At 43.7% G+C, this 72,089-nt stretch overlaps 1 protein-coding gene and 1 long non-coding RNA gene across 2 annotated transcripts; both read left to right on the forward strand.

The window, feature by feature from the left end:
• Positions 1 to 7,853: 7,853 nt before the first annotated feature.
• On the forward strand, positions 7,854 to 33,183 carry LOC144142211 (uncharacterized). Its single transcript, XR_013316896.1, has 5 exons — positions 7,854 to 8,057; positions 19,608 to 19,747; positions 19,835 to 19,914; positions 23,931 to 24,038; positions 32,956 to 33,183. It is a non-coding gene; the product is annotated as an uncharacterized LOC144142211 (long non-coding RNA).
• A 17,145-nt stretch (positions 33,184 to 50,328) lies between these two features.
• Positions 50,329 to 65,767, forward strand: LOC144142212 (uncharacterized). Its single transcript, XM_077673570.1, has 5 exons — positions 50,329 to 50,578; positions 60,508 to 60,647; positions 60,723 to 60,802; positions 63,688 to 63,795; positions 65,567 to 65,767. The coding sequence occupies exons 1-5, from the start codon at positions 50,468 to 50,470 to the stop codon at positions 65,695 to 65,697; spliced, it is 570 nt and encodes a 189-aa protein (XP_077529696.1). The 5' UTR covers positions 50,329 to 50,467; the 3' UTR covers positions 65,698 to 65,767.
• The last annotated feature ends 6,322 nt before the right edge of the window (positions 65,768 to 72,089 follow it).

Raw genomic sequence — 72,089 nt, forward strand, 5'->3', positions numbered from 1 at the left:
CGGCCCTTTTTTGTGGCAAGACCCTCTATTCTTGCTGTGTAACTTCCTGTCGATCGCTGAACAAAAACTTTCTAACTTATTTTTTGCTGAAAACACCACATCCACGTGCAACCTGCCAGTTACCTTTTTACCCTGAGCGAAATTGCGTCATATACAGGATAACAGCAAAACGCTGAAGTTTCTCATTTGCTTGCCTTGACCTTTCGGAGTTTTTTTTTATTTTGAGAAAACTGTGTTAGCCGCAGAAACAAGCACTTGCTCCGTGAATGCTGCGTGTTTTGATCTGGTAGCTTGGCAGGCGAGACTGGTACCCTTGCTGTGAACACCCGACTTCGTTAACGACAAATCCAGGCTGTTAACGACTATACGCAGCATGAGCACCTTCGAGTGGCAAGAAGAAAAACTTAACAAAGGCTTCCCTGACATTGGCGAGTAGGTCTAGCACACGTGCTCACCCTGGAAACTGAGTGACAAATCCAAAAACTGAATACCACCTTGCTTAAGAATTTCGGTGGTAAAAACCAGACCGTTTGCATTTTTCTCAAATGCATGACGTACGTCAGACACTTTTCGCCTAAAGTTACTGTGACGAACATCCAGCAGGTAATCATCCACATACCTAAAAACATTCACAATCAAGGTTTCAAGCATTTTCTTATGAAAGATGTTCATGGCACTCAGAAAAATATTACTCAAAATGTGAGCCACACGAAACCCAATACAAATGCCTGATTTTTCAATTTAAACACTTTCACCAAAGGCTACGAGGGTAGACTTTAAATAAAAGCTCAGAAGTTCCATGAAACTTGACAGGGAAATGCCACACCTGTTAACAAACTGCAGCTCGTCGTTTTGTTCTGTAATACACTGCTTCACACAGGACATGATCTTGTCATGAGGGATAGAGTACAACAAATCAGTAACGTCAATACTAAAAGCAAAAAATTGGCTTGGTTTTTGTGTAGAGAGATACCCTGCTACCCAATCAGAACATGTGACAAGAAACGAGTCTGCCATAACTAACATGCACAACTGGTTTTGGAGGTATGTAGAGATGTTGCCTTGCCACGGATCCCTTTCCGTTATAATAACCTTAAACGGGATGCCCGGTTTGTGTGTCTGTGCAGAGAAGAACGATTCCAACGTCTCTTTTTTCGACTTGATCACAAGAGTCGCTACGCGATCTAACTTCATATCGTTAGGCAACGCTACAGCTTGCTGTTTTAGCTCACTGGGTTTTAGCCGGGACTCTTTGAAGTTTTAATCAATGGCGGCGAGCACCTTTTCACTAAACTCGTTAACGGGGAGGACCACAAAACCCTTCCTTATCTTCCGTCATTCACCTAAGGTCATTGAACACAATGTGGGTAACGAACGAGTTGACAGAGCGGCCATTTACAGGTTTTGTGTTCTCTCTCAAGATCGCCGCCACGCACTCTTTCAAAAAAACCGTGCTCTCATCTTGGAAACCGTTTTTTCTACAGACTGTGGCATGGCGAGCTTCTCAACAGGCCTGAGGGCGGGTACCAAACACTACTTCAGGCCCAGTCGTAGTAGGTGTATATTCCACTCTGAAACTACCCAATTGCGCATCAGCAACACTTCCCGAACCAGGTAGCTGTGCTTCGTTCTTTTAGGTAAGGTTGGTCTCAAACAGTTCCACAGCCACTCCGTTGTCGTGTCAGCCGTTCTGTTCCAGAACGTGAAGTTCTCGCCGGGGTCCCCTCTTAAACCACATTGCACAACCAGGTAGAACTTACACATTTGCTTGATGGTACCACTCAGAACGAAGGAGGCGACACAATCGTCGCGAGCGGCTGGAAGAGGGTTGAAGCCATTCACACAGAACCGGAAGGTCTTTGGGGCAAAACGACTGGTTAGCATGCGACGACGCTGACCACGCGCGGCAGATGCACAAAGCGATGAGGGACGTCAAGACGGCGGGGTTACTGAGGTGGAACGTTTAAGACAAAAAAGCGCTATGAATAAGTAATAAAGTGCAACAAGGTGAAGAACTGGGCTAGTTGGTATACATTCATGTTTTAGCTGCGCAAATTAAACGGGACGAGAGAGGAGTACACAACACGAGCGCCACTTACAACTGAAATTTAATTGAAAAGAAAGAAAACATATAGAGTTGAGCCTGCGCACTAACCAGAGCCGTGACGTAAACCAAGCGGGATACACACTCTCGACAGCACAAGTAGCTGAAGCTCAAGTACTGTTCAGAAATCCAGCAGTGACGCCGAGGGCGAGCTAATGCACGTGTCAGAATTCTTTTTTATAAAGAAGGCGTCCCAAATTTCCCTTGTGCGAGTGTCACTGTGTTCAAACAAAACACTTGTGAGGTTATAATTCGCGTCACAACCATGCTTAGATCAACGCGACGAAAGGTAGGACGTGGGTGTGCCCTTCATCGTATTGAGATCTTCCCGCAAGCGCTCATTCTTGCACCGACCCGTCTGTCTAGTATATATCTTATCACACGACAGAGAAATGCAGTACACAACTTTGGTTTTGCATTCAAGAAACTGTGACTGGTGTTTCACACCACAGCCCTTTTTGTGGGAAGACCCCCTATTCTGTCTGGCTAACTTCCTGTGGATCGCGGGACAAAGGCTTTCCAAAATGTTTTTTTTCTAAAAAAAGCACGTCCACGTTGAACCTGCCAGCTATCTTTTTCACCCTATGCGAAATTGCGTGCATATACGTGATAACAGCCAAACGATGAAGTTTTTCCTTTGGGCGCATTGACCTTCCGGAGTTTTAATATTAAGAAAACTTTTTAACCCGCAGAAACAAGCACGTGCTCCGGGAATGCTGCCTGTTTTGGTCTTGTAACTTGGCAGGCGAATCTGGCACCCTTGCTGTGAACACACCACTTCATTACCGACGGATGCAGGCTGTCAACGGCTATACCCAGCATAACGACCTTCCAGTGGCATGAGGAAAAACTTAACAAAGGCCTCCTTGACCTTGGCCAGTAGGTCCAGCACACGAGCTCACACTGGAAACTGGGTGACAAATCAAAAACTGAATAACACCTTGTTTGGGAACTTCGGTGGTGAAAACTAGACCTGTTGTATTTTCCTCAAATGCATGAAGGACGTCAGACACTTTTCGATTGACGTTACTGTGACGAACAACCAGCAGGTAATCATGCACATACCTAAAAACCTTCACAGTCAAGTTTTCAAGCCTTTTCTCATGAACGATGTTCATGACACTCAGAAAAATATTACTCAAAACGGGAGCCTCACGAGACCCAATAGAAATGCCCGATTTTTTAATGTAAGCGCTGTCACCATAGGCTGTGAGGGTAGAATTTAAATAGAAGCTGAGAAGCTCCAAGAAACTTGACAAGGAAATCCCGCACCTGTTACAAACTGCATCTCGTCATTTTGTTATGTAATACACTATTTCACACCGGACATAAGTTTATCATGAGGGATAGAGTAGAATCAATTGGTAACACTAATACTAAAAGCAAAACATTGGCTTGGTTTTTGTGTAGACAGATACTCTACTGCCTGTTCAGAAACTCTGACAAGATACAGGTCTGCCATAACCAACATACACAACTGGTTTCGGAGGTTTGTATAGATGTTGCCTTGCAAAGGATCCCTTTCCGTTATAACCCTAAACGGGATGCCCGGTTTGTGTGTCTTTGCAGAGAAGAACGGTTCCAACGTTTTTTTTTTCGACTTAATCACAAGAGTCGCTAGACGGTCTAACTTCATATCGTTAGGCAAGGCTACAGCTTGCTGTTTAAGCTCACTAGGTATTAGCCGGGACGCTTTGAAGTTTTAATCAGTGGCGGCGAGCGCCTTTTCACTCAACTGGTCACCGGGGAGGACCACAAAAAACCCTTTCTTATCTTCCGTCATTCACCTAAGGTCATTGGACACAATGTGGGTAACCAACGAGTTGACAGAGCGGTCATTTACGGGTTTTGCGTTCTCTCTCGAGATCGGCCCCACGCACTCTTTAAAAAAAACCGTGCTCTCTCCTTGGGAAACCCTTTGTGCTAGAGACCGTGACATGGCGAGCTTCTCAACAGGCCTGAGAACGGGTTCTAAACAGTACTTCGGGCCCAGTTGTAGAAGGTGTAGATTCGAGTCGGGAACCACACAATTACCGAGCACCAACACTTCCCGGTCCTTGTAGCTGTGCTTCGTTCTTTTAGGTAAGGTTGGTCTCAAACAGTTCCACAGCCACTCCGTTGTCGTGTCAGCCGTTCTGCTCCAGAACGTGAAGTTCTCGCCGGGGTCCCCTCTTAAACCACATTGCACCTTCAGGTAGAACCTGAACACATTTGCTTGATGGTACCACTCAGAACGAAGGAGGCGACACAATCGTCGCGAGCGGCTGGAATAAGATTGAAGCCACCCGCACAGCACCTAAAGGTCTTTGGGGCAAAACGACTGCTTAGCATGCCACGACCCTGATCGTGCGCGGCAGAAGCACAAAGCGATGAGGGACGTCAAGACGGCAGAGTTGGTGAGGTCGAAGGTATAACCAATCATAATGGCGACGCTAAGCACAATTCATATATCCAATATAGATGATCTAAGATTCTGAGACCGCAACGAAGTGAGAAAGAAAGGAAGCCATCTCTACCATGTTAATGATGATGAGAGGGGCGAAGCTAAAATGCTTATTGGTAAAACGGTGAAACATTCACCCACACATCATATAAATGCTCGACACGTCAAGATTTCCACCGCTCCATTGACAAGCCCGTCGATGACGTTGATATTTGTGGGGATTATGTAGGGCTTGTTTGGGACAATGAGAACCTCCATGGGTAAGTTGGCAAAATCGGTGTGAACATTTTAGCCACCTTGGCAGTCGCCTTCTGCAGAGCGTCATGTGTCGCGTACCCCTGGTACATGTCTTGCACTCGCAGGCGACGAACTGCAACCTCTTCGTCTTCCTGTCCTCCTGGTTGGGTAGCAACGAACGCGTTTAACATTTTGACCGCTTCGGCCAATCTTTGGTTGGCCATTCTCTACGGCGATCCTGGCACACTCATCATTATTCCGCCGTGTATGCAGCAACGGGGGACGGGACAGGGCCCGAGCAAGTCTTGAGCTCGCACGTGACGAACGACAACCTCTTCTTCCTCTTCTCCTTTTTCGGTAGCACCGAACGCGTTGAAGGTTTTGACCTCTTCGGCCCATATTTGGTTATCCAATCCCTAGGGGGATCGTGCCTCAGTCATCATCTAACTGCCGTGTACAGCCGGGATAAGGCCCGAGCAAGAGGAGCTTCGCCCCTAAAATAAACATGTCCTGCAAATACTGGTGCTACTGCTACGCGTATCACAGCGCCCGAGTGCTGTTTGCGATAAATCTGTGGCTTCGCGGATATCATGTGTCTTCTCATGTGCCGTGGTTTAAAATGAACCAGTCATAAAATATACGCACCAAATATTGGCCATTTAAAATTTTATGTTATTTTTGAAAAACATGTCTTGTGTACTTTGTCTTCTCAAACGATCGCACAAAGCAACCTCAACATCCCGTCGAACATATTTACGTTCATTAGTTTTTACAGTAATCGCAAAGCTTTTACTAAGGTTCAAACATTTTCAGGACTTCAGATTGCTTTGGAAATGACAGAAAACACGTCCTTCTCGCGGTTTCCCAGCTTCGCTAGTTACAAGAGTTAAGAAAGCTAGCCTCACAATAGTTGAACATAAACGCGACTACAGAGCACAATATACCATTGACCTAAAAATGGGAAGCCTATGTCAAAACATCAAACAATTTTTTACGCGTTCTACAGAGATTGTTTCAGGTGATAAGCACGAAAATATTTTAACGATATTTCATTGAGGACACGAGTAGAAACTTTGCGCAGCATGAAGGGGCTAATTAGTTCCCTTTTTGTATTGGGATAAGATAAATAGGATTGCAGGCTCCGAAATTTCTGTTTGTAAAGCAGGTAGAGACGGACTGTTGGCTTTCGAACTTTGTGAGCGCCAAAAAATTAAAAATGACGCAGCAATTTAGGGGCACAATGCACCAATCGTTTTGCGAAATTACCATTCACCCTTGCCTAATTTGCTAAATAAGAGCTCCGCACCGGCGTGTGCTGCAAAGTGGTGCCCTAACAGCTTGGTGGAGCTGAATGCGCGTATACAAGATTCCGCTTACGAAAATATAATTTCTGTAAGCGGTTTTTCTTTGTACTTGCGCTAACAGTAATCGAATGGAAAATTTGATGATTAGTAGGAACATGCTCCAGCAATATAAGTATCTACGCGCACTTCACTAATACGAATTACACTTTTAAATTTGCAGTGGAGCCCCACCACACGTGTGTGCAAAGGGGTGGATTATGTACAGCTTGCTATAACAAGATCACAAGCTTGGCCGGCTGTTTCGTAGCACCTCAGCTGATACTCTTAAGCGCTTCCCTTTATATATCGCGGCATCCGTTGGTACCCTCATCTTGAAGATGGTACTACATATTAATGTCAAAGCAGTAGGAGCCACCCTTTGCGGACAAATTGTCGTCATTGTTGTCCGGCCAAGAAAATTGCAGTCGCAGTAAATTGTGTTTAATGAAAAGTTTGCTTGACAGGAGTTTAATTCAGGTATTTACACTATTACCCCAATACATTGTCACTTTTCACCGCATGCCTCCAATTGGCAGAGGTAATACAAAACCTGTGTCATTGTTGCGGCTATCTTTGTGAAATTGAGAAAATATGTAGAGCATTGCTACCTCAAAGTGCAGGCTACACCAAACGTACAAAAGTCGGCATTGGAAATGTTATCGCTAATATATTTTTCGTGCCTCGCGCAGCAAAAAGATGCATCATGGCACAGGCATGGTGTACGAGAAAATATTTAAACCCAAGCGACTCCCTCCAAAAGACAAAAGCAAATGCGAACAAATACCCACAGCTGCGGGGTAGTATTTAAATGTTGTAAATGTGTATCACTAAACTCTTGCTTTGCAAGCACATGCGGAGATATGACTGCCACGGATAATTTTTTCGTTCTCGTTGACCACTCCAGCATAAGAAGCAACGTTGTAAAGTTCTTAGACTACCTGAGAATACTAGTTGGCCACTACTTACCTCCAAATCACGTCATCCAACGTGGCGCAGTTGCAACTACGCGTGATGATTTAACTATGTAGCGCATAAACGAGAGTTTACCGAAGGAAATTAGAAGCTGACAGCAGCTATATTCACATGTCTCACCAAGTTCCGATTCTTTGACGATGCCGTGAACAATAACAGGTTTTACCAGCCCACTTATGGTCGACGTCATTGTTAAGCAGATTTTGCTGTTGGTCTACATAACCTTGCTTTTGCGAGACGTACAAAACACAAGATATATGACGAGCAAAAGACGTTTTTTACATTTAAAAGTATATGCGTGTAAAGGCATCTAAACAACAGATGAAATCTTCCTGCCTTTAAAATTTCCCATTGAAAATCATTGATTTAAAAACACAATATTTTTGTTTAGAAAGAATTCCCATCTTTTGTTTCTCATCATACAGGGAAAACTTAGAAAAATACATATGCGCTCATAAGTATACGGTTTCATAAATATTTATTAAATTTATTAAAAAAAACAATGTTCTGTTTTTATAATCTTTTGATTATTCCCATATAGGAAAATCTGAGAAATATAGCTGTGCGTGCATAAGCGTCCCGTTTTAAAAATGTTTGCCGAAAGAAGGTGTTTTCCAGCACGCGAAAAATATAGAAATTTGCATGTAACACTCAAAGCTGTAACTGCTCCCTAGCTTTTCCTGTGACAAACGGTGCTTTCATTGTGTTGCGCGTAAGTAGAATTTCTAAAGGAGGTCGAAGATCGGACAACATCTCTATTGTTTTGTAGAGGCGTGGGTTTTCGTATTCATGATAAAGGCATTACTGGGGACCCAAGCGAAGTGGAAAGCCCTGTACCAGTTCCAACATGCTCGTAGTGATCCTTTTATGCGTGTTGTGCATTCCTTATGCACGTTGCGGAGATGCAAAAAATATATCTGAAGAGTTTAAGTTTGACGTTACCATCAACATAAAGAAGGTAATTTTCTCTCTATTTTTGTGATATTTTCTCTTTATATCTTGCTATCAGTCATCGAAGAAAGCAAACCTTTGATGCCCCTTATTGAACAAAGTGGTTTAAACATTTTTTTCGACTTTTGTATTCAGGTTTTTTTTAATGAAACGATAACAATCTCTGCCACATTTCTGGTGCCGCCAAGCTTGTTTAATTCTTACTGCGCCTTTAAAACCACGTCAAAAGAATTTTTTTAAGAACACAATATTGAGAAATTGCGCCTATCCGCTAAAACTGTACCGATTTGTCCTACGTAGTCGCGATGCCTTTGCAACTTTCAGTTGTGTCTATTGCACACTTGAGATTGCCCGAGTTTCTAAGGCTAACAATACGAGTGCTGTACACAAGGAATATTCTAAATAACACAAACGCGGCTTTCCCCTCGAGAATATTGGGGGAGCTATCAACGGTGATCCTAATACAGCTTACAACAGAACGTTAAAATGAATTTCAATTATTTATTATGCCAAATGTTATGCTAACAGTGTTCTTATTTATGTGGTTGGTGTAAAATTAACCTTAATCTAGACTTACCTTAGAAAACCATATTTTTGTTTTCCCCCTAGTAGCATGCAGCCTTTATTTTGATTAAGCTTTTTTTCGCTTGACGAGATAGTTTCCAACATAACCATGCGACGTGCAAAAAGATCAGGCATTCTGTATCCCTTTGCCACAAACACGCCACGTGTAAACGAAATGAGGCCAGAACAAAAAAACTGGCCTTGCATTTCCTCTATGCCTTTATTTTTATTGTTACGCCATTGTTAAATTGCGCCGCTGACCCAGCCGAAATTGTTTTTTATCATCTATTGTTCCAGCCTCTGCACTGACACGCTTTTTCGAAGTTTTCCGCTGGAGTTGCAGGCCGCGTGGTCAGCGCCAACTGAATAGTACAGATTCAGTTCTCTGTCGAGAGAGGCGGCATCCGGTGAAAGGCGCAAAGTGAAAGGTGTTTACTTATTGTATATACTAAAGTTTTATTGCTTTACTGGCAGACGATGTATTGCTCTGGCAAACCCAATTTATTGAAATTTATTTTGGATATTGTCCTAGCAAAGCATGTCTGTCAAACAACCGAAATTATAATCCTTCAGACAATACAATTGTTGGAGAGTGCACACCAGGCCATTAAATTGAATTCACAGGAGAGAACGCTGTGACGGCTTCAAACATTTATTTTTTGTGTGGTCACTACTGCATGACCCCTGTTGTTTATAATAGTATGAAGGTGCATTGTGTGTATTATGCGAAAGGAACGGCATTTGATAGGAAAGATACACCCAATGGTAATTTTTTTTATCTAACAAAATTTGCTCCTTTGCTAAGAAACCAGCCCATAGGTTAGCAACCACCCCAATACAAGTATTGGTGAGATTTTTTTTCTACCAGAATTTTCGCTAAGCAGACATTCAAGGAATCAACAAAATTTGGCAGTCTGCCTAATCTTTGTCGGCAGCTAAATATAAGGCGCAATTTGATATGAAAGAAAAGATAATAATCGGCCTATTATATTCTCAACCTGTACGTCTTTGCTACTTAGTAGCAATGATGTACATGTTGAGCATATAATAGGTTTTAATGCGACGTGTACAAGAACGGCTCCATATCAGTTTATTCGCCCAAAGATTGCTCGATGCCACATTCTGCGTAATTCGGAAAATGTATCGACATCTTGCAGGGGATAAGGCATTGGTCAGAATACGCTGCCTTGTCGTTTGGTATGCTTTACGTATACAACTTAGAAATTATGTACACCAATGCTTTGCTTCAACAGCTATCGTATCCGGCCTGACCTACCAATTTTCTTTTTTTGAGACGGGAAAAAAGGAGAGGGATTTTAACCAGCATACCAAGGATTATGATGGGGACAAATGTAAAAATTGGCTATATACTAAGCCCACGTATACATATACTGCTTGTGTGTAGCAGCTTATCGACACGGATCCAACTCTGCAGCGCATCGCTGCCTGGTCATGGCCAACCCGAAACGTAGGGAGTAAAAATCGCACAGGCCATGTGTACGGAAGGTGAATTACTCCAAGCTAAAGTGTTCACTGACCAATGAACATTTTTGGGATCCTGAAGCGGTCAAACATCAGCTCGGACATACAAGGTGATTCGAATTAGGACACACGGATACTACAACGCGTTTTCTAGTGTTGCGACACAATCATTTCAATTTTCTGAATTCAGTATTTTTTCATCGAAAAATCTGAAGTACGTTTCGTGTTTCAACACACCGTTTTCAGTCGAGAAAGTATAAACTCCGCACCTTCTGACATCAAGACCAATCCGTGAGTGGTCAGAAGGTAGCGGCTGCTTTCGTAACGTGGCAACCTGTCAAGAACCCTAATAATTATAATGTTTCAGTGTTGTATAAAATACCTTTTAAAGGCCTAACTGCCGACAAACACTTCCATTAGCAATTGCTACAGATAAAGCAAAGGTTACCAATTGTAAACAAAAATAAATCCGCCTGCCCATCCGAATGCGGATGCGCAGGCGGAGGGCGGTTTTTTCTCCTGGAGCACAAAGTAGATGGCGAGGTGATAGGGCGCCATGACCCAGCTTTTCCCGCTCACCGCTTCCTGCTCGCACCACCGGACGCTTTGAAGGGATGAATTTGTCGTCTGTTTTTGCGGGTGCTCTTTTTGGCCCATTATTCCGTTTTTGGAGTCTATTGTGCGCTTCCATCGCACGGCTTTATTCATTGGTGAACAGCCCCTTCTAGGTAATCGGGAACCTATTCGAATGCAGTGGTAGTGCGGTAATGATACGTTAAGGTTTCTTTTCCAGAGCAGGAAAACAAAACGTAGAGACCACATACAGCGATCTGACCGGTAGCGAAACGCTACCTTTTGCATACTGTCTGCCACGAATGGGACTTCGTTTTCTAAACTGGTGAATACCAATCAGGTTGTGTTTTAACAAGTATTATAAAATGCGAAAGAAGCAACTGGTTCTGATCAATAGTGATTATAAAAGTTCTCTCACCTTTCTCTCAATTCTCAATCTTCTAAAATAAATAGTTTCCATCGGTATAAAAACGAAATCACTAAACCACATGTCGAATTGTTTCTGTGTCTGCGCTTGTGTCGTGCTCAGGTGTATCGCCAACTAGGACATTTAAACGGTAGGTTTGCTTGTCTCACCCTTTGAAACGCACTCTTCACCGTTTTCGCTCTCTTCCAACTCACGGCCGTGTTCAGCGGTGGCGGCTTCCGCCACTCTAGCCCGCCCTTCGCCGACGCTCTTGCATTCGGGACACCGCTACCACGAATTCCACATAACGCAAGACAGAATGTCTGGTTTCGCTCTTTTTAGATCCACGTGTGTGAATTAGTGTAACATCGCATGGGCAATTGTTGTTGGTGTCGTTTAGAGCTACGCTTTCCAACCACCTTCACAGTGTGCGTTGGAGCAAATTTTTCTATCAGCCCAGTCTTCTGGAACTACCCCTCTCTGCTTGTTTTGGTGGGGCTGTATCAACTCCTGTATTTATTCGTTCTATTACTATTCTAAACATCTTTTTTCACTACTTCACAAACATGCGCCAATATTTGTTTACGTTTGAAGTGTTTTCCTTTTTTTCGTACTCCAATTTCAGTGACTTTGTTGTTTGGGAAAATTACAATTATACGGCTTCAAAAGTTCTTCGATATCTTTTTTTGTTGTAAGAAACTGCTTAGGCCCAAAGCGGAATGTGCGAAAATTTGCCTCCACAAATTTTCGCACATTCGGCTTTTTTCTGGTAGGTCAACCAATTTTTATTTGTTTCTACTTGTGCAGCAGCATCCTTCGACAACACTTGCACCTTCAACCTTGCTTGGCAGGCGTGAGCCTCATATTGGTGGTAAAAATGGAAACAAAAAAATTTAAAGAAAAAAAGGTAAACCAATGATGGGAAGGCGAGTCAGGATATTGAATGACAAGAATAACGAAAATGACAAGAAAGAAAAGAATGAAAAAGAACTGTAAAGAAGAGAGTAAACAGATAAGCCGAGAGTAAGAACACTATAGACAATAGAGTTCAATGAGTTAATAACCTGTAAAGTATTTGGTGATACAGTCTTTCGTGAGACAAGCTTCTGTAGAGTGAACGAGTGTTGTTTTCCTTTCGAAGAAAAAAGTGAACACCCCTGAAAAACATTTCGTATGGTCTCCAGTTCGTAACAAAATGAGCACGCATCGCTGCCTACTGTTTCGATAAAAAATAGCAACCATTTTCGAATGCGACTACTAGACAGAGACAAAAAAGTACGGTTAAATCACACTGTGACACGCGTAATAAAGGCACTAAAGGTGCGACTGGGTGGGAGTTGTACGTTCGCTCGGGAATTCTGGCGCAGTAAATTTTGGTGGCATGGTCTTTTCGGCGAGCTTTCGGAGAGTCCCTGCTGCGTTCGTCCTTTATAAAAGAACGAATCCGGTCGCCGTTTCTGCCATGACAAAACAGCGGCAGCAGCGGCGCGTTTGCTGCCGAATATGCCTCTGGGACTGGGAAGCCAGTGGAAGGGAACGCTTAGACCCGCGTATGCATCACGCTCCTTCAATAGTCATCTGCTCAGATGCTGCTCTTGGTGTACGAGATGCGGGGCTAACTACGGCGATTGCAAGACGCAAAAGATCGCCATCTTCAGCAAGAGTTTCGCTTCATAATGGGGAGAGGGCAATGGAATTCGGTAAACTTTGTATTCGTGGTATAACATCGGCACTTCTTTTATAAAAACCAAAGAAACCGAAATAGTTATGCAGGCAAATAGGCAGCTTCGCCTTCCTCTGATGTTTGTCACCCGCTGTCGTCCACCGCTGTTGCGGTTGTTGTCAATCATCCAACTTGTTTACATTACCAGACCAGAAAACCGTGCCCTTCGCTGCTTGCCACCTTTTAAGAACAGAAATCCTCTAATTGCAGCAGTGAGGCCGGTTCTTCATCTCCAACCTTGGTTAGTGTCCCCTGCTCTGCTCCGCGTAACAATAGTAATTGCGGCTCGAAATTGTCAGAATCCGGTGAGATTTCTACGCAGGCTGATTCTGCGTGGTAAAAAAACTATGAGGTATTTGGCCCGCCAGCCCCAGTAGGTGGGTACGTGAGAAAACGTGTACATCATAGTCCAGCATTCTACACCGAATCTCATGCCGCTTGTGGTAATAGAGTGTCGCATTGCAGCTGTCTCTCGCCTTGTAAATTGCCAACACCACGCTGCCGAATTGTCATGCGTACTTAGTAGAAAATTGTACGTTAACGTCCCCTTCCTAATTTATTATAATACAAGATGTTGTGTACAAAGACTAGCGGGATATATTGCCCACCCCCTGAAGAATGCAAAGATAAAAAGGTGATTTGCAGACGCAAACATTACCGTCACCGTTGAAAAACGCTGTATTAACACGTAATACATAACTGTGCGGCGCGTCTACAACGACACAATCATTATATTTACACCCTCATAAAATAGGGCTTACCTTAGGTCGTTGAACCATGCACGCAGTGAACGTAGACCACGAAAATGTTTTTAAAGGGCATAGTTAAGTTTTTACAGTAGAGTTTAGCAGAGTTCCAAGTGCCATAGGGTAGTTGTTATAAAGTGTCATTTGCTCCTTGCTACGCTCTACTTTTATAAACATATCCTTCTTTTAGGAAGATGCTGAGGTGCAACGCACGAGCACCCGCAATGCCAGGTTTCTTCTGAGGTGCATGAACAATTCGTAGCGTTCACCTGCATGTGCGCTTAGGGTTGCGCTTACCGTTACAATTGGTCAATTCTCTTTCACGTTAAGAAAGCAATGGTTTATAATTGTCCCAAACTGTGCGCACCAATGGAGTTGCCGAACATTATGAACATCCTTGAACTGTGCTCGGGACCCGCACTTCATAACAACACCATGTCTGAAATGCTGCCTCCTACGATGATAACATCACCGGATACGACAACCGCCTTTTTTTGAAAAGCGGCAAACAGACTACGTGAGGCTCCCAGGGACAGACAGAGCATTGCCTCATCAAGCAAACATTTGGTAACGTAGGTTGAGTACGTGTGCTACAAACTTCCAGAATAAATTTACAACCATACTACTGACCTTCAGTCCCCAGAAGCTGTATTGTCCGTAACAAAGGCAGCGGAAGGCACGCAATTCAACAGAAGGTACTAAGAATCTCTGGGTCAGGGTAGTCTGCCCTGTTGCTACGTGAATGGCTGAAAACCATTCGATGGAGGCCAGTTTCTCTGTTCCTAATGCATTTTTTTTTTGTATTCGGAGGTCTATAACTGGGTTGAGCCACAGAAGAAGGGCGTGCGAGAATGTCTGACATTGCAAAACATTCCTAACCGTACACTTAACGGTAGTACTTGTGATCATTAAAGCTAAAGCAGGGAATGTGGTAGAATTTTGAAACATCAATTAGCATGTTATAAACTTCGTCCAATTGCAGAAGTCACTTGCGTTATATGTCTATTCACCAAGCTCCACTTACCATGAGGACGTAGTGCTCTTCTTTTAAAAAGAATTTGAATGGGCAGTAAATAAAAAAAGGCGAGGTATAGCGTCATGAGCCACTTTATTGCAAAAAAGGGTGCAACTGGTTAGGGATCTTTAGGGTGCAAAGTTGGCCTAGGCTCTTACCACAGCCGCTCGGCAATGCTTGCTTCCTTTGACGAAGGGAAGAACCTTTGCATCACGAATACATTATTCCGCAAAAGAAGGAAGAGTAAATCGACTAGAAAGATCCAAAAGGCGAAAAAAATTGCATTGACTTCATTTTACGTGGCACTTTACTCAAAATACATGATATGCACGTAAAAAAAGTTATCTTAGGATACTCAAAAACCGCATTCTTGCGGATTTAAAAAGAGAAGGAGAAGAATGCTTAGCGGAAGACCATTCATCTGCCCTCTGGTGGAAGAAAATAAATGATTTCAAATTGCTATTTCAAACAAATTCTCCGGAATGTCGAGTAAAGACAATGCTGTGTACCCTGTACCTATGTTTTCACGAATGCTGACATGCAGTCCTAACTAGCCATGAGAGTCAAATGAAAATGCAAGTTATCACAGCAAACTAATCGCCTTGTTCACACGTGCCGCAAGATGATTGGCTTCAGTCCGGAGGACCGAAAAAATTGCCCGAGTTTTGGAAGTCTATCAACAAAAGTAAGGTTGCCGTCATCTTTGCATTCAACGCTGCAACAGTTGAAGCAATCTGAAACACGGAGTACGTTTGAAAGCGAGAAGGAGGAAATTCGCTTTGTGCATGTATGGAATGTATGCACTCCGCTTCAAGAAAGTAAAAAAAACGACAATATCGGCGATTTATTAAACATAACTAAGGAAGTTCACGGAAAACTCTGGGCTTGGGGTGATGACTCCAAGGCAGGTTTTGCGAACACTTGTGCCCGGCAGGTTCCGCCTGTTACAAAAGTCAAAGTAGCAGCAGAGCTAAAATGAAATAAGAAAGTTTAACGTGTATGGGATAACGGTTGATGTGTTGTGCATTGGTGGGAGCATTGTGCAACAAATCTATCATACATATTCTTGTAGTTCTTAATGATCTCAATAGTGTAAAACAGTGAAAAAACGGCAATTTATTTCTAAAAAACAAAGGTGATGCCAGACATCTCCAAAATTTCAGGTCCCTCAGCCTCCTTTCAGTAACCTACAAGTGTTTTGAAAAGGTATTGCTTTACCGCATACATTCGACAGTGGACCTTCAACAGCTCCGATAAAATACCGGTTTCAGTTTCTCAACTTGAAAACATATCGACGCCTTTAACCAGGTAATCGAAAATGCCCATATTATTTTACACCGTTGTACATGGTATTTGTAGAATGTAAAAAACATTTTGACTTATTGCCCACTTCAGTATTAGGGCGTTACATGATCACAAAGTTGAGAAGCCGTACATTGCGCTCTTCAAAGATTGGTATGAGGGATGCCGGAAATACGGCCCCAAGAAAAAAACTGGTAAGTTTTATTTGCAGAAGAATGTGCAGGAAGGGGACACAGTATCTCCACGGTAATTTACATCCTTCGACAGGGTGGCTTTAGCAAGTCTAAGTGGAGGAAAACAGCGGTGCGAATACATGTGGAATATCTGAGTCACATTAAGATTGCTGACGACTTGTCTTATTTAGTAAAAACAACCGTAAATTGCAGACCATGCTTTGCCATGACATTTCCTCAAAAATTGTGACTGCAGGACAGATATAAACACAATATAATCAACCTTTGTGTATAAGAAATATCGCAAGAGCCGCGACTTCGAGGTAGGTAACAAATGCTTAAAAACGTTAACAATTACGTCTATCTTGCACAATTCATAATGCTCATTATAATCTTAAACAGAAAAAACCTGCAGAATGAGCATTGGGCACCTCCGTTTATTGAAATGTAATATCCTGAATATTATGTTTCCCGCGTCAAAGAAAACGCCTGCGTAAAACTAATGCATTCTTCCACTATTAAGTATGGGGAAGAAAGTGGGAGTATCATTAGAAAAAGAAATAAAAGAGATCGCAACCACGGCTTAAGAAAACGCGACTGCCAGGGGTCGTACTTACGATGGCAGAACAGATGCAGTAATTAGTGAACATTACACTAATGAGGGAGATAGCGCTGAAATAAGCCGAAGAAATTGTGCATGGGCGAGTCCTCTTAGCGTAAAGCGGTTGGCAGAGGACCCGTTGGAGAAATGAGCTGGAAATTTCTCCCTGGACATGGCTGGAGGTCTTTAGGAGCTTTAGCAGGGAATTTTGTGTTGAAGCGTACACAACCATTGCGATGATGATGAGGGTGATGATGATGATGACGACGATGAGGATGATGAAGTAGAAGAAGAAGACGAAGAAGAAGAATAAGAACAAGAAGAAGAATAACAAAAAGAAAAAGAACAAGAAGTGCAGACAAATATATAATTCTCTGGCTAGGTTGCTGTCAAGACGCCATTATTCGTATTGGCTTCCAGTTTTTCAAATACAACACGAGTGGCATGCTTCGCTAAAATAATGTGTATTACAAAATATAGCAAGGGTGAACCTAATGCTAAAAGCCACCTGAAAGTACAAATCGCTCCAGTTGTTATAAAAGATACGCTAATAAACAGAAACAATAACTTTCTTTTCTTTCCTTTTATACAGAAGAAGGTGTTTCTATCGTTCAGGCTTTCGTTCGCCGTCGTTTTCTTGCCTGGCACCCCCGTGATTGAGCAGAAAACTCGCGTTCGCCTGGCGTGCGTGGCAAATCATTAAGCAACAGCCATGAAGACGATGTAAAATTCCCGACCTATGCGTCTAAATCCCTCTCCTTAGATCGGCGTGTCTGTCGCCAACTGTTGCGCGTGGACACAGACGTAGGAACGTTGCCTACCAATGCAATTCGGAGTGTGAGTGACTGTACAGAGAAAAGATATAAGTCCCACAACTAAGATAGAAGCAAAATACCGAGGCCTCAAAAGAAGCCGCCAGGATAACATCCTAAAATCAAAAGTGCCCGCAATGTTATAATAAGGGGTGTTGGCCGCACGGCCACCTCTGCCTTGCATACCCGAAATCCAGCGTTTGCTTTTGGTGCCGCGGAATCCAAATTCTCAATTGAACATAAAGTCACAAATGCCGAAAATTTCCCAGTTTTTTTATGCTTATGCCAATACAAACGACCTGTAAAGATTCATTGATAGGCACTTAATTCTTGATTATCACCTCTCTGTCGTTTTATATTTCAAGGCTTGCCTCCCGTACCTGCCTTTTCTGGCTTGAAATAGCGAGACACAACATTTCACGTATGCACCTCGCCGATCCAAAGAGCCGTGCTTTGTATTACGACCAACCCAGTTGTCCTCTTTACAGTGGCAGTTTTATCCGGGGTATTTTATATCCTGAATCGCGAAGCCGCTGATTACGAAAGTATCACGTTGCTTCTCTTGTAGATGGCGGGGCCTTCGCCGCGAAAATTGAGTGGTTGAAAAATTGCTCTTACGTATCGTCTTTCCAAACGCACCCTCGCGGCTCTTGGTTATGGAAAAAAAAAAGTACGCCTATCAATACAGTATTGAAATACCGACGAAGTTTCTTCTTTTTATGGTAGAACTCTTTATTTAGTACATAAGCGCCGTACCCGCAACTGTTGTTCTTTTTTCACTTGCGGTCATTGATTGATTGAGCAAAGCTTTGATTATGCAGGACATGTACTACACACACAATAGTAAACAGCTTGCGCTGTCTTCTCTGCCAGCATTCACACCTATCTAATACGCAAACAAAGCACACTGTCACACCAATTTACACGCGTGTCACTTGCGGCAACTTTCGATAATGGTAGTTTATCGGTGGTGTTCTTAAAAAATGGACTAGTTTAGTTCCATTCAAATTGGTGAGGTGAATCCGAGTAAGCAGAAGGAACGTAAAACTAAAAAAGAGCAACGCAGGTCTACTGAAAACCATAAAGTAAACACCGTAACCCAAAAGACATTACGTTTATGAAACTGGCAGGACAGGCTGCAAATATTCGTTTATTTTTAAGCCTCTAATGATTTTCGTTTTAAAGTGTGAAATAAATTCTCTATACATGCCGCGCCACAGCGGTAACGAATTGTTATGGCTTAGTAGAAGTCACTCATTGTGTTGTTTCTAGTTCATCTTGAATATATTTGGTTGTAGTTGGGTCCCAGGAAAAATGTAGTATTTTAAACAGATATTGGCGTAATTATAAAAGCAACGCCTATTCATCCTGTTGAATTTCTACGTTCTTTCAGCGAAGATTACCTGTATGTCTAAAAAAGCGCTGCGCACACTTTAACGTGTAATGTTCCATAAGTTGGAGTTATCTTAAGCCATGGAAGCATGTTTTCCACTTGGACTAAATTTTAATCAATTTGTTTTCAATTTCCCCTGTGTATTTTGCGCCATGCCATGATTCCAGCAAGCTTTAAAAATGCGGTGGGTACTAACTGTGATGGTACGCACCCGCACCCTTACGCCCTCAGAAGAAACGTGAATCTATAACGTTGTGTGAGCTAAACATGCGTAGAAATTAGAGCATCAGCTCTGTTGAGAGAAATCTGAACAACTGTAAAACCAACCATAAAAATAACTTTGCTCTATATAAACTCCCATCGAAATGTGGCAACATGGAAAGCAAGTCGCCAAGACCCTTCAACGCAAGGCGATCCACAATCATAATGGACAACGTAAAAGACACCTGCTAGCTTATGGGGTGTGGGATTATGGAAACCACTGTCCAAAAATAGCCAGCCAACCATTCCGCCACCGAAAGACAACTTACCAGCTAATTATTGAATAACGTTTCTTCCGTAGGCAGAAAATGGAAATACCAAAGCAATGGTTTCTATGCAAACAATGCTGATGGGTATGATTTCAGTGGTGTATACATACAAAACGTCAGGCCTTCATACATCTATGCTGCCTCAAAAAGACTGTGAAAGTTCATTACTGTCATATATAGGCTGCCTGGGTCTTGTTTAACCCTTTGTATCTCAGAATATTGCACTATTTTTCGCAGTTTTTCCACACACACGAATGTATTGTTACCGTCAATGCGACTGGAGATCGACGTGGGATCACGAATAAGGTCGACACTGTTCTTAGGGAAACACGACGAAATGTTTATTTCATAAGAAACTACACTCTTCAGTCAACAATGTAAGTTTTTTTTTCTGATATGGCTAAGAATTAAGATTTTATTACTTGCAGCTGCAAAAACGAAATCTCAATTATTGTCTATTACAGGCACAGCGAGCGGTTGGAGGGTCAGTTCTTGAAACTTAAAGGACAGAAACAGCCTATTGCCATTCTTGTTGGGCCACGACGTGAGTTGTTTACTTTGTTCGTTTATTTCACATCAGCCTATATAGCGGTAAAAGAATATTTTAGGGATTGAAACTACAGCATGTTAGACGCAGTGGGGGTACATAATATACAAAAAAACTTCATAAGGTGTAGTGTCGGCACAGTAGTGCGCCAATATATGTTATTATTAATAAACAAAAGCAATACAAACCACATGAGGGTCATTGCATAGATTTGTAACGAAGCATCATAAGAAATTGCGAGCTGCTGTTACATCCCAGAGATTCCTAGTTCCTAAATTGAGGTCGTTGGTTTGGTAAATAGAGACGACATGAGTGGCTGTTGTTTTTGTCACTATTTTGTATTTGAAAGTAAATTTTGCAACGACGCATTTACCTAGTGTAGCAGTGTTTTTTTTTTAATATTCAGTGTTTCCACAAAAAACATACTCTTCGAAACTTCAGGAAATAAAAGTGAAAAGCTTCGAATTCTGTATCCCAGAGCACGAAACAGCATTGGCATGGCCCTGCGGGAATCTTGTTATGCCTTGGTGAACGGGAAAACGTCTTAGTGAAAAATATGTGCGGTAAGGACAGCCCTACGGATATTCACATAAATAACGTCAAACAAGCAGAAGCAACATAATCGTAACGTGCTGGTCGGCTAACATTCGGGATCTGTCCAAAACTGTGTTGTTGACGTGTTCAATCGTTTGATGTACCTGTGTATGTAATATTACTAAAATTTAAAACATTTTGAGCGATTTCATTATACGTATCTAAAATTACAAATACTGCTCTAGCATACTGACCTAAGGCCACGAAAGCAAACATATCAAACAAAACTATATTCAGAAAAACATTTTTTTTGTAAAAAATTCATTTTGGAAACCTGTATCTGACACAGGTATCTGACACCTGTATCTGACACAGGAAACACAGACTCGTGTATCTGAGTGCTAGCACATTATTTTGCTCTTTCCATAAACTCTATTATTAGATGCATTGAAATAACAAAATAAAAAACATCCCCCTCGCGAGGGGCACGATCAAATGCAGAGCATTTCCGCGGGGGGCGCGCCTGCAAGTCATATGGATTACGTATTGGTTGTTGTTTTAATTGTTGTCTTCCAGCGAAGACATTGTCGATGAAGTCGCTGGTGAAACGTGAAACGTGCCGTGAACCCCCTGCCACGGCTATGACGCAACGTGGAGCGGCTATGACGCAACGTGGCGCGGCTATGACGCAACACAATCCAACACAATCCACTTTAGTCCAATCCAATCCAAATCCAAACCAATCCAATCAAATCCAAGCCAAGCCAAGCCAATGCAATTAAATCCAATCCAATGCCCCTCGCGAGAGAGTGTTATAGCGCCAAAATCGCGCCACCACACGAACGCGTGATGTTGACGTCACGATCACGCCACAGATGTTAGCGACCGGAGCACGCCCGAACGACATATGTGGTTTAAGCGCGAACCGACCGCGGCGAGAGAGGGTGTTGCGCACGTCCCCACCTGTTGTGCGCCCGAACCGAACGCGGCGAGAGAGGGCGTTGCGAGCGGAGAGAAGGCAAGGAGGACGCGGGGGAGAAGGCGCACCTGTGGCCGACGGTTGAATGAGTCAAGGATATAAGGCGTGTTCGTAACCTTTCATTCTGTGTCGGCTTTGTGGTGCAGTGGGTAGAGTACCATGTACCTTGCGTTCCGCCCGCACAATCGTTGGTTCGAAACCTGGTGCCGGTAAGTATAATTTTTTTATATAGTGTAGGGGGAGCGATGCGGACTACGGACGCCAACGCGGGTGACATCGTGAGTTACTGAAATGCTCTGCATTTAAAATGTAGTCACACAAATAACAATAGCGCACTTGCCACGAAGACAGGAATACAAAGCCTGAAAAGCAAAAATAAATTCAAGCAAAATTTATATACATCACCAAAAGCGTACCCCCATGTATCTGGTAAATATGAACACCTTTTTTATATTTACCCTTTTCTGAGCATCTTTTTTGTAGCCAAAAAATTTCGCACCAAGCAACGGTGCGCAGGTGCTTGGTTCACACCAAGCACCAGTGTGCAAAAAATTTCGCACTGACAAACGTGCGCAGGAGACACTGGATGGTCTGCGCACGTTTGTCAGGACAAGCATACCCAGATAGGAAGATTGGCCATGACTGATGCAACCGCCTCACAGGTAAAAAATAAAAAAAAATGCCGAGCACTCGTGCGTGCGTGCTTCGCGGCGCGCGCCCATCGTCCCGCCTCTCTCTCTCTCTCTCTCTCTGAGACACAACTACACGAAAAGCGCTCCGGAGTTTTTAATTAATATATGACTAATATAACTTAACAAATTTAAAAACACCCAACAAGTGAACCAGCCATAAAGACCCCATTACATGGCGTATCCTTTCTGCAAAGGGATGGGGACTTCACGACGGCAAATCATTTTGCTAAGAAATCTTCTACATATTTATTATTTGGAGGCACAAACCACTAAACACAACAAAACATATTCGAATAAAGAAACAAATGTCTAATACCAAATATTATTTTCAACTTAGCAGAGAACGGCCCGAAATTACCTTACATTACTAACACACACCTTTCTCCTAATAGAGGAAAACATCAAACCTAGATATCCGAAAGATAAGGCTTAAGTGTCACTAAGCAATTACTGCCATTGTGTCAAGTATAAACGCCTAAATGATTCCAGTTGTCCGGAAAAAATTAAATTTCACATACTTTTAAGGAATCAATAGGTAACAGAACTCGTCGCGTACGAAAATGCCCCACGCAAAAAAATGGGCAAAAAGGTTGGCAAAAGAGGTACATTCTCAATTTAACGGCGCTGAGAACAATGTTGCGTGTTCGTAGGTGGTAAAATCTTCCACTCTTTAAAATCGAAGAGTATTTCTATAACTAGATTTATTTTAGGTTTTTTGATAATTTTTTACGAGCCTTTAATTTCGTGAGATTTATTAAAGGGCTATGGGTGCCATGACCTAGAATTTTCATTAGGTATTGCAACAATATGCTACATTAGAACTAATTTCTTACGCCTTCTCCCTCCGCTAGATTAACACATTACAGGGACGTAAGGAAGCGAACGGAAACTTTGCATGGTGGCCGATATAAATCTACTCTTTTCATCAACCAATTAATCGCGATTGTTTCAAAGGTTCAAAGTGTTGACTTGGCAGAAGAAGTGCCTAATTGAACTAAACTTGTTTTGAAGAGCGTTTTATCACGTGTAAAGTGTTTTGAGTTTATTTCAGAAAAAGTAAACACAGACTCGTGTTTGAAACTAAACACGGATTGGAAAACAGAAACGAGGTGACATATTAGGGAGCACACCAGAGTTCTGGCTTACTTAGAGACGCCCCCTATTTTTTATGAGTTTCGCTTTTAAATTAGAGCTTGTGTCCTTCTTATTGGCCAAGCGGCATTGATTGCCGTTGCTGGCCGTCACAGGTATTCTATGATTATACTGAAGTCTACAGTTTATTCTAGGTAGTTGTGGCTAACATCTTTGTGGTGAGTTAGAGGTTTGGCAGTTGAATTTGTTGAAAGACTTGTTTTTGCTGGTTGCAGAACTGAGTAATAGATAAAAATATCAATTTGACACTGTATACACTCATCACTTTCTTTCCGAAACAAGCTTATCCACATGTGATCACGTTTCACATTCCAAAATAAAACATCCTAATGGTAAAATAGCAATTTCTGCCCATAAATTTAAATATTTTTTTACAAATATACTTTTTTGTTTATTGCCTATTATAAGCAACAATTTCCTCCTAAACACAATCTTCTGAAGCACCAATACACAGCGGACATCGCGCCCTGTTTGTTTTTTCTGTACTAAAGACAAACCGATGCGTGATCACCTAGGTTTTTTGAACTTGTGTTTTTATCAGTGTTCAGCTTCCTATGTAAACGACATGCATTTTTTTAAATAGAGGAGCTAATTCAAACAAAAGTGATTTGTAAATAAGCGCTTAGAACGGACCTTCTTTTATATTTTTTGCATAGGCGGCAATAAAACGCTAATAGAAGAATTAATATACCAAGATGAAACTAATACTTGTGGTGTTTTTTGGACAACTTACCTGCGACCAATTATACTGAAGGACTCCAAGGGTAAGTGCGTCATTTTCAAAACAATCATAAGAGTGCAATACTGATTCTCATGATAATGGTGAACTAAGGAAGTCACGATCACTTTCGATACCCTGAAAAGAAAGCAAATTTGCAGACTGAAAGTTTTTGAAAATGCAAGTGGAAACCAAGTTTAGGAGATGTAAGCGATGCTAAGTTACAAAATATCTGGAATGTACTAGACTTCCTATGCTTAAAATTTAGTCACCAGAGGAAAACGGGTGCCTAGCAAATTTGAAAAAAAATCACATTTCGCCTAAATAAAACGGGCCAGTTTTCATTTAAAGTACTCCCGAGAGAATTGGAAAGATAGATTTTGTTTCCAGTGATTCAAATTGCGCCGTAAACTGGAACAGCTCCGTTTTCGTTTCAAACAAGTCACGACAGCACTGGAAAGATAGATTTTCTTTCCCACCATTCGTCTGTGTTACATAGTTAAGGGCCCTAATAATTGTCTCACCAAAATTATTCACGTCAGTCCAGTCCCCTTTCAATGATAACAATTGCTTAAGGGACATATACAATGTTTAAAACCTTTATAACAGTGTTATGGTCTTTGTATTTTTTTATATTTTTCGCCTTTTACTTTTTTTGTTGTGATGTATTCCCCAAATTTCGCGGTTGGCATTGTTGCTATCAGAGCATATACATTTTATGGTTCCTGTGCTGTCGTTTCCGTTTGTATGTACGTACACTTGAAACCATAAGGGGAGAGAACATAAAGGTTTGCTCGTTGTTTTACTCATAATGGTACAAACTGCTCTTTTAAAAAAAATGTCACGTTTGTTTCTAACAAAGTCCAAAATTACTTCAGTATTTCATTTGTATCTACGCTTCCTTGTGTTGTATATTTTTTCTTACCCTCCCTGGAAGCGCCAAGATAGAGTTTTAAAAAGCTCCTCACTCGCAAACATGGGTCGTTTAGCTGGACAAATGGCGCATGGCAAGGAAGTAAAGTGCGATTGATTGAATGGCGCATGACGTAATTCTTAAAAAATCAAGCAGCATTGTGTGGGGCGAGGCTACGTTTTGCAAAGGCTGATACTACGGTCGTACCACTTCCGCCCCTGTTGGCCCTGGTAACGTCTGGCATATTGCGGAAAATTTTGGCACCCCACCTGCAGTGAAGCAAAGGCAAATTACAATTTGTGTCGTCTTTCTTCCTTAAAATCTCGCTTTTTCAGCCGCTCCTGTTATGCATGAGTACCAACTTGCTGGCATTGCATTCCTAATATTGGAGCAACCAGGCGGTATCACTGGCTTGTTGCCTTCAACAGCATGTATTTCCTGGAGGAGATGGAAGCGTCGCTACGCATCTTTGAACGGTTTTTGGTTAAGGGTAACTTGAGTGTCCACTTATTGAAGGTTTAGCAGGGTAAAAGTAGCGCCGAATGCTGGAACTACACAACACAAATACGTAGGACCTTCAAGCGACACTGCAACCTAGATAGCAAATCTGACGGCTGATACACACACATGTAAAACACAGTGAGAAAGAAATGTTAGCCAGTATTTAAAACGGCATAAAGTTGCGCGATGACTCCAATGTAGCAAAAAAGGTGCGTTGGTCAGATGTCCTTGTTGGCGAAGAAGAAAAATGCGATTTCATCACATCTATTATGTACACTTGAGGGTCATTTATACTTTCCCTTCGTGTGAATCACTCAAACGTAAAACAGCGTGAGCAAAAATGCCGCAGTTGTTTGCACAAAGAAAATAAACATTTCGCCTAAAGTACGCATTTTGGTGCATTTAAACTGGGCGTAAAATGTTGATAAAAGTGTAGTTTTAATGGGCTCCAACCAACTTGCAAAATATTACACGCAAAATTCTCCGACTAGTGCACTGTTGTGCAAGAATGGTCATATTACAATCCTAAAACTTTTGAGTGTAAAAAGTATTTGCGTGAATATCTTGATATTTGGAACTCAAACATGAAGCCTCCGCATTTCTACGTGAGTGCGCATGGCTAACACCACCGCAGATATGTCACTCTGACTGCCAGCATATTTCGCCTCTCCCTTTACATAAAAGGTAAGTGGTTTTGTTATTTGAATAGGGGTACTCACAGCACTATTACGGCATTGCCGTGGGCAGGGACAGAAGAGAACGCAAACTACAATTGCAATACAGTAACACCAGGTATGTAATAAATCCGGGAAAAGAATTTGGCCACGAGGACCACCGAAAATGCAGCTGTGCTACCTGATCGTTCCGCCTAAAAAGACCATTCGATTTGCGCGAATGCATGGGTATGTGATGAGACAAGAGCAACGAGGAGAAGAATGCAGCTGTACCAATTGAGGGCAATGTGACCTCCGAATTCTAAAGCTATGTTAAGAGAAGTACAGGGGCCTAATAATATAAATTAGCACGCTAATTACACACGTCAAAGTTCAAAGTACTCTAAAGGCAATTTTGTGTGAGAATTCATTTCACTTCCCGATGAGGTGGCGGCGATGTGTAGATGTTATTTGGGGAACATTGAAAAAGCGCAAAAAATGGCTGGCGATTGCGATACTCCTAATGCGATATTTTGGCGTCGCAGCAGTGCGCTGAGGTAGCACTCACTGGTGGGTTCCTTCGAAGGCAGCGATGATGAGCCTCTGCGTCGGTGACGCAAAGTGCGTCTCAGGAAGGAACCACGAGCTGCGTCGTAAGCGAGCCCACATCATAGCCGCGCGCACAGCACCCTCACGTTTTCACCAAGCGGCGTCGAGCGCTTTGCCGTCGAGCGCCTCGTACGGGCACAGCATACTTTCCCCTCATCTCCCCAACTGCCCACTTTCGAAGAGCACTGGCTCATGCCACTAAAGGGAGGCGCCCTCCCCTTCCAGTTTTGTGACACTCTCCTTTTGTGCTTTCTTCATCGTTCGCGTTTTCTTTCACTCGCTGGTATTGCCATCGTTCACTTGGTTTCGCCGACAGCGCGGCTAAGCCCAGAGACAGCTGCCAAAGGGCGGCCCCCTCAAAAGAATTCCATATTCAAATTAGCCTCTCGAGTTGGGCCAGTTGGTTCATTCTGAACATACGAAACAGCGAAGAAAACGAGGACTAAGAGTGTAGGGCACAGACGAGCGCTGACAAACAACTGAGCGTATTTTATTGCGGCCTGCTTATTAATACGATTGCCACACACAAAATAATACAACAAAAGACAGAGGATTTACACAGATTGAGGATAGACGCAATCACATCGTGTCTTTGCTACACTTTCACGTTCACCCTTTCAAGGTATTTTATTCCTTAAACTGGACAAACCTGAACTACTGCCTCTTTTCAGACGGGTAGCTGTGAAGGCTAACTCTGAAGAATTCAGGCGATGCATCCTTGTTGGGGTTGAGCGCCTTCCTCAGGTCGTCCAAGGAGTGTCTACTATACGCACTGGACAGGTGGTGGAGTCATTGAGGAGGGCAGATTTTCAACTACTACTGTCAGACAGGGAAGAAGGCTTTCGGGTGATGGCATATCAAGAGTATAACCACAAAACCCGCGAAGCGATACACAAAATTTCCGAAAGGACGAAAAGAGGCCGGAGAGGCTAAAAAAGAAGGTAATCAGCCTATGTGCAAGTATGGGGCTGGACGATATAACCAAGTCAGTAAAGTCGGCAAGTGAGCTGAGCTGGTGCGCGTTCTTTTCGGCGAAGACCAATCAAAACGGCTGCACTCTTCGGGTGATTGTATCAGAAAAACGGTGGTGGCAAACCGAAATTGGCAGGTACGTGCAAACAGGTTTGTCCCTCATCACATTCGAAGACCCCTTTCTTGTAAAAAGAGCGCCGGCAGTATTCAAATTTTTCGAACTCGAAAACGGGGAAGGCCTAAGCGTCTTTTCAGTGGACGTGAAGAATCTTTATTATTGTATGCCGCAAGCGCTGCTTCTCGATGTAATCAAGGATGGAATTGACGAGGGCGCAACCATTGGGTTCCAGAATTACTTCGCCAGCATGCTGTCATTTTACCTTCAGTCCGCGATACTGAAAGTTGACGGGAAAGTGTTCATCAGAAGGATAGCGTGTCCATCGGATCATGTCGGGACCCCGCACTCAGCAACCTATTGTTGGGCCGCTTTCATAGAAGACTGGAAGAGGCCCTCGGGGAATGATACGTCGTCAGAGTGTCCCGTTTCGTGGATGCTTTTTTTGTGGTTTACAAGCAGGGTGACGACCAAGCGGTGCAAGTGGAGTGGATATTTAAGATATTTGCTTCGGTTTTTTATGTGTTTACCGTTAGGAAGGAACTTCTTGAAGAATGGCGCCTCAGGTGTTTGGATGTGAGCCTCCTGTTCACAAAAGACCACGTGTGCTAGAGATATGAACCGCGCTCCCAAAAAAGCATGCTCCCATTTTCATCGGCGCACTCAAAATTGGTAAAGAGGAGTATTGCCCCGACTGCGCTAAAGAGCGTCCTGCTCCGCTCGTGCCCCCACCAAGCTCCAACAAGTTTTATTCCCAAATGGGGTCGCTTGAGGGTGGAAGGTTTCCCAAAGAAATTCCTGACGGTGGTAGCAGAAAGGATCCTAGCCGAGCTAACGGGACGGAGGACTCGAAGGCATTAGGACTTCAAGCTAGTCAAGAGGAAAGTCGCGGGTATACCGTATATTGATGGCGTATCGCATGGGCTCAAGAAAGTTGGAAACCGGGCCAGCGTAAGGGTTTTGTTCTCAGCAAAACACAAGCTGAGTAGCTTATGTGGCAAAGGGAATGCTGAGTAGTACAATTAAGGACGAAAAACGTGCCCCAGAAGTTATGCCACACTTCAAGAAGTGCGCGAAAGAAACACCATTCCGCTTCCATCTGGTCGCTTGCATATCGGGCAAACTGTAAGATGCGTGAATTATCGGCTGCGTGAACACGCAAACACACTGAAGACTCGCAAGAGAACCAACCTCGCAGTTCATTCCAGATTAGGCGGTTGCGGGCCCCGCCTAGAAGACTGCGCCATTCTGAAAAGGTACAGAGCACAGGCACGCGTGAGATATACGAAGCGTACGAAATTGCTATAAATGATGAAAAATGCTCAGTAAGCAGTCGGAGGAATAAGCACAAAAAAAGATTAAATACTTGGAATGGTGAACGTGAAAGTGTAGAAAGAACATGATGTGATTGCGTCTATCGTATATTTGTGTAAATCGTCCTATTTTTGTTGTATTATTTTGTGTGTGGCAATTGTATTTATAAGCAAGCCACAATAAATTACGCTCAGTTTTTTGTCAGGGCTTGCATGTGCCCTTCACTCTTAGTCCTCGTTTTTTGCGGTGTTTTGCATGTTCATATTCTAAGCCTGCTAGTCGGCCGATTTGACTCTTACTGCAATTCTTTTGAGAGCACTGACTTATACAAACTGCTATCGCTGCCTGCTATGTTTTTTGGACGCACATAATATTTGCCATGATATCGTTAGCTTAGCCGTTTTTTCTAACAAGATTGCCCTTCCTATAAGGTGGTGTTCGAAAATATCAGGGTGCGATTAGCAAAGGTGAAAAACGGAATTCTATACCTTATTTAGTTGATGCCACATAATAACAGTAATAATTCTGAGGCCTGAATTTGCGACCTTTCCGCTATATTAGTTACATGTGAACGTTAAGGTTAAGTTCCGGTGAATCAACAAACCCACTCACCGGCACATTATTCAGTGCTTGCGCGCTTGCGATTACCCGCGGTAATTACAAAACATTTGAAAATTCTCCATAATCCTAAACTCTTCAAAAGTATCATGAAGCCACCAAATACTGCGCACCTCATCGCACAGGTATAGCTTCGCCGCGCTTAATGGTAATATCAATCAATTACTAAATAACAAGTGTTGACCATGAACTCTGTCACAACTTTACTTGACTAATCTGGGCCGTTCTTCCCACAAAAAGCTTCTTCTTCGAAACAAATATGATATCTTTATTTTAATTCAATAACACATAGAAATGTCCCAACAAGCACTTGTTTTATACTTATTGTAATTTAAGTTAACAGGAACACGCCGTAATAAGCGCGACAAACAACAACGCCACGAGCTTTGCATGTGCGGTACAATCACCTTTCCCTTTTCCGTGCAGCCGCGTCTTTATCGCATCCCAGATATTTCCACGCTGGCTGTATGACCAACGCCAACCTAAAACAGCACCCCCTGCCACGACCCCTACCAAAACCACTCTTACAACATTCCGGCAACAACACCTTAGAATAGCTGTAATTGCATTCGCCTAAGCCACCAGCATTTATGATAAATATTCATTGACATTCCCTGTTTCTCAGGCTACATACCTCAAACTTTTCTTCGAATCTACCTAACAGCATTGAATATTGTACACTAAGTAAGAAAAAACTTACAACAAAACTACGTCTGGTCACCTGAACCTACATTTGACAAACTAAGCAAGTGGGCGCTTTCCACTGCCGCTCCCACACTAACGGATTCTTTTCCAAAGACGGAATAAACTTTCCAGCTCAAGACATAGGCAAATCACACCTCTACAAAAATACGGGAAATGCAAAACATAATCGAGTACTATCCGCACGGGGACCAACAACATCTAGCAACAAATCCATTCTCACCCATAACCGAAACTGTCTTCTTGCCATGAATACAAACAACCTTATTCATGAAACGCTACTCCTCTTCATGTACCACGCACGAAACACCAATTTCTGAGTAGACGGCCTGATTTGCTATCGCTACCAAGTATAATGGGAATGTCAACTAATCCCAACGCTGCGTTTTAGGTCGCCGTATACGAGCAGTATTTGGGATCGAATTTGTCACCCAGCAGTATTTGGAAGACAGCATTTGGGCCCACTATTTGACACCTAGTATTTGGGACCAGCAGTATTTGGGACCCAGCTCACTAGCTTTTACCCCTACTTCCAGCCTAGCACGGGACAGGCTATCGGTGACCGCCGCCTGACATGGTATCCCAGGATAGAGAAAACGCCTGATTAAAAGCTAAGGTTCGCCTGAATAGGATTTATTCCTCCGAGTGTTTTCAATCGTATTTATGGGCCATAATTTTGACGCCACGTGTATTCCACTATGCACCTTATTATATATATATATAGCGATTCAGAATAGGAAATGAGGGGCTCGTTGAAAATAAGACAGCAAGAAGTGTTGGCAGTCAAGAAAACCTCGGAAAGCAAAGGGAGGGATATGGTAGGTCATAGCAACAGATAAATAATTTAGAAAGAAAGTGGAGAAAAAATACCTGCAAGGTGGGATCCGAACCCACGACCTCCAGAATACCGGTCTGGTGCGATAACCACTACGCTACCGGCGGGGCTATTTTCCCCCTCATTTTCTGGGGTATTTTTGTCAATGTAATATTTTCCTGTGCTTGGGGGTTGTAGCCAGCGCCACTCCGACTTCTCGGGGTGAAGGGGACCTTCTTTAAAACCCCCGGGCCGTGACTTGAGTGTCTACGACATGTCGAGAGTGGTCGACCAGCGTTGAAACCTCTTAAGCTCCCTATGGCACCAAGACTGCAAGAACAGAGGCCCTCGCTATGCATGTAGCGAATCAAAATAGGAAATGAGGGGCTCGTTGAAAATAAGACAGAAATAAGGGTTGGCAGTCAAGAAAACCTCGGAAAGCAAAGGGGAGATTATGTTAGGTCATAGAAAGAGATAAAGAATTTAGAAAAAAAGGAAGTGGAGAAAAAATGCCCGCGAGGTGGGATCCGAACCCACGACCTCCTGAATACCGGTCTGGTGCGATAACCACTACGCTACCGGGCGGGCTGTTTTCCCCCTCCACGTTCTGTGGTATTTATGTCAATGTAATGTTTTCCTATGCTTGGGGGTGGTTGCTAGCGCCACTCCGGCTCCTCGGGGTGAAGGGGACCTTCTTTTTAACCCCCGGGCCGTCACTCGAGTATCTACGACATGTCGAAAGTGGTCGACCAGCCACTTTCTATCTTTCTAAATTCTTTATCTGTTTCTATTACCTACCATATCCTCCGCTTTGATTTCCGAGGTTTTCTTGACTGCCAACTCTTATTTCTGCGTGATTTCCAACGAGCCCCTCATTTCCTATTCTGATTCGCTACATGCATAGCTACAGCGTCGGTTCTGGCCGTCTTGGTGCCATAGGGAGCTTAAGAGGGTTCAACGGTGGTCGACCACTCTCGACATGTCGTAGACACTCGAGGCATGGCCCGGGGGTTAAAAAGAAGGTCCCCTTCGCCCCGAGAAGTGGGAGTTACGCTGGCTACCACCATCAAGCACAGGAAAAAATTACATTGACCTAAATACCCCGGAAAGTGGACGTGGAAAATAGCCCCGCCGGTAGCATAGTGGTTCTCGCACCAGATCTGTATTCTGGAGGTCGTGGGTTCGGTTCCCACCTGGCGGGCATTTTTTCTCCGCTTTCTTTCTTTATAAAGTTTTTGTTTGTGTCTATGACCCACCATATCCTCCCCTTTGCTTTCCGAGGTTTTCTTGACTGCCAACCTTTATTTCCGTCTTATATATATATATATATATATATATATATATATATATATATATATATATATATATATATATATATGTATTTATGTGTGTGTGTGTCTGTGTGTGTGTGTGTGTGTGTGTGTATGAGGCTTGTCTAACTGTCGGCATTTTCTGATGACAAACCACGATGAAATATTGTCTGAATTTATTTAAAACCTCAATACAGCTGCTATCAAATTCATGCAAAGAAAATGCATTGGGAACATTACGCACGTTCTCCATAGGATACCGGAAATGATAAATTTTTCGTTTCACACGGAATTCTGACTAGAATATGAATCGAATTGTTTTCTAGGGTATGGTGGAATTATGACGTGAAGATAATCCACATTATATTATTTTAATTGGCCTTTGTTGTTATGTGTTCTTATTCAGATATATCACTTACCGGAATGTTCTTGTCATTTTCAGGAAAAAATGAAGACCTTTGTGAACTGCGTGTTAAAGAGAAGCAATATAAACAACACAAACAGAAACACCTCAGTCAGGATTGTAGCGAAGCCTTCGAAGAGATATGTATTGTAAAGAAGAATAAGTTGGACAAGCGTGAATAAAAATACCGCACTGGGAGGCAGCTTTTGCTAAATATCCGGATAGAAGACACTTGTTCGCTGCAATAAAGAATCTTGAAAAAAAAAAACTTCTCACCATTGGCAGCACTAATACTAAAAACAATTTCCTCTATAGACAACTGGCTGTGTGTACGAGAATACAAAGCTAAAAAGTAGGAACCAGCGACATGAGAATCCACAAGACCTGGGTTGCAATGGCAACGAAACGCGATTAGTTGTTCCCAAGCTACGTTCGTGTTGTACCAAGTTGCCCTAGCAAATTTCTCACGAAGCTCATTCTTCTTGATTTTTGATGTTTTGGGAAACTAGTACAGGTATTTTATTGGAGTTGGAGTTTTTTTTAATGATTTATATATTGGTTTGATGAATTCTGCTGTGTGGAGCCAGGTCCACGACTTCAGGCTCCAAGAATCAGGTACGCCAGGAGTATCTACAACCACATAGAAATTACAAAATGTATTTAAAAACGAGATTCAGAGTTCTCTAGTGAGCTTCCTTTTATAATCCGCTAACAACAAAGCAGTCCCAATTGCGATCACAAAGTAAACCCCTTACCTATTTATACTCCATACAGCAGTGCAGGGAGAGTAGTCTCTCGGTGCTTCACTTTATTGTGTTAGGATAGAGTAACTCTACAGTAAACGTCCAGCCGTCCAATGTTTCTATATAATGCCAGAAAATGTAGCAACTCACCTTTTTAGAGTGGGAATTCTAAGACTGGACCATTTTTGTGATTTTCAAACACCGGAATAAGAAAACAATTTGATCAAAGTTGAAATTTTTGATTAGCAAACTTCTACATAACCCTTGTAATAAGATTACACTTCCCCTTGTGCAGAGGCGTTTAAATGTGTTTAATGCAGAAGGTCTGCTAAAACCAATGGGCAAAGCCCAGCCGTTTCCACAAAGCTGTGGTGGACTGCCTTCACTGTAGTGTGGCACACTAACTTTACACTGACTTACACTTTTATAGCGCTTTTTTCTTATAAAAACGATAAATATTGTTCCACTGCGTTATAACTTTCATGCATGCATCCCATCCACATAAAAATTCTTAAGTGGTGCTAGTGGTGGCTCATCCTAAACGCATCTTCACCTTGAACGAAGTACAAATAAACCGCAACAATGTGAAGAGATAATATAGAGGACCTGCAAAAGAAACGCGAGGAATGTGAGCGGTGCAAAACGAGGGGAAAAGGCTTGCCAGCGTGAGCTTGGAGTAAATGTGCGTGATGTGGCGTGAGTACGTCAGCTCATCCATCCGTAGCGTGTCAATGTGCTTAAGCTCCCTTTAAAACCGGATCAAGAGGAAGCGGCTCCTTCACCATCAGTGTTCCCCAGAGGAATTTCCATAACCTAAAGAACGTGCATGCTAATTATAAGGGTAATGTTTTGCTGTTTTGGAGTGAGCAGAATGCTCGAGAACCCAAAGCTTTGTGGGGTCATATGGCGATATGACAGGGGTGTGTGACTAGCGGAAAGAAAATGGAAACAATTCCGTCGATTGTATTTACAATGTTATTAGATTCAGGGGTGTGTACATGAGAAACACGCCAATTTTAAAACAGACAGGTTTAGAGGTAATTCAAAGAAAATAAGTACGAAAGCTCGTCAGGTAACTAGTTGAAGATTGAAATGGTGGTCAGTCATCCGTACACCAGAAAAGTTAGCTAGAAAGGCTACCATCTTTTAACAGGAAAAATTATATTAGCCAGCTGAAAATCCTAGTGCCACTTAAGTACATTAGCTTCTTCGGCTAAATTCCACAGGTCCCCAGACTAAGGCAACATGGGATACCATTATCAATCAATCAATCAATCAATCAATCAATCAATCAATCAATCAATAAATCAATCAATCAATCAATCAATCAATCAATCAATCAATCAATCGATCGATCAATCAATCAATCAATAAATCAATCAATCGATCAATTGATCGATCGATCAATTATTGGAACAATAAAAATTCAAAAGAACTTTTGTTTTCTTATATTGTCTTGCACTTTCTGCTTCTTCAAGAATAGCACAATTTCATATCCTCCTGAGAGCAGTGCCTTGCGATTCTCTCGGAAGCGAATGCGTTGTTTATTCAAATAACGTGATGATCGATTTGGCTGGACCAGTCGGAATAATTGAGGCCATAAAGGAAAGCACCGAAAATGCACATATGTAAAGCGTGCGTTGTTTTGAATGGGAAGATCTTATCATCAGTTTGAGGGCGATCACGTATTCCCGGCTACAAAGAAAATATCCCCAGCGCAATGCCATTGCATGCGCAAGAATACCAGGTTGCACAGAATTTTGAAGTTAACAGAGAAACATTGGATGAGTGTATAGACGACGTCGGTGGCCTCTAGGATATACTGCCATTGCCATAGGTGAACTGTGTGTCGGAAAGCGCGCAAAATAATCTTGCTCTACGCAAAGCACACCCAGTGAGCTACTGCGAGAAGCACTGTTCACGCAACAACGGCGGGCAAGCGTGGTACACTGTCACCATGGCGATGCCAAACTTAGGCTGCAAGTTACTTCGAAATGGTTAAATCGTGGGTCATACGCAAACCACCTGTCCCCATTGCTCCTTTTTTGTTGGCCATCTGTACGCAAATTGCTATTTTAGTGTAATAATCCTTTTTAAGCCCAAATATTCAACAACCTCCGCGGCAGGGGGGCATACAAAACCCTACAACTAGATAAACTACACTCCAAGGCAGGCTTAGCGCTGGAACTCAAAAATATACGTTAGATACACCTATTTTGATGTAGAAGGCTTGCGACATTTGACAGAAGAAGACGCGTGCTGGCTTTCGCGATGTGACAATTGAGTGCAATTTAAATGAATGAAAGACAACCTAGTTACCAATCCCAAACGTAAATACTGCATTACAAATGCGAGAACTGGCGCACATGGTGTAACCCTAAATAGCTGAGCCCAAAATATTTCATGATTAGACAAGGAGACTAGATTGGAAGGAAAAGGAGATTGGAGAAGGAACAGAGTCAAACAGTACAAGAGAGTGCTGGTGAAACATATATAATTGTTTTATAATATGCGCGCATGAAGGTGAACTGGTGATGTAATACGAGTGAAAGAAAATTAGGTGTTTAATTTTATAGCCAGGGGAATTTCATTGGTACAGGCGGTTTTCTCACACAGCCATATCAAATAAATTATACAGCGGATATTCAATAGGGGCTGTAAAATCTCTTTCTTTCTGAAGAAGCTTGGCGAACCAGTTTCACGATTAGGTTTAGACAGGGGAAAACTCTACCGGTATGCAAATGGAGATATGTTCAACCTCTAGGAAAGGCTTTTTGCAGTTTCGGGCGGGACTCTGAATGAAGGCAATTACATTTGAAAAACAATTTTCCAGTTCTGAGCGAGTCTCATTGTTTTTTTCTCTTATTGTAATCGCGGATTTGCTTCGTAATTGTGCCTGCCGTGTGCTTCAACATTCGCTAACTATTGCGCTGAACAAACTTAGCAAGTCGGCTGATTTGCCCAAGTTACTTCAATAAAAATGCACCTTATTTCACAGATGACGCAACCTAAATGCAATAGGGTTACGAAATACAACTGTATCGGAATCGGGATGTACGCGATAGAGAAATTTCAAGAAATCATGCATAAAAAAATAGTCACAGAGGGTGTGAAACATAGGTGCAACCACCTGGCATAGTGCTCGAACAAGGGTTAACAGGTAAGGTTAACGTCTCCGTTGAATAAATCAGCGATATGTCTATGCAAGTGTTCCCATAGGATGCGCAATCACCCTTGGCAGGTTGTAAGGCAAGCTCTGTGGATCATCTAATGAAGACGACCAGGCGAGAATCATATATAAAACTTTAAATCCGTTTTCTTGCGCGTTATAAATTTTCCCAGGGAATTCAACAATATATTGTTAGTCATTGCGGCTGAATAATATTGTCACGTGGACAAAGACGACGCACTTGTCATTAAGGAAAACAAGTTGATTGGAGCGAACTTCTGCTCCCCTAACCGCTCAAACAATACAGGCGGCGAAGCAGCAGTCAACAAAATGATGTGCGAAGGCGAGCAATCGACGATTTGAATGCCGCGGCGTCTGCTCTAGAGGCTTTGATCTTTCGGCGTGAGTGTTTCCGGAACCATCGATTTACCTCCAGAACGTTGTAGATCAGAGAAGATTATTCTGGGCTACTGACGTCAAGATGAAACCGTCTGCTTATCTGAATGAGATAGCCCGTGTGGCACAAAAAACTCCCAAGCATTTCCCCGAGGCTGAACTTGGTTAAGTGCGAATGCACGGGGTGATGCTATGAGGGGGAGTAAAGATAAAGTCCGTTGGCATTCGCCCGTGAGCGCGCGCGAGCCGACCCACGGAGGTCTGGCAGTTTATCGCTGCGTATATAGGGGGGTACGCCGCGCCGAGCGCGCCGAGCCAGGTGGCTGAGAGAGGAGGCGAGAGCAAGGGGAGAGGGACAGCGGCGCACGGCAGCTGCAGCCGAGCGAGGGGGAGAGGAGAGAGTGTGACGTCACGGTGGAGAGAGAGGCGCGCGGCAGCTGCCGGGGAGAGGAGGCGAGCTGTGACGTCATACCATGACGTCACGGCGCGAGGAGCGGTGCGGGGAGCGGCGCGCACCCGCGCAACCACGGCGAGGAGGCGGAGCGAGCGCGGTCACGTGGTGAAGTGACGTCACCGCGCCGTTGCTACCGACGCTCCTCTCCGCTCCACGCCGTTGCTAGGGAGCGGAGGACTGCGGACGCCGCCGCCGGCGGTGGAAGGTTTGGGGTCGCTTATAAAGTGCATTCGCACTTAAAATAAAGAATGGAAGACGCGCTTCGCTTGGGACACAGATAACAGAGCCGGGAGTGGGCGGGTAGTAAAAACGAACAAAAATAAACAAACCCATACATAGTTCGCGGCACCAATACAATGCGAACAAACCACAAAATTAATTCTGTCATCTTGCATAGTAAGGTTTCAAGCAAACCACGTGGACGACTTCGGGCCGCGTGCGTCGTCGTTGATGACGATGATGGTTGGAGTTTTTTGGCACAAGGCCAGCTGGGGCAAAGAGCGCCAAACAAAAGTATCTAGAAGAGAATAGTGGCAGCAAAAGACAGAATAACAATAAAATCAATTAACGGCAATGGTAATGGCTGGTGTAAAGGGCCAGTTTTGATTACGTATGATAGGAAATGAGGTTTAAAAAGTTAACATCAGACAAATATTTCAAAACGCGTTGCACAGAGACCATGGCATTGTCACCCAAAAACAAGGAAGAGTGTAGCGGAATGTGTTGTGTGTGATGTTCCGGAATCACCATCGGGGTTCTGCTCGTACGTAAGTTGACCAACACGTTGTAGAATCTGGTAGGGGGCGAAATACTGTCGCAAAAGCTTCTTACTGGGTCCGTGCCGTCGGATAGGAGTCCAAAACCAAACACAATCCTCTTGGTCGTAATCGGCGCATCGGCATCGGAGGTTGTAGCCTGGCATCCACCAGCTGCTGGTTCGTTGTACGAACTCGAGCGAGCTTGCGGGCCTCCTCCGCATGCTGAAGATATCCTTGGACATCGGGGTTGAGGTCATCGTCATCTACATGTGGAAGCATGGAGTCAAGCATCGTAGACGGCTGTCTTATGTAGACAAGCTCGAACGGCGTCATATGCGTAATTTCCTACAAAGCCGTGTTCTACGCAAACGTTACATACGGGAGCGCTTCGTCCCAGGTCTTATGTTCGATGTCAACGTACATATTGACACATATCAGCTATTCCCTTTTTCAGACGTTCTGTTAGGCCTTTCGTTTTGGGGGTGATACGCCGTCGTTCTTCGGTAATCCGTGTTGCTGTAGTGTAATATTCCTTGCATCAGATCCGCAGTAGAGGCCGTTGCGCGCTCCGTGATTAAGACTTCTGGGGCTCCATGTCGCAGCACATATAGGCTTATGAAGGACTTTACGACTTCTTCTGCAGTCCCCCTCGGAAGAGCGGCGGCCTCTGCGAAGCGCGGCATGTAGTCTGTCTCTGCGAATATCCACTTGTTCTAGGATCGGGATGTAGGGAACGGGCCCAGAAGGTCCATTCCAATCTGTTGGAAGGGCCTCGATGGGACGGCGGTCGGCTGCAGAAGTCTGGCAGGTCTTGTCGGCGGCGTCTTTTGTCACTGGCAGTCATGGCAGCTTTATACGTAGTGGGTGACGTCGGATGTAAGGCGGGATTTTTCCACTTGTGCGTGTTGTTTCGAGGTTTCCAGAAGTCGGGTCGTCGTGACACGCTTCCAACATGGCAGAGGAGGTCAAGGCGTCGTTGATTCGGGGCAGGGGGTACACGTCCTTTTTGAGGAATTTGTTCAGTCGCCGGTAGTCAACGCAAAACCTTAATCTGCCGTCTTTTTCTTCACCACTATGAACGGTGCAGCCAAGGGGCTTTTCGATGGCTGTATAATGTCGTCACTGATCATGTCTTCGGCGTGTGTTAGAATGGCTTCCCGCTCGCGTAAAGAGACGTGGTACGGTGACTGTCAGTTAGGTTGAGCTCCCTCTCCGGTTATTATTTTGTGCTTCGCTAAACGTGTCTGACGTAGTTTTGAGTTTGACAAAAACAGTCCCTGTAGCGACAAAGCAAAGCCAATTATTTCTTCCATTCTGCCTGCGGTAACGCCGGATCTACGTCAATGGGATTTGGAAGCCTGAAGGTATGTACGAGTGCGCGTTCAAATTCGGCAACCGCGATCACGTCACTTGCTTCTGGTGTTTCTTCGAGGTACATAATTGCAGCGCCCTTGTTTAATTGCTGGTACTCGTTAGTGTAGCTGCCAAAATGTGCGAGTGGCATTTCCTAAAGCGCGCAATGCCTCTCGCGACAGAGACACGGCGTCCGAGCAGCAACCTTTGGTCACCCTCTACGATAGCGTTGGCATCAGGAACCGCATCTTCCCAGTACACATTGATCATAAAGCTTGAGCGGGGTCGCAGGGTGACATGATCGTCGGCGATCCTTACAGCAGCACTTTTTTCGGGGTTCCGTTCAGGCGTCATGCAGTGACCGGAGCCAAATGATATAGACGTGGCTTGTAGATCAATTATTGCACCGTTGTCTATCAAAAAGTTCATTCCGAGAATCACGTCACAGAGCAGTTAGGCAAAATTACGAACGCCTCAGGGTACGTTGTGTCGTCTAAGGTGACGCTCGATGTGCAAGTTCCAGTTGGCGTCACGAGGTGGCCTACTGCTGTGCGTATGTGCGGACTGTCCCATCTGGTTATAACTTTCTTCAGCTTAGGCGCAAATGGTCCGCTCAATACTGAGTAGTCGGCTCCCGTGTCTATGAGGGCGACTACATCAAAGCCGTCGATGAACAGGTGAACGTCGGAGGCTGCCTTCCTCGAGTTCCGGGTACTTCGTGGCGTCTTATCTCTGCTTGTGCGCGTTGATGGTTGGGCACTATGTGTCGTCGTCTTTGTCGTATAATCAGGGGCAGGTTCGGTGATGTTGGGTAATCGTCGCGCCGTGTAGCTGTAGTCGTGTTGGGGAATCTCGTCAGGGTTCTCGGGTTGTCTGGCTCAGGGCATGTCATGAATAATCGTATTGAGCGAGCCCTGCGTCGTTGGCGGGTTTTCATTTTTCCTTGGTTCTGCAACTTTACCTCCAGACGTTGCTGCTTTTTGTTTCCCCCGCATCGGCTGGGAGACCTTGCACATGAGAAGTCAGCAGTGCTACGTCGGTTCGGCGCCTGGTACAACTAGGGCGACAGTGAACGGTTGAAGCGGGCTGGTCGTCGGTTGGTGTTTCTTTGATCTCAGTAGGGCGGTGGCCGGATCTGGGGTGTGGGGTGTTGACGGAGAACCCTCGCAAACCTAGCCTCTTGTAGGTACAGCGAGGGTAGATTTAGTCGCCTTCTCCGCAGTGGTAGCACAGCAGCCGATTATCGGGAGTTCGCCATACGTCCATCTTCCTCGGCGACAGGTTTCGGAATACCGGGGGTTGGGCGGGCAACAGTGGGCGGCGGTACGGCAGGTCCTGTTGACGACGTGTGGGAGCAGGGCGGGGTTGGCGAACTGCCCTGGAGTAAGACATATTTTGTGGCTCGCGGGGTACTTCGGATGGCGTAGAAATTCCCCACACTTGTTGCACTTCTTCCCAAATCACGTCCGTAAGGCAAGCGGCGTGGGACAGCGGCGGCGTGGGGAGAAGTTTCCGCAGCTCCGGTCTCACTACTGCGCGGATGATTTCGCGTATGCTATAAGCCAGACTCCCCATGTTGTCGACGTATATCGCATTGGCCGCGCCAACCACGTTGCGGTCATACTGCTTAGCACGCATTTCGAAAGCCTTCTCAATCGTGCTGGCTTCAGTCACGAATTCGGCGATTGGTTTGGGCGGGTTGCGGAACAGTCCCGAAAATAGTTCCTCCTTCACACCACCCTTCAAGAAGCGTAACTTCTTTTCTTCCATCATTTCGGTGTCCGTGCGGCGAAATAGTTGCTTCATCACCTCAATGAAGATCACGACCCCTTCGTTGGGGTGTTGCGTGTGCGTTTCAAACAAAATGTGGGCTCGTTCTTTCCGCACGATGCTGGCGAACGTTTTGAGGAACTTCCTCCTAAAGAGAGTCTAGTCGGTTAGGGAGCTTTCATGGTTTTCAAACCACAATGGGGCGGTATCTTCTAAATAGGAGCAAACATGGCGGAAACGTTCTGCGTCATCCCCCCTGTTAAAGATGCGAACGTGCTCCACAATCGCTAACCAGACGTCAGGGTCTTCTGCGGGGGATCCACGGAACGGTGGTAGTTCCTTGGGCTGGTAATGGACGAGGGCAAGGTTGGTAGTGCTGGTCATGATGCCTGCGTTGATTTCTGGTGGTCGTCACGGCGTCTTCTTTCTTCACCTTATCCCGAAGCAGTCCAAGCTGCGGCTTAAGAACTTGCTGTCGGCGGCTGGCAAGAGTGGGACTGGATTGTCAGCATGACGAGGGCGTAGAGTGCATTTACCTAGCACCTATACCAGATGACAGGTGGGGAAAGACAACGCAGTTGTCTTCAAGGAAAACAAGTTTACTGGAGCGAACTTAACGCCCCTAAAAACTCAAAGAATACCGGCAGCGAAGCAGCAGTCCAGAAAGTGATGTGTGAAGGCGAGCGTCGATGATTGGAATGCCGCGGCATCTGCTCGGCAGGCTTTTGTCTTTCGGCGCGAGTGTTCCTGGACCCGTCGATTTACACCGAGAACATTGTAGATCAAAGAAGAATATTATGGGCTAGTGACGTTAAGACGGAACAGTCTGTTAATTTAATTTAGATAGCCCGTGCGGCATAAAATAGAGACTGGAAGGCGCGCTTCGCTTGGAACATGAATAACAGGGCCGGGCGTGTCCGGGCAGTAAAAACAAACAATAAAAAAATAAACACATACATTGTTTGCGGCAATATAGTGCCTAGACATTTTTGTCCACTGACCGGGAGTGTTTGGCATTACAACGGTGAGTCGCCGGCGACACGTAAGCGAGGGAGAACAGTACACCGCTAAACCCCAGCGCCCTGCAAGGGCGTCATGCAGCGCTCTCAACACCTGCTCCATTGAGGCATTTTTGTTAATCAAATTGCCGTTGCAATCAATTTTTATGAAAGTTTTCATTGTTCAAATTTTGTGGTTTTTATTATTTACAAATGGAAAGTAAAAAACAAGACTCGTCTGCTTGCGCACCACTTTCAGTTGTGGTCGTATTCACTCTTCAATGATCGAAGGCTTAGAGGATTGAGCACTAGTCCACTGTTGTACGTAACGACGTTCCAAGGAACGGCATTCTTGGAACTAATTCCTTTTTGGAGGAACGGAGGAAGGCCACCGTTTTATTAGGGTCGGTGGAACTCTAATTGTAACTCGGTAGGTTTATGAAGGAACGGCAGGAACGGCTTTCGTTCTGCAAAAATTACAGTGCTAGGTTTTGGCTGTCTTTGATACTAAGGCTCGAGTATATAAATTCATAACTCGCTACTGTGTTTCTCTTCCTACAAGCTGGTCCTTCAGCGGTACGTGCTTCCTCAATAGTTTAAGACGAAAGAGTAACCACGCAGCGGGCCGCAGTTCGTGCTTGCTTTCATGCCGGTTGTGCTTTCGTAGTGTGCGACGGGTGAATAGCGTAGCCGCGAGAACGCTTATCACCTTTCATTGTTTGTCTGGAGAGCCAGGGTGCGCGTCTGGACGATAGAATTCTTTCCTGCGGGGCGGAACTGCAGGTCCATTGTGAAACCACCATATCTGTATATTTTCCCCGCATTTGTGCGAGCGAAGCTCGGGTGCGTCGCTGTGGGGGGAGATGCGCTCGCTGAGAGGCCATTCGAAGGGTTGGCAGCTATCAATAGGGCTGGGCGCGCAGCAGTGTCTCGGGATGCTGGAGAGCTCGAAGTTACAGAGTGCGCATGCAGTTCGTCGCGGCGCGGTCTGTCGCCGATCTTGCGGAAATGGGAGGACGGGAGTGCGAGGTCCTCTTGTATTGCACGAGTCGTGTTGACAAAGGACCAAAATTTTGTCGTTGTTCGGCCTAACTTCGTCGCGTGCGTTATGTACAATACCTGTGAGAGGCCACCCGAACGTGGAGGGCCAGCGTTCAGAGTTTCTTTATGCTGTCGGTTTCAAGCTGTGCTTCGATTTTTTATGGTGTAGGTGGTTTTACGCACGTGATTAGGCTTCCCGGTATTTATTGTGCTTTTCCCTTAAGCGGATTTCTTACACAGCAACTGATTTGTGCGTCTTGTGCACATGTTTGGCTATCTGTGGTTGTTTCCTTTATCACGGCCGCTCGGTAACGTGGTTTACATCTAACGGGCGTGCCTTTATCCACTGCCCTGATTGTTTTTAGTATACTTTGTAATTCTTGCACGTAAATTTTATGTGGGACTACGCTTTTGACTTCTTTTTTTCTTGTTAACATCAACCTAATTAAACTTGTATTGCGAACATCGTCGCAAGACTTGTTCTGCGGTGTTTTGTAACTCGCAAATTTGTGCTGTATGATAAATAAAGCTTAACTTTTGTAACCCCGTTATTCAATTCCTTGCCAAGGGCCTGTTAGGTATTTTAAATAAACAGCAATATTGAAGAATCATTCAACTAACGCCTATGCATTTTTCTTTAGGACACAGTTTCTTAGCAAGAAATTCAAGGGTGTAGAAACATGAGGCCCCGGAACCTATGGTCCTGAACAAATGGTCCGAACTTCAAAGTAGTAACCCATGGTCCCGGAACAAATGGTCCTGGGCACCTTTTCGGACAAAATGATTCAACAAAACCTCACGTTAGCTTCAATTTGGTCATCTTGCTGGAGTGTTGTTTCCAGCTTTCCATATCTTTCTTCTTTTGTTGTAGATGTTTGACTTCATGCGCAAGAGAGTAAGTTGCAAGCCCCCGACAGAACGAGTAAGGGCACAGTCATGGGATCCACCGTCCACCATGACTGTCACCAAGAATACTCGTGGCAACGTCACTCTTTTGTTAGGGAATGCGAGGTGCAATAATGCAGTGATGCGCCTTGCAAGCCGTTTCACGGGGCTACTCTTTTTACGTAACAGCACTATACTATAATATAGTGGCACCACTTTGATTTTTTACCCTATTTATGACTGACATATATATCTCACGACTATTACCAGGAAGCAATTTTTATTTGTCCCACGTGACTCCCCTCATCGAAAGCTTTATTTGAAAGTTCACAAGCCCTAGTGGCATCGCATTCACTTTTAATCTACCACTCACGTGTCTATTCGATTAATATAACCGTGAAGCAATTTTTAATTTCTAGCACGTGATTCCACTCATCGAGACCTTTAATTTGATTCCTCACAAGCCCTAGGGGCATCAATTTCATTTTATTCCAATTCGTGACTCCCGTGACTATCTCATGACTAACCATGAAGCAATTTTTAGTTTGTACCACGTGATTCCCCTCGTCGAGACCATTAATTGGGTACCTCACAAGCCCTAGTGGCTTCACAATGAATTTTAACCCAATGGGTGAATCACGTGACAATTTCATGACTATACCCAGGCAGCAATTTTTAATTTGCAAAACGTGATTGCCCTCATCCATGCTTTTAATTTCATTCCTCATAAGCACTAGAGCCATCAGTTTGACTTTAAACCAACCTGTGACTCACGTGACTATGTCTCTGACTATAACTAGAAACCGATTTTTAATTTGCCCCTTGTGATTCCCCTCATAGAGACCTTTAATCTGATACCTTATAAGCGCTGGTGGCATCATATGACTTTCAACCAAATTTGTGAATCACATGACTATATGATCACTATACCCTGGAAGAAATTTTTAATTTTCGTACATGGTCCACTCATCGAGACCTTTAATTTGATACCCCCCAAGCCCTAGTGTCATCAATTTGACTTTTAACTCAATAAAGGGCTCACGTGACAATCTCATGACTACAGCCGGTAAGCTATTTTTTATTTCTCCCAGGTGATTCCACTTATCGAGTCCTTTAATTTGATACCTTACAAGACCTTGTGGCATTAATTCAGATTTACCTAGTCTATGACTCACATGGCTATCTATGACTATAGCCGGTATTCAGTGGCGTGGAAAGCATGCAGGCAACCAAGTGTGCGCCGCCATATCAGCGGCCAAGCGTCTGTGGCTAGGTGACGTTGTGCGCACGGGTGCAGATCAGGCAACCCTCTTCTTTTTCATGCAACCGTGCGAGTGCGCCGTTACTCGTTACCTCGGGCTCCGCGGGATGGCGGTACTTCTCTATGCTAAGCACGACTGTGAAACACATGACGGTTTCACGTTAGAAACTCTACCTCACCTTCGCAAACTATTGCCTCCAGTTCAATGTGAGTTTGATTAATATCATCTCTGTTGACGCTACCGTTTAGAATCGGATTGGAACGTAGCAGATGACGCACGCCGGTGTTTTTTTTTTCTTCGGCGTGCGTCTGCAGTCATAGAGTTTCTCCCTATGGCCGCAGTAGCCGAAGCCGCGCCGTGCCTGTGGCGCATCGGCCATGTACGCTTTGGCCGTTTCCAGCGTTGCCAAGCGAAGAAATTGACCACTAAACTTTTCAATGAATATCGCCTATAAGCAGAAAGCTACTTTTAATTTCTCCCACACGATTCCCTTAATGAGACCTTTATTTTGGTACCTCACAAGCCCTGGTTACATAAATTTGACTTTTAACCAAATCAATGACTAACGAATAATGAATTAGTACCTGTTGGACCTCTGGGTCCTCCAGCTGCGGCGCGATGCTCAGGAAGGGGAGCGACACGTCGTGATACGATGAGGCTTTAATGGAATCTAGAAGAAGAAGTGGAGCGAGCCGACGCAGCCACGAGAGCATGCGGCAGCTCGTGAAAAGCAGCATGAAATGATGATGATAAGTGTCTTCTGCTAGGAGCGAGGAAGTCACAACAGTACCTATATTAGGTAATTAATAAAACCGAACACGTGTCGCCCGGACCTAATTGCTCTCAAAAAATGTCAGTTTTATATGACTAACATTATCACGGTAACGAGAGGTTGCCCCTTTAAAAAACACGGAAACATGCGTTCTCCATAACTACACGCCAGGGCATGACCCGACCATTTTTGCGATTTTCTCTCGTGGGTGGCGCTGTTTAACGGCGCCAGCAACGCCACCTGTCTGTCCCACGTTCGGGCCCGGATTGGGTTTCGAGAGTTAGGCATTCTGGCAGTTTCATCTGAAATAACGAATAAGAGAGCAATTTAAAAGATCATTTATACACATAACACCATCCTCGGATTCAGTATAGTAGTTAGGGGAGATTGCTGGGTAGTCACGTGACTGTTTATTGCACAGTTCCTAGGTCGCCTGATTAAACTGGTCACGTAACCTACTTCTTGTAACTTGGATGAAAATACACTGCGCCGAGATAGTATTGGTTGCCAACTAAATTACAAAGCTCTGGCGTGTGTTCTGCACTGCGTGGGTCCTGTACTATATTGGTTGGCGCCTGGATTATATTGGTTCGCTCCACGATTATACTCCCTGGCGCTGGGAATTGATTCCCTGGCGTTTGGATTATATTGAGCGGGAAATCCTGTAGTCGTTCCCGCAACGCTATGTAATGAAATATTTCAAGCGTGTCATGACGAACCCACCGCGGGTCATTTGCGCTTCACTCGCATGTTGGCCAGAATCCCGAAGAAATATTTTTGAAAGGACTTTCCATCACCATTACACATTATGTCCGGACGTGTCGTGACTGTCAGCGACTGAAAACGCCACAGACGCGACCAGCCGGTTGGTTTCAACCAGTTCCTATTCTTGAAAAATCTTTTGAACAAGTTTTGAACAAGGAAACAAATTGGTCGTCGTTACAATCGACTATTTCACCCGAAATGCCGAGACAAGGCCCATACAACGAGGAACAGCTGCAGAAGTGGCCCACTTATTCCACGAGAACATTGCTCAGACATGGCGCTCCTTCGATTGTAATCACAGACCACGGAACAGCCTTCACGGCGCAGCTCATTGAAGCTGTCATGATGCTCTGGGGGCCTCGTTGGAAGACAAACGCCTACCATTCGCCGGCCAACGGTTTGAACAAGCACATGAACAAAACTATCGAGGACATGTTCTTTATGTACGTAGATGTCCAGCATAAAACCTGGGACACCATTCTGCTGTACATCACTGTCGGGTACAAAAGGGTTCGACAGGAGACGTCTTTTGCACTTTAGGTTACTCTATGTTCGCGAAGTGTCGATTATGTTGGATGCTATGCTACCGCATGCCGAGAGCGACAACCATGTCGGCACCGAAGAATTTACACGGCAAGTGGAAGAGGCACGACAACTTGCTCGCGTGCGCACAAGCAATCACCAATGCCATGAAGACAACCGCTACAACCTCCGCCACAGGCACGCGGACTTCTAACACGTGACCGTGAGTGGGCGTTGAGTCCTGTTTGTCGCCGCGGGCTCTGAGGAAAGCTGCTTAGATGATACCTTGGACCATACAGAGTTCTGTGTCATCTGAGAGACGTTACGTATGACGTTATCCCGGTCAGCACTGTACCCGCAGCACGTCGTAAGGTACAGCCTAAAACCGTTGACGTGTTCCGCATGAAACCCTATTATTCAAGATGATCCGACGTCCCGCGCCGTCACACTCAGGGAGCGAACACATCCTCTAGTATTTTCTGTCTGTAGGTACTACCCGGAGCATCAGACGTGGTTTTACTAGCAGCGCCGCTCAGCCAATTCAGCATTGTAATGCACGAGCCTTTCCACGAACTCTCGTACACGCACCACGCGGAGGAACCTTTAGTAGTCGTCGTTTTCGGGGGTCCACCTCATACCAGACGCACTCGTGACAATAATATATTAGCTGCCCCCACGGCAAACGAGAGCTTGGATGAATATTGCATACATTAGTCGGTCTATGTGGTACTGATAGGACGCTTTTGTTTCAGAACCAGCGACATCGGTCACGATCAAAGATTTTACATTATAACGTGGCGTTGTTTGTAGCGCCTTCTGTGCAGCAGTCTATCAAGAAACATTACCGCCCAAAAAAACCTTCCACCCCTAACTACATTCTTAGGCTTCGTCTACGCACGTACGCAGCGCATTGAAGGTGGTACTCAATTCAATATTTAGATATTTCATAAAAACCGTTGGTGGTTACAAAGAGGGAACGTTTATGGTCGTCACTTTTTTTCGTATTGATCTCGTTCTCGAAAGAGAGGTAGCGTTCAAGTCGAGGTCTCGGATACTCGTTTTGTGTTTTCAAAGCACGCAAGAAACTTTAAGGGAGCAGATGTATTAGTTAACAGCCTTATTATTCAACTAAGTTGGAGCGTAAATATATTGCCCCAAAGCCAGGAAAAGTGTAAAATCAGAGCTTTTCTTCCTAAGAATATGTCTCTTTGTGACTTCTCGTGTTTAACTTTGGCTCTGGCGGTTATCTCAGAGTGGGCATTTATTTATTTATTTATTTATTTATTTATTTATTTGTTTGTTTGTTTGTTTATTTATTTGTTTATTTTTGCATACTGCCTTCACTTGGGGCCATGGCAGGAGCAGGGTATACAAGGCATACACCACTGGTTATAAAGCACCGATACAGCGTACCCTGTAACCTTTAAGCAAAAACATACTAAAAAATTAGCAAACACTTCAAATATGCATTATAATGAACAGAAAAAGGGTCGGCACGAGTATATTGGAGCGTATTTGGGAGAAAAAACAGCTGATAGAAATGCAGAAAAAGAAAGTGAGTGGGTGGAGTCAGCACGCAGGTTCCATTCCTCTATGACACATGTAAAAAAGATATCTTTGAAAATGTTGGTGCGCGCGAAATAGGAGATCAGGTTTAGCTTCTACTGGCTTCTGGTGGTGCTTGGTTTGGCAAAAGTTGTAAGTTAATCCTGAGAAAGGTGACGGGAGCCATTTATGAGGCAGTGCAGAGAATTCAGAGCCTCAATGCACCCGTGCTCTCAGAGTAGTGCCAAATCCTAAGAAGGCAGTGTTGAGGACGGGAGAAAATAACGGCTGTAGCGGTTACAAATAAAATATACAGCTTTCTTTTCCCTCCCCACAATTTATATATTTTCAGGTTTCTTGATAGGGCTCAAAACTGGCGAGGCGTACGAGAAGCGGTCGTATTAGCGTGGTATTTCAAGTGGTCGTATTTGATGCAATTTGAAAGCGAACCGGAACTCTAAAATATCTAAATTTTTATAGCAGTAAATTTAATTGATGAACGTTAGCGAGAAGAGAACAAAAACTACAACGTCCCACAAATATGTCTTCAATACAATTAATCTATAAACAAATTTGGAATATTCAAATACCCATATACTCACAGCAAGCTCAAACATGCTAATATATTTAAACGTCACACTCCAAAAATTCAGACTAGAACAAACACATTCAAAATAAATAGAAGTTCTGGTGTTTTACGAACGCGTCTATATATTTTTTACCGCGTCAAGTTAGAGGACCTCGGCGGATTAGGTTTAGTGGTATAATACTTTTACAGCAAGTGCAGGCCCCAACCAATAGTCTAGCAGACCTATACTGTTCTCCCAATTGTACAATATCCTTGTAATAAATATTGTTTACACAAAAATGTGGCTCACCGAAAATTAAAAAAAAACGTTCGTTCTTGGTGTCATAAAAGTAAAATGGACTGCTCTCCATTGTGTCGTTTATAATGTTTGCCATATTGCAGTGCGCATACGCTGGCTACAGGCAATTTTGCAACGGCTCATGCCTGAAATCTGCTTTCTATTGTGCTCTGCAGGCATGCTACTGGCGACGCCGGTTGACAGCATTTTAACTTCAGGCCTCTGTCTGCGAATTTTGGTTTACCCTTCAATATGCTCCCTTCTATAATTTTGTGCTTGTTGAGTCTACCTGGTGCGCTTTTTCAAAAGGGAAAAAGTGGCCCAGATATTTTCAAGCTCGAAGACACCATTGACATCAAGCAGGTATTTTTTTTTTCTCATGATGTTTGCATAGTGTGTATGTGTTTACTTTGAAGGGCAACCTAACATTTGAGCGCCGTAGTTATACTCTGTTAAGGTTACGAAATGTTATGATAGGTACTCCCAAATAAGCATAAGCGCAACATCTCTTTGATGTATTATAAATTCCCACTTTGAATTCTAGCGACTAAACCATTTTCAACCCGTATATCTGTGCCAGTTGGTATTGAGTGCCCGAAGAGTTCTATTAGTTGAGAATGGGAGCAAGAAGGTTTTGACGTGTAATCTTTATTTTGTATTCGCCCTAATTTTGTCTTATACAATGTCTTATACATAACCAAAAAACCAAAGATAAATGCAATGAGTAATGAGTATAAATTTACTTGTACGAACATGCGCAAGTGTTATTGCGCCGCGTAAGGCATTTTTCTCATTTTTCTCATTTTGAGAAGTTGGAATTTCTCCGGTCGTGCAATATTTGTGAAAGTTTATTTCAAGGTTTTTTATTCATTGCTGAATCAAAAAATGAAAGGAAATATAGTGTGACTGCGTTTTCCCTTCTGCACACACGCACTAACGAACTCATTGCTTATACCGCGAGTATAAGACAGAATCAATCCCCCCTAAGAATAATGAAAATTCATAGTAGAGGCATGATAGAAATTCCTGATTTTAACGAGCGCAAAAAATATACTATTGCGTATTTATCTTCTTAGCCTTGAAAGGGCTTTTTCAATGGAATACTTTTTCACCCTGGTGGTCAGGCTTTGCAACCTACTTCTAAAATCTTTAGGCAGAAACAATGCTTGCGGGAAACTGGGTGCAAATGTAATGTGCCGTAGTCATGACAAAATGAAATGCCAATACTTCACTATAAACAGAAGGCACAAAGAGCGGGATTTCTTGGCGAGCAAGTCATACAATAGACTGGCATAATCACACTCAAATAATATTGCAAATAAATGCCAATATTGGACCTTCAAAAACGGTGCTTTTCCATTTTGCGTGTTCGATGTAATACTTTATTGCTCGCAGATCCTTTCTCAAAGTCTGTAAATTATACTTAAACGTGTTTGCAAATATTTCATGGATACGTTTAGGGCTTTTTTCAATAAATGGGAAGTGGCATGCCTATCCGATTCAATCAACTTTGTGGTATCTTTTTGGTTCGATTGTATCACCCTACAAGACGCCCTTTTTATTTTATCATGCCCTCACTCTCAAGCTCCTCAATTAAACTGAAACGGAGGGTCAAAGAGTGTGTGAAAGCTAATAAAGATTTCGGGGATTGCAACAATGTTGAAGCACTGGGTCCCAAAGCTACAAAAGGCATATCTCTTGTGTTCCTTTCTGAATACGTTATTTTTATTTGTTAGCTAGAAGTTGTTGTTTCGAAAATGTTGTAATAGTAAGAAAATCGGCAACCATGGAAGTACAGTTGAAAGAAACGAGCGCTAAAACTGGACACAAGCCCGAGGAATGGTGGCCTAGATGCGCTTCTCAAAACTAGTTCTTCAAAGAAATATACAATGGCTTCAGTTGTTTCCTCTAAGAAAGAAGAAAATGTAACACTCAAAGCAAAATTTATTTAAAAAGCAGCCACTGCTGACCACAGTGAGCACTTTTTCGTATGCCATAACGTAGCACAACCCGCACGCACCTCCCAAAACAGTGATAGCGATGTCTAAACAATACCATCTGCGCAGTTTTTGTCATGCAAAATGCTTCGCTCAGGATCTGAAAGTACAGCATATAGCCCAGTTTAAGTTTTATCCTCGGCTCTAGAACAATACACAACGGTGCAATTGATCTGATTACATACCACCTTCTTATATAGATACCTAAAAAGCTTTACTGGTCCCCGTTTTTATCTTTAAATTACAAGCTGTTGCTACCCACCCTCATAATCTATTCTTACTTTTGTTACTTAGGTATATTACATACGTAAAAAAATTGCTGTAATCCCAACAGAACAAAAAATCTGTAATTATAGGTATAGTCAATTTATTTTATTTTACGTTGTTAGTTTTGCTGTGCCAACTACAAACCACATGTTATGATTTTAGTTATTTCAAAAAATACTTCTTACGTGCTGTGCAAAGGACCAAGCCCGTGTTTTGATTGTACTAACTTGTTTTTACAATTCGGCGTGCCAAATATTGTTGCAGGGCCCGTGCATGAAACTCACGGTGTAATAAAGAGTAAATTGTAGTTGCAGTCCTATAATCTGCCATTTCTTTTTGGTTCATTACTGTAAAGCAATATTTCGCTTTTCGTACAAAGATCCTTTGCTTCTGTGGTTTTGTGTGGTGATTACTGTTAACCATGCAACGCACACTTTTACTGTGTGGTTACTTGTAGACCCCTGTGCAGTTTTATTGTGATCGGACCTCCTTGTAATCATCATTGTGGTCACTGGCTTGTGTCAACAGCATGAAGCAGTCCCCTCCAAAGGATATATAGTCACTCCTTGTTTCTGATGCCATGTAATGTAAGCCTACATGGATCTCTGTCTCTTCGATTAGAACGTTTATCATGCCGACCTAGACAGCGTAGGCAGTCTCTTGTACATAATCCAGATTTTATGATCCACCAAATATAATTTTTTTGGCGCATTTATAGCATGAATCATTTTCAACCGAGTCTGCTCTTTCTTGAACCACTGTCTTTATTAGTTCTTTGATTTATCTGTACTATTTTTTTGCTCATTGAGCTTATCTAAGTTTTTTATGTGTTTCCTTATATTAGAACTTTGTGTCCTGTTGGTCCGAGCCCGAACTACGCGTTCATTATATACCCGTTTTCAATTACTACAGTTGAGTTCCTGGCAGAACGTAACAATACATACCATCTGGCACCCAACCAGTGCCGTTGGGCGAGCTAATACGTTCTTTTTATTTTGCATCGGCGCAAAAATATTTCTCTGAGACAACAATGACTATCTCCTGCTCCACAGTACCATAGCTACAAAGAAATGGCGTAGTCTTCTACATTTATATAACATTTTTTTAAGCTTCGGCGCGCTGAGCTTAAGTCGGATTGATGAGATGTTAGGAAGAGTTACTGATGCCTTTTACTTAGTCGCTGTGCTGCCAACTTAACACGAAACTTCATAGGTGAATATATAAAGGATCAAGTATTCCACTTCACCCACTGTTCCTGATTTACCCAAACGGAGTTCCATAAGGGCATCCTAGAACAAGCTTCAAGCAATTTCTGAGATATTGAGTCTCGCGGCAGCACTCGGTTTTTGATAGTCAACTGCCTAATCTTGTGAAGGGCGAGTGTACCCGTACATCTTTTTTACTGCGCTTACACAGCGCCACCTACGCCCCCGGCATTGTAGTTTTCTAACTCCTACACCCGCCAAGAATGCGGCCACTTTGTACATTTTTATTTAGAAGATGCAAACTGAACTCATAAGGGTTTCGGTGATGTCACCACATATCTATTTACTTTGTTCATTGCAAGATTAAGAGGCAGTGTTTAGAGTCCACAGAAAATCTGCTTCCTCAGTATACTCCTGAACATCTCAGGTGCTTTGGGGTGAACAAAGTGTATTCTTTTGAATAGTTTCTACAGAACAGACTAGGCAAACCAGCCGGTAATTCTCGAGCTTTATAGAGCCACCATCCTCACAAATGAGAATTCTGATGTCATAGTTTCATGGCTGTTTGTTTAGACGACTTCATGCAAAGCAAAAAATATTCGTGAATTTTATCTGTACTATTTTTGCAAAGAGAATTATACTCACCTTCGTGCTACGATATGCTGAAGGGATTGCTTCTATTTCCGATTACTTTTTTTACGTCCTCTTTGGTTAATTTTGTCGCACATACAATGGTAAATATTGCGTTAATGCCGTTATCAGCAGCAGGGTGACATACCTACAGACGTTTGCATATTTCTCTAGATGTATTAGTAATTGCCCTTGTTTGTTAAATTGCCGTTTTTATCATCAAGAACATATATCTCCTTCCTAAATATGCCTAGTTTCACATTCGTTGTTTTCGAACTGCCTCATTCTTTATTGCATTGGATATATTCGCCATTTATCCCGAATGCTCACAACCTTGCTTTTGAATGAAGTTCAACAGTTCTGTACGTTCAATGCTGGTATTTCTTAAATTTTACCTCTATACTTCAGCGTTTTTCTTATCACGCCTTTTTTCTCCAGAAAGTACCCGAAACAATTTCAGGTTCCCTCCATTCAACATTCACTGGGTATTGTATTTTGGTTAATGTTACGTACAGCTGCTTCGCTTCCCTCTTAACTCTCGCCTTTGAAGATGTTCTCAGGCTTTCAGCTCATTTCTTATTCCTGGATTTATTTACTGCAAGCGTTTGCTAACTAATCCTTTCACTGCGCAGGTCAGAAGTTATTTTTTATCTTACCTGTAATGGTCAGTTTTTCCGACCCTGCCAAGAATTACACATTCGTAAATAAAAAGAATTAGAAGCTATAATAATGACATCGTTTGTTATTTGTTCACAATCTGGGATTTTAGGCACCTTTTCTGCCCTCCAATTCATGGACGAATGAGTTAATGATATCTAAAGTTTTTTTCTTCGCTACCACCCCCACTATCACCTCGAAAGTTCCAAATTTTTCTCTATTATATTAAACGCACTTTCAACTACCAGTTCTTCCCTATTTTATGTTTAGCTGCTCTATGAGCCCACAGTAGTAAATTTTTATTGGGCAAATCGATATTTTATGAAACCTCTGTACAAAGTAGTACTATAGACCGGTGTATAAGTTAGAATGAGAAAACTTCAAACTGTGTATCTTGGTTTACCTAACGGCACTTAGAACGACGTGATCACTAATTCCTTTATATTTAACAGCATTCTCTAATATTTCTATGTTTAATTATAAGCCAATCATTATACGCCTTCAGGATGCATCCGCCAGGACAGAAAATCCCGGCGGCTTGGCATAATAAACAAGTTTTTTGTTTTCCAAGTTCGGCTGCACATTATATTCCTCTCATAAATTTGAGGGAGTGCCTCCTTGACAAAGCGCTCGTGTGTTGAACGTAGAAACAGGTATTTTTTATTGCGGGATCTCAGAAGCCTCAGACTTCCATCTTCTGCTGTGTTGCGTGCATCCGGGGGCATAGCACAAGGGTTTTACAGCTGTACTCACCGAAGGCGATTTAGCTTTTTTTTTAGGTTTTGGGGTGGGGATAGGCGCTGGCCTAAAAAATACTCCGCTTCATTTCGTGCAACGCAGTGGAAGCCACACAAGTAGCCCGCAGAAAAAAATGAAGATATTATATTACTCTGTCTTCCGCAGTGGCCAATGCTGCGCGGTTCGCGCAGAGGAATTCAACAGGTTTGAAGAATGAACTATTTATGCATATTCCGTAATTTCTTTGGATACAAACCTTATAAAACCATAATTAAAGGCAAGTAGGAAAATAAGCGCACAATATATAATGATGCTGGCATAAGGTACGAGAAATTCAGAAATTAAAATGTAAAAACAAACTGGTCCTCTGGTAAAATTTCAGCAGCGCCAACAAATAGTGGAAGCAAAAGTCTGTAAATAGTGAAGCATTCTGCCTATGCGAATTCAGTTTGTTCATAAAGCACTAACCGAATCCTAGTCTTAATTATATGCAGTGTATTTCCACTTTTATAGCTTTGATCAGCCGTGAGCGTAAATTTTCTTCCCTCAACAAAAGCCCGAGAATGCTCTCTAGCGGTGCCAGCGTTGCACGCCGTATTTGAAACAGATTACACACACACGGCGCCATATTCTTCTCGGCGGGATGCAACACTCATTCTGCTGTCGGACATTTGCCGGTAATGGTTTTACCTACCAGTATAGTCTTCCCCATCATCAATTCGCCTTATTGCGGGACCTGGCTGTGCTGCATACTTTGCAAATTGATGAAGGGTGGAGACTAAGCAATATGTTAATTTACTCTGAGCAGAGATCACCTTCTTCTATCAATACACGCAGTTTGCAACGTGTACAGGCACTCCTCTCTAAAAGCCACCAGCATACTGGGTATGCCTATGACAAAAATGGTCAGGGGTGTCCCGGAAGTAGCCCACTTTGATGTGCATGGAACAGCAAACATAGACAATGCTCAAGAGCGTCGTATTTACCTTCCACGGGATGTATTTTTGTAGGCTTTTCAAAGTGAACTCAGGTCACGTTCCGTCATTTACAACGATAAACTGAAACTATCATTCAAAAGGACGTTGCTTAAAAGGTCTTCTAGGGTTGATAGATACAACGAGCTTGGGAATGATCCCTAATCAAGCTATATGCATGACTATGTAGGTAGCCGCTTTTGTAATTAGCCGTGAAGGGTGGCAAGTTTATGTGGCCCACAGTACAGGAAGTTCCATTTCTAAGAACGCGCAAATAGCTTTGTTGGAAATTATTTATGATGTAATTCTATTTCCCTCCAATCAATATACGTACAATATCCCCTACCTGAATTTGAAGTAGGCACACAAAGCAACGCGTGGTGTCTTGAGAATCGCATATATGTCCTTGCAAAAAGACTTGTGGTCAGTGAGACTTCACAAACATCATAGAAGGAAAAAGTAAGTTAATACTCGGGAGCAATGAAGTGGGCCTATCTGGGAAAATGGGTTAACATAAAACACGCTGTATGTTTTATGATTCGTTTTGCTGTTTATTGGCAGAAATTCTAGCAATTACGCTTTGAACCAAGATAACTTAGCGCGTTCGACAAATATCTGTCATGATCGAACCTAAGGCAGCGACGAAGCATCACTTGCTTTCCGCCTTATTTCATAGACAAGTGCTTTTTTTCTGTGCCCCTCTTTTGTCCTCGAATATGCGCTAAGGGTCTTTCCATTTAATATTGATTCACCCCTAGTTTCAAAAGTGGCTCTCCTTGGCAACTTTCTTAAATTGTGGTCATTTGATTTCAAAACATAAACAGCCTAACTCCATTTATTTTTACTTAAAAGCAAAATACCTCCCACATGAATTTGGTGGCGTCAAATGCATTTAAATTCCAAAACATCAAGTCAGAAGCATACCCAGTTTTTGTATAGGTGTTAATTGACACTCAAAGATTGGGCGACATACCATAGGGAGCCGTAAACAGCAGTGGTAAAGTACTAGTTTGTCTATTAGAGGTTCTGAACTATTTATTCTTTTAGTGTGCTCTTGCAGACAACACGACCGCTCGCACATATTCTTCGTTGGATGTGCACATTGTAGTTACGGGCATCCCTCAAAACGTGCCCCTTGCATTTACAATACTTCTTTATGTAGTTTGTAGTCTAAAAATGTTGATCCCTGCACATCTATTTTTAATTACTTGAGATTCATTTATAATTCCTTACCTTGGAACAATGCCTTGCGACTGGGGGTAGTCAAGCATTTTTGCAAGCGTTTTGAAGGCTCAAACAACCGAAAATGTTGTTTGCATGTCGCACCTGGTATATATTTAAGCGTTTTTTTATGTAAACAGCCATCTGGTACTCAAATGTAGAGACAATATTCTGAAGGCATACTGTAAACAAATTTGCCGAGATGCACCTCATTGCCTTACACCATTACGCAACCCAGATTGGTCCGCTTTTGTCAAAAATATTATACACCTCCGAATTGTTTTATAGACCCCTCAAAGCACGTTCGTTAGGTTTCATATTTGCAGTGTTGCACCGAACGGCTCTCTAAGGAACGCAGTTCCTGAAACTAGTTCCATTTGAAAGAATCTGAGTGACGCCACATTTCCGTTTAAGGCCGGTGGAACTATAATGATCACTCAGGAGATTTCCCAAGGAACAGTAAAAGTAACGGCGTTCCTTCTGTAAACGTTCCATCGCCAGGGACTCACTGTTTGTGATGACAAGGTCACAAGCCGCTACTGGGTTTGTCGACCTTCAAGCTGCCCAATTTTCCTCCTTTTCGCGGAACATGCCAACTTCAAGGTCAAAGGCTGAAGATTAAACGCGCAGCTGCAGGGTATACACCGGGAGCGCAAACCCTGTACATAACGGCGGCTGCAGGTGCCAAAAAGTCAGGTTATCCTGCACCCCTCTTATTCGTTTTCCGCGAAACTTCTTCCTTTGTACAGCCATGAACACAAAAACTTGGTGAAAGTTAAAGTTTCGCCATCAAGAGGAGAACGCGAAAGTGGAACAGGAGCAGGCGTGTATGCGCCATTCGCAATTGTAGCCGCCCTAAGCTCGGAAGAGAACCTCCCAAAGATGGACTGCACTACCCCAGCCGCACACGTGTGGACTGCATGGACTGCACCACCCCAGTCGCAATAGCAAGTGGTGTTTCCACATAAAAAAAGATTATTTTCTACTGAACGTACCTCTTTCCAATTCACGTCTCGGCTACAGTGGTCGTCGTGTTGTTCCATCGCCAGATAATTTCTTCTGTTGAAAATTTCCGTAGTAATATATTTATACCATCATCTTTCCCGTGCTGCCCTAGCTCTGACCGAATTCGGGGTTTGAACGACGCAATGCAAGCTTGCCGATTTTGTATATACTCAGGTATTATCATTTCCAGTCTCAATACTGCAGATGGTACCCTGAATCAAAATAAGATACGTCAAACATCTCTCTTCAAAGTTGTCAATGTTAACAGTGTCTTCAACTGTTCGATTCATATAGGCCGAGCCACAATGTTTTTCCTTCAAAGTCTTTAAATGATGAGTCAACTTACGTTACAATTGTTTGTAAATGAGGACAATGTGTTCAGAATTCCCGATCAATTGAGTTAGTAGCTCTGGAACAATTTCCCATCGTTCGACTGGGGCCTCCGCTGGTCCAGCCCACCTTCGCAGACGTTGACAAGGGTAGCAACCGGCCTTAAGGAGCATCGCTCTGGCGATTACGCACGCGCGACGGCACATCTGAAATGTCAGCAATGACGTCTGAGTTTGAAATCCTGCACTGGTGTTTGCACAGCGCCAACGCCAACTTTATGCACGTTCGCCCTTGTCTCCAGAATTTTTCTCCTTTATCCGGCTTCACCACTCATCCATCATGTGCTTCTTCTTTCTGCGTGCAGTCAAGGTCGGGGTACGGAGAAGGCTACATGGAACGCACGACGATGACGACGTCCTTTTCGGTTGCATTTCCTTTCCCCCTCGTTGTCTTATGGAGGCGGCAATCAGTTGAGTTGAAAAAGGGGTAATTCACGCGCAGTTCACTTGAGACTTTGCGGTCGCGGCAAGCCGATCGAAGCGTTGACTGCGAACGACAAGTCCGGTCGGGCGATGGTCGATCTTTCGCTGCACCCGATTTTCACAGTCGCGGAGTTTGTTATATCTTAAACCGTGTCATTGCCTCAATACATGCTATGACGGCTATTCTACATTCATTCGTTTTAACCGAGCGTTTGTTATAACAGAGGCAGTTGTAAACAGGCTCGAGGGTATCCAAATATACTCAAAGTAGACACTGATTCTGCTCTGTCAAGAATTTGCGTGACATTCCTGTGCCTGGTTTTGCAGTTCATTGGGAAGCGGCCTTGGGCGGCTCTGAAAAACGTGTCCAAATGCCTTAGTTGAACGTAGTACCAAAGGCTCGAGTGGGCTACGCGCTGTTGTCACCACCCACCCTAAATCTGCATATTGCAAATAAGGTTTATGGCTACTCCTGCTTCTGTCTGGTCTTGCCGAAACATCGGGCTACCGCTGTGTTCAGATCACGAAGTGGTCTTGGGAGGCAGAATGACCTGATAAGAACAGAGAATGTGTTTTGATTGCACAGTCTATCATATTTAGGCCAAGAAAATTATTCTTGGTGTAGAAGCACTGGCGGTCTATGCAAAACCTTTTTCTGAAAACTAAAATGAAACCAAAAATGGCCATAAAAATAAACAATGTTCACTGCTGAACCCTCAGGGTAACGGTTTGAGCGTTAATTTATAGCAGTTTTCTCCTCTTCCCTGACTTTTTCTTGCGATGCAGTTTCTTCGGACCACTTTGTACATTTGGACTGTGAAGGCCTCCGGAGAACAACGTGGCATTACTGACAAGGTCGACTTTGTCACAAGAGAAACGCGGCGTAGCGTTTACTTCATGAGGAATGAAACCCTTTCTGGTCTTCCGTAAGCTGTTCTATTTACAATATATCATACCTAATCGATACATAAAGTTAACACATTCCTTTCTCCCTTTTCAAGCCGCACAGTGCGCCTAAAAGGGAAGTTTTTGAAGCTGTCCCGAAAAAGGCACCCCATGGCCATTCTTGTCGGACGAGTGGGTAAGTACTCGATCCCGGAGGAATTAAAAAAATCTCCAACGAAAGAAATACGTATGAGCTGTACCACGACACCTTATTTCGTGTACTTTCTGTATTATATCGACTGCACTTCCTGTAAGAATATAGTAAACATTCTGTTACAATATAAGGAAGTGGATCTAATGTCTACCTAACTATTTTTGTGAGCCCCTTGTTATGATGACACCATATTTGTCAACATCCTGGCAACAGCAGTATCTGAGATATCATTTAGCTCGGATGTGAATAACTTTGTTTTTCTTTATTTTCAACACATTTTCTTCTGAATTCAAGTGTACTAAATTGCCGGAACTTTCTCGTCATGGTACCTTTGATGTGAAGGCCTGCAAAAAGAGGAGTCCGTTAAGGTGGTTGTAATTGTTTTGGGATTTCCTAGAAATTTAGGGTATGATACTATTTTTTTCCCGCGCAGTCACTGTCTTGAAGCCAAAATGCAAAATCATGTTTCCGCCACATCTCATGTAAAAGCCCTTGACTAAAGAACCACCACGTCAGCCTAAAACCATATCCGAAAAAGCCGATAACACACCTTTCACAAATGATCTCTGAAGGGTTGCCGGGGGGACGGCGGGCCAACCCGTCGACGCACGCGCTAACTTGGGCTCAGGGTTTCCGGTCTGTGCCGGCCGGATTTGTGCCGACCTAAATAACTGGGCTGTTGAAAATCACGAAGGTTTGCACTATATAAAAAAACGTGTTGCATTCGATGTTTCACATTTTAACTCGATTGAACGAACTGAAGCAAGGCCGCGATCGGTGCTCTTAAGATTAAAGGAAAGTGACACCGCCCGTGTGTCGAAATGTTGGACAAAGTATGGTTCAAAGTATCCAGGAGCCCTCCACAACGAAGCGCCTCGTAGCCCCGGAGCAGCTTAGCCGCTTTAAAAACGTAGTAACTGTAGGGAATCGACCGTCTACAACGACGAACTATTTATCAGGGCAGGAAAATATGCCCCGGCACTCCTTTTTTGCGTAGCATGAGGGTTCTCACCCAAATGCGGGTATTACCAACACAACCTCTGCCAAGTTGGCATGATGCGAAGAGGAATCTAACGCGTAACAAGTGGTGTATTTTCACTAGGTTCGTAGCCCATTCATAACAAATTATGTTATTACGCCGTGAAACCTCTAATGTATAACTGCAGTTTACCCACCTGGACCGACACTTTTCCGTCTGCGTGGTTTTAAAAAGACGCCTAATCTGTTAATCTTTTTGTCAAGCTCTGGCCTTGGCACCGAAGATATTGTGTTCACTGCAACACCGAAGCAATATATTTACACGGTGATCCTTTTTTCTCTATTACATATCGCCAGCAGTGGTGAGGCGCATTTATGGAGGCAGCCATATTCATCGACCGATTCATCTTTCAATTTCGCGCGTATATCAGCGTCGGGAGACAGATGAAGTGTGTGACATCTGAGATGGAACGGGAGCGTGATGGAATAGGGCTGCGAATAAACAATTCAAGGGAAGTCTGCAACACCTTTTAAGAATTGCAAACAGTAGCTTTAAACAGGCGTTCTTCTACCCTGTTCAGTGAAGACACGTATAAAAAGTGGTTAAGGTTATTTAGGCGAATCTGTTCAAAATAGAACATTTACTAGGCCCTGAATGTAAACATCGATTGCGCTCCTTAGAGCAGCAACAATGGTACTTAAGTAAAATTCAAGGATATCGTGGACAGACACCACCATAAATTTCTTTTTGGGGGGAATCAAGGTTTTACCTTCCACATTTGCAACATTTCTACGTGCTTATATACGTGCCCTCTTTTCCGGCAGAATAATTGTAAATGGACACCCAATGCTCATTTCGCATAAGATATAAGAAGTGGTGCCCTTCTCGCCACATAATCAAGAAATTGTAGCTTACACCGCGGACAATAGGATGATGCATAAAGCGAGGGGCGATAAATGGAATCGCTGACTTCCAACTGCTATTTTGTATCCCAGAATAGAAATTTACATAGAGGTACATTACCTGAGCGGTGCGAACAATCCTGGAAACGAGTAGACAGTGCATACAATGCAGATGACCATTATAACTATCAGTAAAACAGTAAAAGAAACAATAAAGAGATTGACCGCGTGGGGGCGTTGCCGTGGAGCACAGAAAACCCATTACTTTCAGTAAAAGACTGAGGGACCGCATGCTAACGGATGCGTCGCCATTCGGACCATTTATGCGGCTTCTACAGTGTCTTGTTAACGGACGTTTGCTCCTAAAATTTCGTGTCGTTCGACCTGTAAGCCATATTCCAATCATTTTCCCCTCGCGCAAACTGTGACGACAACCACACAAGTAAAATGAAATGTGAAGAATAACTTATTTTGTAACATTGATAGTTGTGAACTACTCGATGAATAAGTGAATGTTTTTCCACAATCATATGAACGCCTATTTTTTATGATGTTGCAAGCAGCCCCAAAGGTCAATTTCAAATACCAAAATTATCAGCTGAACAATTAGTGTTACTTTGAAATATTTAACAATGTTTAAAATAAAACCCCTGAATTAACATTGTTACTCTATAATAAACGTGCATTCAGCGGGATAGGACAACCAGAAACCTATTTCAGTGTAGTAATTTTCTGGAAAGGCATTGCTATTTCGGAGAATGCAAAGAACTGTACCAATTCTAGAAATAAAAATCTTTCAAAGGCTTCCTACCAAGGAGGATTCTTATGTTTAAGAGAACACTTTTCACCAAAATCGTTTAATGCAATTTTGTTTTAAGAAGGGAACGGTCGAAAAGATCTCATATTTTAGCATGGGTTGTATTGTCATGCCGTAATGCCTTAATGCCGTAATGCATCATGCCGTAATGCCTTTTTTACACTTTTAGGTGGAAAGCAAATTCAAGTTGAAGAAATTATCTATCAAGACAACAATAATACTTGTGCAGTATTCTGGACAACGTATCTTCGACGGTTTCGGCATAAAAATACGAAAGGTGAGCGCCGAAGTTTTTTTACATGGCTTAAGCAACATGCGTGTTTTGGTTTCCCAGAAAGTGTGCATAGCACCCCCAAATTTACAGTGATCCACAAAAATTGTCTCCGCCTTTTTCGCAAAGTGTAATCATTGAACATTAAAGAACAAGGTTTGAAACAAAAGTCTAATTTTAGGCATTTAAGCCAAAGGCAATTTGTGAATAAACCGTTTTATAACACTATAAAAACGGCTGATGAGGGTGTATGCTAAAACCACATGCCCGGACAACTACACGCAGAAAAGCTGTCTTTACAAAGTTTTTTTTCGTTCGAGAAGTGGAGGGACAGTTCCGTGTAATTTTTTTGCATTCGGGTAAGTAGATATTAAACATTACGAAAAGATATGGAAACCTTATTGGAAGTGTTTTCCGAGCAGGAAAAAAAAACCTTTTACAATTTCAGTGAACTGTTCAACTGTTCCCAATGCCCCACTTTTAGGTCTTTATTTTGGTTGATTTTCTGTAATAACCCTTTGGCCCTTCCTAATCGTGAAGCTGCAGTAACTATTTGCATACACAATATTTTGTACTGATATTTTCGCGTTTTTGCTGATCCTGCGCAGAAACAATGCAAACTGCTTTTTTATTATTTCATTTTGAAACTCTCCAGAATGCCTTTTGGGTCCGCAGCTTCGGGGTCCTACCTAAGAATACGTGGCTAAAAATAAAGGGTTTTCTTCTGTAGAACAACGTTTTGTGGCGTCCCTGGGAATAATTATTATTTTCTGTTCCTCTACACTGGGGTACCTTATGATAGTCTATAACTGCTCACCCTTTCACTAAAAGCTTTTACCTTATCGCCGTTAACAAATATCCCTGTTAACGAAATGCAGGGAATATAAAGCGCGCAAGAGTCGAGAATTCAGCAAGTGGGCACACTTTTCTATTAGCAGCAAATCACGAACTGAGCGCAAACAGTAGAAAATTAGAGAAGGAAACGATGCACACCAGCTGAATATTTTATTACGAATCTAAAACGTATATAAAAGCGCCTGAACCCGCTTTTCAAGCATGACGTATACGACACAACCCAATAAAAAATATTCAGTTTCAAGAATTTTTTCGGAGGGCCAGTTCGGACAAAGTAACGATTGAAATTTTTTAACCCACATTGCACTTGATATTCACGAATCGGCAGAGCATGTTTGCATGCCAGACGGGGTGCCACACTATAACTGCGCCCGACATCAACAAATATGCTGCCATGTTGCTTTAGAAGAAAATTGCTCTTTTTTTAAATTAGCTGCTAGTACAATCTTGGCCATAGTGGTAAAAAATTAGGGCGGAAATGGCGACCTCTGCACACAAATTTGGCGCGAAAAGTGAAACGGCTATCGGAATAAAAGTTTTAATGGCAGGCCTTTTTCTATTTCGCGCACTGTGACAAACTGACATATAATAAAGCCATAATTTTGATGCGCGAAACTTTCATCGAACCTGTGCTGTGAGAGAATCGAATATTTTTTTGCGTACTGGGTTTTGCTACAGAAAGTAACATATAATTTTCTACGTCATTACGATGGTACCTTATCAGAAAAATCAACCCACACGTTTTACATCATTGAAAAAAAATAGTACTTTGGTACACAGAAGGTTTTGGCAAATGATACGTTTCAGTGATCTAAAAATAAAAGAGGGTGGCGTATTTATGTATATTACACTGAATGTGCTTACACAACAGTGGATTAGTCTGGAAAACTGTGAAGACATGCAGTATTTCTAATTGTTTCAGGAGATGATGAAGATCTTTGTGAGCTACGCGTTAAATCGCGAACCAGGACACCTACTCCAAGCGCCGAGTGCAATGAGGCCTTTGAAGATATCTGCCTTGGCAAAAAAACATTGTTGGACAAACGAGAGTAACAAAAATGAATTCCTGGAAATTTTATTTGCAATAACAAAATATTAGGAACTTTTCTGTCACGAAATCCCACATCACGCGTGCAATTGTGGTTTGGCTTGCAATAATTTTTGCTCCTTCGGACCTTACATTTTTTTCTGACTCAGCCATGAAAATTTATTTCGATTTTCACAGTAAACTTTATTGCCCCACAAAAGGAAGAAAAAACACGCTCAATGTGTAGCAGTTTTCTAAAAACTGCTAAAAAAGAAGGAACATACCTAATAAAAGACGCTCTGCACTTTCAGAAACAAACATTGTCGAAGAATTCTGCATTTATTGTTTATTAATAGCTTATCAAGCTTTCTGAAAAAATTGCAAATTTGGGTGAATAGAACGTCATGAATCCTAGACCTGGGTAAATACACGTAAAAACTATTTGGCAGAGGTCCTTCGATTGATATAATACAATGGGATGATTTTATAATTATACCTGCAGGGTCGTAATTCTAGAGTATCAAATAAAGTAGGTTTATGGCCCTGATCGCTAGTGAAGCTACACATTAAACCTCGATGAATCAAGAAACGGGGGGGGGGAGGGGTAGCAACACTGTAAACTGTGTCCCACTGTATGAACTGTTTGTAACCAAAAATACACTAAAAATTTACTGTAAAATCACTCAAATTGCGCAGGAGTAATGTGAAATGAGGTTTTTAGGTTGTTTATGCGTGCGACAGACGTAGCCAGGGGTCTCCGTTATTTACCGTTTTAACCTGTTTAAACTTTTTAAGTGCTCTTTTTTTGCATTCCTATCAACTATTTTTTGCACACCTCAGAATACCATCCACCTGATATTCGGGCCACACACTTTTAGATGGCCGTTAACATTGTAAATTTAAATAGTTTTGTCCAATTTTTCTCATCTATTTGCCTCGCAAATTTTCATCCATGCAATAGAATATGAAGCGCCCATTCCGATGTGCTAACGGTGCACAAACGGTGCCTAGGCCGCCAATGGAGATTAAAAAGAGCAGCTTATGTCGTACTGCTGCCGTAAGTAGTATTCACAACGTGTAACTCCTTTTTCAACGAGAGCCACGTTGCAATGTAAAATAACTTGCTTCCCCAATACATTTTAAGCCACGAAAAGGCCTGTCTCTCAGTCATTCCAAAAATGGCACCTTTAGGGTATGGTGAGGAAGTAGTACGTTGAATACCCAGAAATTCAGCACGTAAAAATGTTATCTCAGCATGACAAATATTTCTCCACACAAACCTTTATCAATATTTGAAATAAAACATCAACCGTTTTCACAATACATTTGGTCTCTAATTACGCCACCCTACTTGTTTGCAACGCGCTTGCACGACAAAGTGAGCCTTGCGGGGTGCCTTGCGGGGCACTGGACACAGACAGGATGTCTGCCCACATCGAATCCCCCACCGCTGCCTTACGTCCGGTACTCCTGACGCCACCGAGACACACGGATGTGCTCCCAAATGCATTGTATGCAATAGATCACACGTCACGGGCTCTCCAGACTGTCCTCGGCGTTTTGATCCAAGACCCAAACCAACGTATGCGCAGATGTTGCAACAGAAAACCCCGAAGAACCAACACCAGAAAGATGAACCCTTCTCTAGTCACTCTCAGCATGCCAGGATCCCCTGGAACACCCATCCATAGCGCCCTCCGCCGAATCAACACCGCGCCCAAACCAACCCTCAGGAGTAGCCAGAACCACCCATCGTAGTGCCACGCTCGCAGCTCTTTACTTCAAGCGGATCTAGTATGCATCAGCCAGGACCCTCTCGCCAACCAGTCAACCTCTCAGAGGTGAGCGGCCCAAGGGCATCCAATCCAGTGGTCACTCAACAACCCCCCATCCCATCAGCACCCACCTCACAACTTCCCCGTGCTGTACTGCAAGAAATGCAGGCCATGCGCGCAGACATTACGGCAATGAGAGCTGAAAATGCCTCCCTACGACAAACCCTGGCCCAACGTCGCACTCCCCAGCCCAAATCTGTACCCCCTCCAAAGCGAAATGTCCGATTCCCCTGAGCACGCTGCAAATACGAACCCCTGAGAAGACAGGCTCACCCGTCTGGAGCAGCTTCATATAGAGCAATCTCAACTTATCCAAAACCTTCTTACAGAGCCAAGCTTCAATGCAATCTCACATAGGATCTATAAAACAAGAGGTGTTCATGCACTTCTGCGCAACAGCTTCATAGACGAATGGCCCTCTCTCTCCCACTGCTCTGCATAGACGAATGGTCCTCTCTCTCCCACTGCTCCTACTTTCGACATAACTGATAATGGCTCACCATAAAGGGATTTTGGTTTGGCAGTGGAACTATCGCGGTTTCGGCAGAAAGAGAGCCAACCCCATGGAATGCCTCCTCGAGTCCCAAAACGAATAACTCCACATCATCACCAAACAAGATCCCGCAGGTCCACAAAAGTGCCGTGGGTATACCACTTATCAACATACCAACGACACAGCATTCTCGTACAGCGCAACATCTCAGCAGAACAGGATAGCCTTGCTGACAGCCCTATCATTCACGACTTCTTAACTATCTTCCCCGCCAACAGCACTCAACAACCAATTTACATACTCAGTATCTACAGTAAGCCCTCCGAACATCACCACAGCTTCAAACACATCTTAGTAGCCGCCAAAGCCCATGCTGCGCAGCGCCCCCTCATTATTACTGGGACTTCAATGCTGGCCACACGGCTTGGGGCAATCCACGCGATACCAAGAAAGGAGGGCACCTCTGGGAGCTCCTCTAAACTCAGCCTTTCACTCTAGAGACACCTCCTGATCAGCCAACACAAAAAAGAAATAGCGTCCAAAGAGACACTACAGCGGACCTCACGATCACCAGTCACACAAGGCCAATCACCTGGAAGCGTCTAGAGCATACACTAGGTAGCGATTACCGCATTATAGACCTGCAAGCTTCTATCCAACCACGTAACCCCCATGCAAACTCCAAGCGCATACAGCCGATTGAGCTGCCCTCCGGATACTTCGTGCTTGCTAACTCCAAAGACCAAAGACCCAACACTTACACCCCTAGCACAGTGGACAAAACCACTCCTCCACGATGTTCACACGCACCAGCATCCACTAGACCAAGCCATACCAACATCCCATGTAGACGCCAGACTACACCACATGTCGGAAGCTCTTGGCAGCCTAAAACGTCGTTGGCGTAACTAACATTATAACAGGCGACCTAAAACCCGCATTGCCCACCTCGTACAGGCCATAGACACCAACTTCCAAACACTAGTCCAGGCATCCTGAGACACTATATGCGACAGCATTCGAAACGGCCTCAACATGAAGAGCACGTGGGCTCTCCTAAGACACCTAATGGATCCTACTTCCTCTCTAACTCTCCAATCTAATCGTGCAACGCATCTAGCCCGCCAATCAACTGGCTCTAATCACATTTTGTCCCATGCACTAACCCAGCAGTACGTCCCAGCAGGCTCATCTCAGCCACTGCCTCAATACACCGGCACCGCTAACGTACCCCTTGATCAACCGATGCTTGAATCGGAAAGGACAGCAGTCCTACATGAACTCCGACTGCAGTCAGCTCCCGGAGGTGACCGCACTACCACTAAAATGCTCCCTAATTTAGATGATCCTTCAATAAAATATCTCACCGATCTGTTTAACGCTTACTGGGAAGCAGGCACCCTTCCCTTCCCCCAAGAGTTTACTGACGCAGTGGTCACTCTCATTCCTAAACCAGGAATGAGAACCTCTCCCACAATAATCATGGGCGTATATAGCTAACTTCGTGCTTAGGAAAACTGATGGAGCGAAGAGTACTTGCCCGGCTCAATAACTACATTGAGTACAAACAGTTGCTTTCACCACACATGTATGGATTCCGTACAGGCCCCGCTGCTAAAGACGTACACCTGCGCCTGTACACGGATCTCCTCTAACCATCGCCCAAACACGACTATTCAGCAATCTTAGCCCTAGAATTACAAAAAAGCATTAGTTCAGGTAACTCATCAAGCCATATTTCGAGGCCTTGCCAGCATAGCTCCCGGTGATCGTACATATAATTATGTAAAGGCGTTCCTCTCAAATCGCCCAGCACGCTACAAATGCAGTGATCTCTAATTTCCCACCTACCAAGTGCCGTCTATCGGCACTCCACAACGTTTAGTTCTCTCCTCCTCCTCTTTAACCTCATTGTCTCCCGTCTTTCCCCGTCCTGGACAATATCCCTCGGCTATGCTATAGTACGTACGCTCATGACATCACCCTTTGGGTAACTGGGGCCAGCTACGCGGGTATAGAAGCAACAATTCAAGCAGAAGTCCCAGCATTACAACAGGCAGCCCAGGAAGCAGGTTTAAGAAGCTCGCCATCAAAATTCGAACTCTTCATGCCATCACCACACGTCACCATCCCTAAAACAGCACCCAGCGTGCATGTATATCTGGATAATGCTCCTATTCCAACCGTAAATCGCATAAAAATGCTCGGCCTAGTCATACAATTCAATCACCGAAACACATCGGTCCTACACACCCTTTCCTCACACGTAACCAACATCATAGGCCTCCTGAGGCACGTAACTTCTAGGGGCGACGGCCCAATGGAGAAGGACCACTGCCGATTTATCCAGGCATTTCTACTGATCCGCTTTACCTTCTTCCTCCCACGTCTGTCTTTTCCTACTACAAAAGTCACCAAAGTAGATTGACTCATCCGTAAGGCCTACAGGGCTGCTCTCACCTTGCTTCCTCAGCATCCACTGCCAAACTATGGGCCACCAAAACCTACAACTGCCTGGACGAAATATTTGAAGCGCACCGTACGGGCCAGATATATCTCCGGGCTAAACACACACCTGGCCAACTCTTACTTAAGGAGGCACCAATACATACTGTCCTTACATCCACTCCTAAAGCTCGCATTACACCCGATTATAGAGATGACATAACAATCCGGCCACTTCCCCGTAATATGTACCCTACTCATCATACTGCCGGACGAGCTGCTCGAGCACGGGCCCTCGTTTCCACTTCCCGCACCTCGCCAAACACAATCTACGTAGATGCTGCAGCACGCAGGCACAAGCCTGTCTTCACTGTGGCTGTCGTCTCCTCGCCGACTACTAGTCCTCTCATGTCTCTCACCATTCCAACCACATCGCCAAATGTTGCGGAGGAGGAGGCCATAACCCTGGCTCTTCCACACCGGCGTCCCCCTGATGTAATGTTTTCTGATTCACAAATTCAAAAACAGCAATCAAAAATTTTGCTAGCGGAAGTATCTCCACGCTAGCCTGCAAAATTCTGCTTCAAAATTGAGCCCCCCAGTGTTCTACGGATCTCCTCTGGTTACCGGCAACACGGGACTAGACGGCGCGGAGTGGGCTGAAAAGGCGGCACGAGCACTCGTTACCCGTGCGCCTGACAGGACCAATTCCCGTCAAGGAGTTTACTCCACCAGGGACTCCTTCACCACTTACAAGGAGATTACCGATTACTAACGTCTCTCCCGCAACACGCTCTCCCAGGCCCGCCCATCTCTAACTCCCTCGGATGAACGGCTGTGGGGCCTTTTCCAAACGGAATACTCCCCAAACGAGCTCTCCTTCATCACATTTACCCATTCGCCTAACCCTCTACACTCGGCCCGCATTGGGGGGCTAATCAACAGTGAAACAACAGTTGTGGGCCTGCCCCTCTGACCCCCACCCCACCATACCTTCTCCTGACCACTGGACAGATGCTCTGGGCCGCTCGGTCCAGGAGAGGCTCATTCCCAGAATCGACAATTGGAGAGGCTTATACCCAGAATCGACAATAAGTGATCCAGGAAAGGTGTTTCCCAAAGGAAGGGGTGTGGTGTTAAGCACAAGGTTCACTTTGTTGAATGCCGATCCAATGTCGTGTACTGCATTCCTTTGAAATGCAAAAGGAAGTACATCGGGCAAACAGGGCGATGCCTCAATGAGTGCTTGCGCGAACATCGAAACACCCTCAAGGGCACGCCTACGTCACATTTGTCATCTCACTGTAAAAGTTGCGGCTGCTATCATTTGCCTAATAAAACTACAGTCTTGATGAGTCACAAAGATAGGAGAACAAGGGAGATAGCGGAAGCCTTTTATATAAAAAGAATTCAAAAGATTGTGTTAGTTGCCCGTCCATATCGCTACTGGACTGCGAAGTAGACTTTCTGGACAGATGTGGTATGACTGGTTGATCTGTGCACTTGTAAGATAATGTCAAGATTGTTTTGGTCAGACACGTTCTTATATATTTTTCCCTTGTGTAATAAACACTTCAGATGTTTGTCAGCGCTCGTGTTGTTGTCCTCTTCCTTCTGTCCTGTTTTTTTTGCGCGCTGTTTCACC

Source organism: Haemaphysalis longicornis, unplaced genomic scaffold (assembly GCF_048455015.1).
Source record: "Haemaphysalis longicornis isolate Haplotype H1 unplaced genomic scaffold, Haemaphysalis longicornis Haplotype H1 scaffold_6, whole genome shotgun sequence".
In the NCBI taxonomy this organism is placed as follows: Eukaryota; Metazoa; Arthropoda; class Arachnida; order Ixodida; family Ixodidae; genus Haemaphysalis; species Haemaphysalis longicornis.

What these genes read in the sequence shown, in the direction of transcription:
- LOC144142212 (XM_077673570.1), top strand. Translation starts at nt 50,468, where the DNA reads ATGCTCCCTTCTATAATTTTGTGCTTGTTGAGTCTACCTGGTGCGCTT. An exon ending in ACACCATTGACATCAAGCAG is followed by an intron (nt 50,579 to 60,507) that starts GTATTTTTTTTT and finishes CTTGCGATGCAG; the next exon opens with TTTCTTCGGACCACTTTGTA. An exon ending in GAAACCCTTTCTGGTCTTCC is followed by an intron (nt 60,648 to 60,722) that starts GTAAGCTGTTCT and finishes TCCCTTTTCAAG; the next exon opens with CCGCACAGTGCGCCTAAAAG.